The following is a 72,089-nucleotide window of genomic DNA, read 5'->3' as shown; positions in this document are numbered from 1 at the left end:
TGAAGAAAACATAGAAGGAACCAAGATGTATCATATACCTGTATTTCCTTCCCTTCGACATCAACAATCTTAAAAGGGTGCCATGTTGAATCCAGAATTTCTTTTTGCCACTTTGCGCACAGTTTGACAGACCCCGTTGATGCTTTTTTGTTATTTTTATACCTATTCATGCACACTTTTTTAAATGACCTAGCACTGACCTCCCCAATTTTTTTTATTTGAATCTTAGTAACCCCTTTCAAGAACTGTGGTAATTCCTGAATTGTCAAGCAAATGCATTCAATTAGCTTTTGCATGGAAAACATTAATTGTGATAAAACAGTACCAACAGCCAATAGCTATGGTAAAAAATGTTCACAAAACATTAAGATAATGTTTACTGCAGTGCCATTAGTGAAATGTGTAAACTCTCCATTTTAACACTAAAAATTGGATAATCCTTTTTAACTTCTAACTTTACAAAATCTTTTTTACTTTGTAAAATATTATTCACTTAAATAACCTTTATGATACAAAGTAAAAGTAAAAAATGAATTACTTTTTGTGAAGTTGAAAAATTAAAGTAAAAGGTTTAATAAAATTATGAACTAAAGTGTCTCCTTAGTATAAGGATTAGAATAAGGATTTTCTCAGAACAGAACATTTACCTTAATAATTTGTTGCCTAGCATCTTCTAGCTCGATTTTAGCTTCTTGTACCTTCTTCTTCAAAGCTTGATTTTCATCATCTTTTACGGACATATCAAAAATCATGTCCTCCAATTTTTCTTCTATCTCTTCTATTTCTATCTTTCTTTTATTCTCATGATCAGCTTCCTCCAAGTTCACACACTTGAAAACCTTGAGTTGTTCCTCTAGTTCAGCAATTTCTAAATTCAACTTTTGTTCATTTCCCATCTCTTTTTCAAGCTTCAACAGTGCATCACTGACAGCTTTTTTCTCCATCTGCAAAATTATTTTGCAAGATCCAGTGATTAATAAGCCATGAAATTGGGCAACATGAAACCAAAAATAAACTCACTTATGAATGAAGAAACAAACAACACTTAACACACCTGATGCTTTTCAAGTAAACTGAGAACATCACTTCTGGCCTTTATCAGCTTCTCTGTTGCTAAAATTAGTGATTCCATTTGCTTGACATTATAAGTTAAATAGTTCGTATTAATATTGATATTATCATTAACAAATTTTATGTCATTCAAATTCAAGATAAGTTAATTAAAAAGATTTACGCTTTTCTTTTCTTCCTCAAATTTTCTCCTTTGTTGTATAGTTGACTTTTCTTGTTCAATCAGTTGTTGACACCAGCGATCGAGTTCATCATTCATTGTATCTATCTCTTGTTGCAATTTTTTATTTTTTTCCATGGCTTTATAAGTAATTTCACGTCCACGCATTACGATCGACTTCAACACTGGAGCACAATTTACATGATCATCTGCCATGTAATAAGATGAAGTTCAAACATCAAACCAATAAATAAAACATATGCTTAATATATTCAAGAGTGGAGAAGCATCTTTAGGGATTCAAGAGAATTCTACATTGCGCATTTGGATCCACCTATAGTTACAGCTAGTTCTAATCATGTTTGATCAAAATAGTTAGTTAGATTTGATCCATCGAATCTATTAACTTTTAAAATAATTAATTAAAATTAAAGTTTCTTTCATTAATAGGGTTACAAACCTTCAGCACAAGTCTGGTGAAGCAAGTCTCTCTTCTTCTCAATCTCTTTCATCATTTTATCCAATGACATGTAGTCCTCAATGTACTTCGATTCCATCTCACTAATCTTTTTGTTTACAGAGCCTATTTCCCCATACAAATGATCCAGAGTTTCAGTTTTTTCATTCAATGACTCTTGTGCAACCATAGAGGTTGTTTTCAGCTCAGCTTTCTGACGGAGAAAATTTCCAACAAGCCCTTCTGAGTTGTAATCTTCTGCCTGTGCACACCAACCAAATAAGCCTGACGAATAACCCATTTTCCTTGACTCATAATAATCCTTTTTTCCATGATGATCAACAAGAAAATCTGTATCTAACTTCATCATTTGTGTGAACCCAATCCATTCTGTACCAAATTCCAGCACAACGTACCCTGTTGGATCTTCTGCACAATGCAAAACATAAGCCTCTTCGGGTTTGTATTGTTCAAACTTTCTCAGCCAATACATGCTATCACACTCCACTGGTTCATGCTTTGGCTTCCCAAATATGTTGGCAACAATGCCTGTCCAAGGCCAAACATACCTCTCATCTGAACTGCTAGCCATTGATGCTAAGTGACAAACATTGGAAAAAAAAATCAATTTCTGACAAAAATTCAGTACTTATTCTTTTATACGTTCTTTGGTTTCAAAAGCAATATAAAAGGAGAAAAAACTGATAGGATAAATGAGCATGTATTGTTTGAAAGAAAAATATATTAACAATACACTCTCTATAGAAATGTTTTCTCTTACTAACCAATATTTATGAACAAAGATAGACGTTAACTTCTAAGGGTCACATGTAAAAAAAAAATAAAAAAATTAAGGGTCTTACCTAAATTTTTCGTCTTAAGATAGGTCTATATACAAAGAAAATGAATGTAGGCAGTAACATCCTTCATTTCCATCATGTATACAATGCTATCTCCTATATTTTACTCAACTTACACAGAAACTCTTTCGATTTGCTTAAAACCATTTCTGTGACAACCACACCCGTATCGATTTCATCTTTAGATTTGAAAATTGAAACCGAGAATTACCCTTGATTACATAATTACACATATGCCCTCTCCGTGTTTTTATACATATTACAAATTTAACCCCATGAATTTGAAACATTACGTTCAATAACCCTTTATTGTTTCAGATTTGGATTACTAAGTGATAGATCCACAAGACCCCAAATTGAATTGTAATATTGATAACTCAGTTGCAACAATAATGAAAATTAAAAACACAATTAAAGAACTCACCTTTGTACTTCAAATGCTCCTTAGCTCTTCTTCCTTCCCCTTACTCTGCGTGCTCTCAGATGACTAGTATCTTGTTGGTTCTCTTCCCTGATCCTTGTTGCCCAATTGCACCCTATCTTCGCAGTCCAATGGTCAATATATGTGTGTTGAGCAATTCTCTAAAAATGCAATGACGTGTGTCTGTTTATACCAGCAAAAGACAAACTGCAATTTCTTTTTAGAATCATTAAATGTGCACATTTATTGTGTCTTTCATTTTATCTATTACATTTCCTATCATATTTAATACTTTCTCTCTTTTAATATTTTCTCTCCATAAATACATTTAAGACTTGTTTGGAGTAACAAAAAGAAAATAATAAAAAAAAATTAAATTTTGAATTCGGGAAAAAGTCTAAAAAGAAAGAAAATTTTAGATTTTTTCTTTTTGAAGCCAACCTTTTACTCCTGTTCCTTTTCATTTTTTTTCCAAGTAGACACTTTTTTGTTTGTTATTCATGGTTTTCCCCATCTTTTCTTTCCTTTCCATTCGATTATAGCATGAATATTATTATTTAAATTTTATTTTATCAAAGTTATGTTTACTTATTTGAACTCAGTTGTGACCCTACGATGCAGAGGCAAACAAAATTGTGCATGGGATTAATTTTGTATTTTTTATTTAAATCTTTTCGGTATCTTAGAAAAATGTAAAATTATTAGAAATGAGTAATTAAGGAACATTTAATAATATTATTAAATTTTATTCTATGATAAGTGTATTAAATAAATAATATTTTATGAAGTAAAATATTTTTTAGGAAACTAAAAAATTGAATAATGTAGAATATAATAATGAATCGAAATCAAATAGAAAGAAAAGAGATAAGATAAAAAATAAGATAAAAAGAAGTCTTTTTTATTCAAGTTCCATTTTTTGCTCTTCTTGTTTATGTGATATAACATAAGCAAAGTAATTCTATTTTTCAATTGGGGAGAGATGGTTGAGTGGACTAAAGCGTCGAATTGCTAATCCGTTGTACAAATTTTTGTACCAAGGGTTCAAATCCCTCTCTTTCCATTGATAATTTGATATTTTTTTGTTGAACTTCTTTGTTTTCCTTGTTTGTTTGATTTTTTTTTACTTACTAGTTAAAGATGTTAATTTAGCTGATTCGTTTTCTTAATCTTAAAAGTATATATATATGAATCTATATAATATAAAAATCCCCTTAGAGTGTACTCCGGGAAGGTAAAGAATATAAATTTGTTTATTTTGATAGCTTTATCATACGATAAATTTACATCAATAGTACATTAATGACATTCAATACAATATTAATAACAGTCATACACAAAAACAAACTATGATTGCGTGTTTACTCAAACTAGACAAATATTCACGCATTGTGCAGATTTGTAAATCATTTAAGAAATATTTAAATAAATTATTTATTTGATAAATCAAATTTAAAAGTATAACTATCAATGATATTTTATTTTATTTTTTGTTAAAGGAGATAAAAAAATTACATATAAATCAAGATATTTTTTCTTTATCATTATATTTATAAGGAAATATTTCAAAATTGGAGGCTGACCACTCAACTAAAGTTGAAAAACATGAAGATAAAAGTAAGGGTTGTGTATAAATTTTTGTAAGAACAATATAAGAATAAAGTGAAATTGACATAATAAAATAATTAAAAAAAAATATATTTAATGAAAGAAAAATAGTCAATCATAATGATAAAGCACAAAAAAGTGATGCGAATAAAACACCAAAAATTTTTCATTTAAATAGAATTTTTGTATTTATTTCCTTTTGCTGGTGACCTGATGTTTAATATTATTTTCTTTTTTGTGCTTCTTTTTAAACTTTGATGTCAAAACAATTTGTTTATTCATCTTTCTCCTTAATGAACTTTTTGAGATTCAATAAAATTCATTTGATGATGAAGATGCATATTTTGACTTCTCGGATGCTTGTAGCTTTGAACTTCGTCCCGTGACAACTTATTTATTAGCCTTTTTTCTTAATGGACTTTTGTGAGATTTCATAAACTTTTTCATTAAATGATGAAGATGCACCTTTTAACTAGTTGGATGCTTATAGCTTTGGGCTTTGACTTATAATTAGTTCTCCATCTCACTCATTTGATGTTGTTTGTTGGGGTGAAGTGGACTCCTTTTTTTAATAAAAATATTAATTAGTGGACAAAAATTTAAATAAATTATAAATATGGTTACCTGTTTAATTTCTTTGAGGAGAGGATCATGCTAAATGATATTTTGTTGGATAAAAGTCATTATGATGGTATAGGTTTGAAACCCTTCCTTCAAGTTGTGAGCTTGATTTCAAAATTAAAAGTGTGTTTGCAAAGGGTATACAACATTGGGGGTATGTCAGCCATATTTTACATCTTGGGTGTGAAGGAGTTCAGATGCTATTGTGTTTTGAATTTGTTATGCATCTCGATCAAATATTGTGAATATTGTTATACCAGTATCATCAGAGACTTTCAATTGTATCTTGAACCTAAAAAGATTTTAAGAATTGTAATATTTATTTAATTATGTTATAAAAAATAATTCATTATATACAAATATTAAACCTTGTTATTATATAATTGGATGACTGTTTACATTCTCTACAAGTGTATTGATTTTTCTCTTTTGTAACTTTCTTTTGGCATTTCTCACATGCAACATAATTTCAAACGTATCGTCGATTTCATTGATTGTTGCATGAATTGTGATTCTGATACCCATTTCATGGACATTATGCATGACAAAGATCTTCTTTTTTTTTACATTTTCCTATCAAGATCAATGTTGACAGAACTTGAAAAAGATAGTTTTTTTATTTGATGTTGCTCTATTTTTTTTAAAAAAAAATAATTGTTAGTAAATTATTAAAATTATTATAGTAAATAAAATATAAAATAAATATTATAAGCAGAAAAAGTATGATATAGACTTAATTGAATTACAATTATTTATTTATTAAATAAGTGAAATTGAAAACCATACTTAAGATAGTAAAAAAAAACATCTCAAATAAATAAATAAATATAAAATTAAATAAACATGCTAATATAAAAATATAGAGATAGGAAATTATGGATCAATTTTTATTTTAAAGATTATATATATATAACTTAATATAAAAATTATATTTAGAAAAATAATTTCAATTTCCATAGTGAAATAACATATGACAAACGTTTAATGTAAACATTAAATACAATTTAACCATCTATTTATCTAATTATCCATATTTTTTTGCTGAATTATACATATATATAGAAAAGAAACATATTTTTTTGGAGGTTATGTTTGTCTGCAAAGTAGCATTAATAACTTCATTTATGAAAATAACCAATTAAAAAGGGAGTTGGAAAATATAATATTTTATATTACATTTTATTGTGTAAAGAAATATATATTAATGAATTATACAAAATTGTTATTTAAACAAAATTTATAATTAATGATATAGAAAGGATAATATATTTACTCTTTTGGTATACAATTTTGTAATGTTGTGAGTAACATTGAAGAAGAGAGAAGGAAAAGAGAAGTGATAGACCCAAAAGAAGAATTCTCTCCTTCATCCAAAATCATCAATTGTGCTGACATAGCAGCTTAATAGTAAGGAGTTCAACTTTTATATATTTTAAATAGGTAGTCACAATTAAACTTACATCATTCTCAAAGGAACTTTAAAATACGAAAGATAACTTGCAATGCATCAAACCACAATATTAAAAACTCGAATAATTAAAACTTTCCCATATAATCAAACATTCTCAAAAAAACATTTACAAGACATCATCGCATACATCATAAACAATATAAATCTTGTATACAAACAAAACCACACACATTTCGCAAAAGAGATAAATATAAGGCAAGCCTCTGTGACCACCAAAATATATAAAAAAGTATGTGTAATGATAATTGTGCATAAGATAACCTATGGCTAGAGAAAGTGTAACATGATTGTAGCCCACAATAAAACAAAATTGAGTATTACCGATAAAGTAATAGGACAAAATTAATACAAAAAGAATCGAGCCTAGATCAACGTAAAATAAATACATAAAGAGGGGAAAACCTAGTCAAAGAGTAGTCCTAACTACGACCAACTTGTATGAACCTCCATTATACCCCACACTCTATACCATACCAAAACTCGAACAACCAAATTACACTACTACTAGAAATAGATTTTTTACATCGGTTATTTAGAACTTTTAACATCGGTTATTAATCGATACTGAAACTACCGATGTCAAAGTATTAACATTAACATCGGTTCTTTAAAAACCGATGTTGTTTTACGCAAAAACAACATCGATTTTTAAAAAATCAATGTTATTTTGTTCTCACCAACATCGGTTTTAAAAAAAACCGATGTTGTCAGTAAACAATAATATTGGTTTTTATAGTAATAGATGTTGTGTACTGAAAACATCGATTTTTCTAAAAACAGATGTCGTTTTTTGGATTTTTTTGATATCATATTTGTTTTTTTAATATATAACCTATAACTATTCACATGTCAGCTTATCATTGAAATTTGTATAAAACTCATAAAATAAGCTAAATTTATAAAATTTACCACCAAGACTTATAAAAAAAATTACACAAATTAATATATCACTAAGAGTTCTAAACAAAATATGTCGTGCACCAAGAGTAGTTATAAACAAAAATTTTCCACAAATGTGTTTAGGATGTTCCAATTCCCTCAAAATATATACCACTAACACTTATAAACAAAAAATTACAGATCGATAATACTATAGTATAATGTACTTTAATTACAAATAAATCCAAAATAAAATAAAGTTAGAAGTTGTATCTGGGAACTCAAATATAAACTATCCTATACTTTGTAATCCCTTCTAAGTTCAGATTGGTGAATCCTGCAGCTTTCATAAAGGAGTACATGGTACTCGACACATCCTGAAATTAACATTAAATTTATATTAGATATGTATATCATTTTAAAATTTGACATACAAAGGAGTGTTTAATTACTCACCAAATTGCCGCAAGTGACTTTGTACTCACTCAGCAGGACTTTGAAAGTGACTGAGTTAGGAACTTGGTGGTACAAGGAATGTCATTGAGGGTAAAGTTTTGGTTCAGAGTTGCTTTTGAAGATGGCAAGGAAGAAGACACTTTGCCCAAAGTGGGTCAAGGTCACTTGATGATTTTCAGTGAGCCCATAAAAATATCTAAGTTCTGTCCATCCAACTAGTAGAGTTGAGCTCACCAGATCTTGGTTGTATGTAATAGAGTGCATGTTGCCATTATTGTCTAGTAGATGCCAAGTATGCTCTAGTTCAGCCTTTCATCTTATAGCAAATGACCTACTGACTTCACCATAAGGATACATTTAACAAACAAAGTAATATAAGCAAATGTCTTATATCATGTCATGTTTATTTGAGAATAGTCTTGAAATTTCTAACTTGATACATTACATGAACAACATTGAACATTTCCTCTATTTTTTTTTTGTTAATCTTCATCATTGTGTTAGCCATTTCCTTCCAGTTGATCTTCATCCATCGTTTCTAAACTCAATTACAATATAAACATGACACTAACTGATCCATGCACAAACTGACTATGCAACATGCTTATCTAAGAGCTTATTCCATGCAACTAATATAATATGATAGATTTGACATAACAATATGATACCAATAAATCTGCAAAACAAAAATATGATACCAATACATGATAGATTTGACATAACAGTATGAGTTTGTTAGTACGCACACAACAATAAAGAGAATTCTCTCAAACAAAAAGTAATTGATACAAAAATTCATATCGATGTAACTTCCAAACTAATAAAGGTTTCTCTAATGCAACTTTTTTGTACCTTTCTTAACTAACTACTGTTGCAGAAGCTAAAAATAAACAATACTTTCCCATCTATTCTTTCTAATCCTTAATATCCTACAAAACCCATCAATTTGATTGGATATTTAGAAGTAAAAAACTTCAAAGCCCATGGATTCTTAGTTCTCTCTTTAGTGGTTATGGTAGTACATCAATACATCTATACTAACAATCATTAATCAATCTCTTTAATTCCCATATGACGTTGAAAGATTACCATAAAAGTTTAAGGCAAACTACCGTTACATAAGAAAATATAAGTTGTACATTATATATATATATATATATATACCAGAGATCAGTGGAACAGATCAAACGGACAGTAAAGAAGTAGGAAACAAATTAAAATAGTTTGAATGTATTATGATGCAGGTAAAATAAACAATAAGAAGAATAAAACTTAAAGCTCAAAAATGATAACTAAATAAAAGAAAATTGAAACGGCGATAATCCGCACAGAATCAGTTATGGAGGAAGAAGAGAAGAAACTGAAACGGCGATAATCAGTAAGGAGGGAGAAGGGAGATAAAATAAGCAACTTGCAAATTTATTTGATAACAACGAAAGAAAAGCTTACAAAGAGTGTTTCCAAGAGTTTCTCTCTCAACAATCTATCCGACTATCTCTCTCTCAAAAAGGGTACCTCACAATAGAGTTGAGGCCTCCTTTTATAGAAACTTAGTTTGACTGTAGCTACAGTAACGGTTACAAATACCGAAACTATTTCTACAGTAACGGTGATAACTAAATTAATGTTCATTCAAACAAATACCAAAACAATTGGCTTTGGAGTAATTGCAAAACTTCTTTTAATTTTTTCATGAGATGTTCCTTGGAGTTAGATGTTGCTAGGAAGGCAGCTAATTGGGACTTTTGATTGAGAAACAAAGAAGTCTCTGGATCAGGTGCTTTCAGGAACTCTAGATGAGCTTTAAACCTGATTTTCACCTTATCTGGTTGTGCTTTTGATGTGTCAAATTGATTCCACCACTTGACAAATTCATCATGCTGAAGGGATGGAAATTGCTTGTTGTTTTCTGTTTTGCTATACCTGTATTGCCAAGAAAATATCCAGGACAAAGTAAAACTGGAAAAATATTTTAAATCTGCTAGAATTTGTGATTCCTGAGAGTTAAAATGCTTGTTGAACTGTGCAAATCCTTGTTGAACCTGCTCAGGGAAAATTTTCGGGATTGGTCCAAAAAAGTACCTCCACTGAAGGAACCAATTTGAAAAATTATAAACTGTGTTAGTCTTGAAGTAAATAAGCCATGAGTGCTTATATTTGTTACACTTTGGTCTAGGCATCCATATAGTCCCAATAGGTGTATCCTCTTGGATCAAAAGGTATAGAAATTTTTTTGATTTCATTCAAATTGGATCCAAATTGTCTGGGTTGCAGAACTTTTAAAATTTGGATTGTAGAGTGAGTGTTTAAAAGGGGTTCTTTTGGATCTTTGAAATGTTTAATTGAAACTGAGTCTGAATCTATTAAAATGAATTCATAAAAGGTCCTTGTTTTGTTGATTGTTGTTGGTTTGAAATGGAATTCGGGTGGAAACACCTTGGCTATAGCTTTAAAGGGATTTTTTTTCCCAATATTCCGACTCCATTTGCAAAACACTTGAAAAATTATTTTTGTTAATATAACTGTTAGTGGGTTTTGGGGCTGGTGTTGCCATTGGGGTTATTATTTGTTTTTCTTTTGGAGAATTGCAAATAATTTTTGTGCCTTTGGTTTTTTGGATTAAGGTTTTTAGATCAATTTCAGACTCATCATCTAATTCAGAGGCTATGTCAGCCCATGTTTTCTTTGAGATTTTTGTCAGGCCAATTTCTTGAAGGGCCAGAAGTGTCTCGATTGGAAAGGCATAGTCAGCCTTGGCTTGTTTTGATGTTTGGTTCTTTGAAGGTTCCTGAGTGGATGACTTAGGTTTGATTTCAACGAGTAAGGTAAGATAGTCAGGTAAAGAGTTTGAAGTGCCCTTGAGATACTTTATCTCAAAATCAAAAACACTTTAAATTGCTTGTCATTGAGCAAATATTTTTTAAATGATTTTCACTAATATTCTTAACAAGTATTACTTTAGGTTTTCAATTAATGTAATATGAATAATATTGTTAATTTTATAAAATTATTATTCTCTCTCATCTATTTATTAATTAACTTTTCTTGATCTTAATAATGAAAATTTAAGATGATACTTAGTATGGGACGGAAGGAGTATTAATTAAATTTTATTTTAAATAATAAGTGACATTTAAAATTGTTTTTTAATTTTTGATAAATTTTAATTTAAAATAAAAAATTCTTTAAAAAGTAGATTAAGATGTGTATTACTATCATTTTTTAAATTTGGCTGAAAGAACAATTTTCAAACGTCACCATAAAAATGAGCTACTTTTGTTGGTTACAATAAACTAGAAAATATATGCTCCATGTGTATGGTTGATCTTTGTACTAACCAATATTTATGAACAATGATAGACGTTAACTTCTAAGGGTCACATGTAAAAAAAAAAATCAAGGGTTTTACCTAAACTTTTCGTCTTAAGATAGGTCTGCATACAAAGAAAATGATACAGACAATAACATCCTTCATTTCCATCATGTATACAATGATATCTCCTACATTTTACTCAAATTACATAAAAACTCTTTTGATTTGCTTAAAACCATTTCTGTGACACCCTCACCCATATCGATGTCATATTTAGTTTTGAAAGCTGAAACCGAGAATTACACTTGATTACATATTTATGAACAATGATAGACGTTAACTTCTAAGGGTCACATGTAAAAAAAAAATCAAGGGTTTTACCTAAACTTTTCGTCTTAAGATAGGTCTACACACAAAGAAAATGATACAGACAATAACATCCTTCATTTCCATCATGTATACAATGATATCTCCTACATTTTACTCAAATTACATAAAAACTCTTTCGATTTAATTAAAACCATTTCTGTGACACCCTCACCCATATCGATGTCATATTTAGTTTTGAAAGCTGAAACCGAGAATTACACTTGATTACATATTTATGAACAATGATAGACGTTAACTTCTAAGGGTCACATGTAAAAAAAAAATCAAGGGTTTTACCTAAACTTTTCGTCTTAAGATAGGTCTACACACAAAGAAAATGATACAGACAATAACATCCTTCATTTCCATCATGTATACAATGATATCTCCTACATTTTACTCAAATTACATAAAAACTCTTTCGATTTAATTAAAACCATTTCTGTGACACCCTCACCCATATCGATGTCATATTTAGTTTTGAAAGCTGAAACCGAGAATTACACTTGATTACATAATTATACATATGCCCTCTCTGTGTTTTTATACATATTACAAATTTAACACCGTGATTTTCAAAAATTAGGTACAATAACCCTTTATTGTTTCAGATTTGGATTACTAAGTGATAGATCCACAAGTCCCCAAATTGAATTGTAATATTGATAACTTAGTTGCAACACTAATGAAAATTAAAAACACAATTAAAAAACTCACCTTTGTACTTCAAATGCTCCTTAGCTCTTCTTCCTTCCCTTACTCTGCGTGCTCTCATATGACTAGTATCTTGTTGGTTCTCTTCCCTGATCCTTATTGCCCAATTGCACCCTATCTTCTAAATCCAATGGTCAATTTATGTGTGTTAAGCAATTCTGTAAAAATGCAATGACGTGTGTCTGTTTATACCAGCAAAAGACAAACTGCAATTTCTTTTTAGAATCATTAAAAGTGCGCATTTATTGTGTCTTTCATTTTATCTATTACATTTCTATCATATTTATTACTTTCCCTCTTTTAATATTTTCTCTCCATAAATACATTTAAGACTTGTTTGGAGTAACAAAAAGAAAATAATAAAAAAAATTAAATTTTGAATTCGGGAAAAAGTCTAAAAGGAAAGAAAATTTTAGATTTTTTCTTTTTGAAGTCAACCTTTTACTCTTGTTCCTTCTCATTTTTTTCCAAGCAGGCAATTTTTTGTTTGTTATTCATGGTTTTCCCCATCGTTTCTTTCCTTTCCATTCTATTATAGCATGAATATTATTATTTAACTTTTATTTTATTATAGTTATGTTTACTAATTTGAACTCAGTTTTGACCCTAGGATGCACAGACAAACAAAATTGTGCATGGGATTAATTTTGTATTTTTTATTTAAATATTTTCGGTATCTTAGAAAAATGTAAAATTATTAGAAATAAATAATTAAAGAACATTTAATAATATTATTAAATTTTATTCTATGATAAGTGTATTAAATAAATAATATTTTATGAAGTAAAATATTTTTTAGGAAACTAAAAAACAGAAGAATATAGAATATAATAATGAATCGAAATCAAATAGAAAAAAAAAAGAGATAAGATAAAAAAAAAAAGATAAAAAGAAGTCTTTTTTTTCAAGCTCCATTTTTTGCTCTTCTTGTTTATGTGATATAATATAAACAAAGTAATTCTATTTTTCAATAGGGGTGTTGAGTAGACTAAAGCGTCGGATTGCTAATCCGTTGTACAAATTTTTGTACTGAGGGTTCAAATCCCTCTCTTTCCATTGATAATTTGATATTTTTTGTTGAACTTCTTTGTTTTCCTTGTTTGTTTGATTTTTTTATTTACAAGTTAAAGATTTTAATTTAGCTAATTCGCTTTCTTAATCTTAAAAGTATATATATATATATATATATATATATATATATATATATATATATGTATGTATATATATATATATATGTATATATGTATATATATATACATATATATAACATAATATAAAAATCCCCTTAGACTTTACTCCGGGAAGGTATAGAATATAAATTTTTTATTTTGATAGCTTTATCATGTGATAAATTTACATTAATAGTACGTTAATGACATTCAATACTATATTAATAACTGTCATACACAAAAGCAAACGGTGATTGTGTGTTTACAGTAGTAAAAAAAGATGTTTTAACATCGTTAAATTTAAGTCGATTTTTGAAAAACGATGTAGAAAATAAGTAATGACATTTTTGAAATTGAATATAACTTTTTTAAGACGGTCATATAAAACCCGTATTTGATAAAAGTGTTTACGTCGGTGTTTGCAAAACCGTATTTGCTTTTATAATTACTAAGACAGTCTTTACTATTGACTGTCTTTAATTTTAAGTTAAATAATAAATTAAATTTTTATTGCTAGTGGTTGCTCAAATTCCACTTCTCCTTCCATTGTGCTTCTCTGCCTGCTGGAATTCCACTTCTCTGTCCATTGTGCTTCCTGTGCCCTCGACTTCTTCCCAAAAACTCCAAGAATGATGAGAAGGATTTTCCCAGATCGAGAGATAAACCAATAGTCCCAAACTCATTTAGGGAAAAACCAGATGGAGAGTACTCCACAGCAAAAATGTTCATAACTCTCAAATCACGGCGCCGAAGAAGGTATTTTCCTCTTGCTTGTATTCATCTTCTTTTTTTGTTGAACCACATCTACCGTAATCAACAGTCGGTGCCTCCATTCATCTTTGACCTTCCAACCATCGCAACACCACCAAATTCACACGACCACCACCATCCAAACACCACCGCTTCCGCATGCTACCACCGTTGACACCACAATCACCCAAACACTATCGCAACCGTGTACCGCCACTGAAATAATGCCAGATCTGTACCCTAAACCCCCTTCATGCAGCAGATCTATTCCCTAAACCAGGAGTGCGCTCAGTGCCTGCTTCACTTTGCGAATCTGAGCCCGCTACATTTCCTATTCTGTTAGTGGTCTTTTAATTTAGCTAATTCGCTTTTATTGTTGTCTGTTTGTGGTCTTTTTGTTGGATTTGTGGTGCCTATGTTTTAGAGTAGGATGGTAATCTCCACACCAAGTTTGGCATTTGTGTTTCTTGGTTCTATATATGGAATATGTAGGTTGATGGGAGAGAAATTTTGAGTTGATATATTAATTTTGGTTTCATTCCCTCCCTTGTTTTCTCTGCTTTAGGAAGATATTATTTTGTATTCTTTATTTTTCACATGCCTTCTTTAAGACAAACATCTTGGTAGCGGGCACATTTGGAATTTGATACATATAGTTGAATTGAATCTGGACTGGTTACATGAATCTGCAATTGAATGTGGACTGGTTACATGTAAATATGAATAAATTTAGTTTTAATCTCTTGAATATTTTTATTAGTATCAATCTTAGTATTTTTTTTAAAAACATTCTATCAGTATAAACATATTGCACTTCATATTACCCTATCATGTGCAGTTGCTTTAATCTCATGAATTGTATTTCTAGCTACATTTCACTGAGAAAGCATGTCTTTTTTATTCTTGTTTTTCTTTAATCTATAGGATGTGGCAATTGCTTATGGATTCAATGCTATTAGGTATCAAGCAGCAGTAGATAATAAAGGCTCGAAGAGGTTGGTTCCTTCCTTGACTCTACTCAAGTGACCAATTATATTTAAGCTTGGTTTTTTAAACTATGGGGCCCACCTAATGCAGCCATCGTGAGAATTAATATATCAGAATATATATTTGACATGCTTGATTTCAAGTCTTACATTTCAAACGAAAGATATATTTGGTTGCCAACTAAATAACTTGGTAATTGTGATCTTAGATTCGGATAGTGTGTGTATTATATTTATATAGAGCCACAGGCAAGAAACATAACATAAGTGTTACATCCATGACTCCTTAAAAGACGTTTCTTGTAGTGCTTTTCTAGCTCTCCCTTGTCTTACAGGATATGAGATAGGTCATGAAATTGATCTTACATTAATCAAAATTTAGGATGATGTTGTTAATAAAAAATGATCTCACATAATCATTTACATAGCCTGAAAGCTAAATATCTGCCTATGCACGCGGTTTATTTCAGGAATATATTCAAGATGACATTGGCTGGGCTAAAGTTGAATTTGAAGACGACAAAGTGATACACTATGCTAAACAAAGAAGAAGATTTAAACAAAATGGAAATAGTGAAGATAAGTTTTCTGATGCCTTGTTATTTCCTTTGATAAAATGAACATTGATAAGGTATATGTTTTATGTAAGAAATAAGAAAAGAACATTGATTATTTAAATATTGGATATATAAAAGTGAATTCATGAAGTGCTTTGTGCGTCATTTGGGGTTAATAGTTTGAGATTTTTCCAAAGAGGAAGAATGACATTTAGTAGGGGTATGTACTAGCTCCTCATCCTTATTTTGAACTACATATTAGGAAATATGAGATAGGTCATGAATTTTGTCTTACAGGATATGAGATAGGTCATGAAATTGATCTTACATTAATCAAAATTTAGGATGATGTTGTTAATAAAAAATGGTCTCACATAATCATTTAGATAGCCTGAAAGCTAAATATCTACCTATGCACGCGGTTGATTTCAGGAATATATTCAAGATGACATTGCCTGGGCTAAAGTTGAATTTGAAGACAACAAAGTGATACACTATGCTAAACAAAGAAGAAGATTCGAACAAAATGGAAATAGTGAAGATAAGTTTTCTGATGCCTTGTTATTTCCTTTGATAAATTTTACCTTCTCTCTTTGAATTAATTTCATTTTTGCTATTAAATGACCTTATACTAAAATTTAACATTTTCTTCTTAAGATTCAGGTTGCAGTGCACCCAGGAAATGTCTTGGCCTTGCACATGTATAAACCACAAGGATTTAAGTACTCTAGTGGACAGTATATTTTTCTGAGCTGCCCTGATGTCTCGCCTTTTCAATGGTAAGTGAACATTGGTTTTCTTAATATTTTTATAGCATATTACCATTAAAATCAGGGAGAGACGTTAACAAAAAAATTAATTTGCTTCTTTGTAAATTTCCCATTTCTTTTAGTTGTTAGGAAGTAGTAGATATATATCATACTTGGGAAAATGACATGGTAGGAAGGATTGACAACAGTTTCACATTTTATTGCATGTTACTTATTATGAGATTTATTTTTATTATAATTAAAAAGATTTATTTCATTAAAGTTTTTAGTTTTTTTAAGGAAAAAGATTTTAATTATGTCTAACCGATTACGATAATTAAAACTATGTATTATAGTACTGATTAAGTTAGTTTGACTAGCTTGTTTATATGATATGAATCTAATTTAAGATGGCTCTCATGATAAGTTACTTTAAAACTTAGTAATAAAGTTTCTAAATAGAACATACAGGTTTCTCTCTCTCTCCCATAATTTTTGTTTTCTTAGAAGACCATAATATTATAATGTGCTTTGTGTATATTGTGTGGTTTCTTCTTTATGGAAATATATTGTGTATATTGTGTGATTTTTAAAGGATAATGATGATTTTTATATAATTATCTTCAAAGTCATACCAATGGTAATTATCCAATCAACAACTATATACTTAGTTTCATGAATGTTTAATTATATTTGTTGATTATTACTTAGATAATATTATAATTATAAATATGTAACTTTTCATATTAAAATTAACATTTATAATTAGAAAACTATTTTATATGTTACTAATATTTATTGATTATTAGCGATATTGATAATATCGTAATATTGATTTAATTTATCTAAAATTTATTTGTAGGTAATTCAACATTTAACATTGGTGCTGATGTAAGCAATGATGTAGAAATATGTAGTTTCTAAGACGGTGCTGACGTCAGCACCGTCTTAGAAACTACATATTTCCACATCGCTCCTGACATCAGCACCGATGTGGAAACGGACATATTCTACATCGTTTACCAAGGGATGACCGACTTAGAAGATGTAATTTCTACATCGGTGGTGGGCTGAGGACCGATGTAGAAAATGTTATATTTCTACAACGGTGGATTTTGGAACGATGTTGAAACATAACACTAACAACGTCGTATTCTACATCGGTTGAGCACCGATGTAGAATGCCGTTTTTGACCAATGTAAAAAGCACGCTTTCTAGTAGTGTTACTCAAACTAGACAAATATCCATGCGTTGTGCGGATTTGTAAATCATTAAAGAAATATTTAAATAAACTATTTATTTACTAAATCAAATTTAAAAGTATAACTATCAATGATATTTTATATTATTTTTTGTTAAAGGAGATAAAAAATTACATATAAATTAAGATATTTTTTCTTTATCATTATATTTATAAGGAAATATTTCAAAATTGGAGGCTGACCACTGAACTAAAGTTGATTAACGTGAAGATAGAAGTAAGCGTTGTGTATAATTATTATAAGAACAATATAAGAACAAAGTGAAATTGACATAATAAAATAACTAAAAAATATTTATTTAATGAAAGAAAAATAGTCAATCATAATGATAAAGCACATAAAAGTGATGCGAATAAAACACCGAAAATTTTTCATTTAAATAGACTTTTTGTATTTATTTTCTTTTGCTGGTGACCTGATGTTTTTTTTTTCTTTTGTGTGCTTCTTTTAAAACTTTGATGTCAAAACAATTTATTTATTCGTCTTTCTCCTTGATGAACTTTTTGAGATTGAATAAAATTCATTTGATGATGAAGATGCATATTTTGACTTCTCAGATGCTTGTAGCTTTGGACTTCGACCTATGACAACTTGTTCATTAGCCTTTTTTCTTAATGGACTTTGTGAGATTTGATAAACTTCTACATTAAATGATGAGGTTGCACCTTTTAACTTGTTGGATGCTTGTAGCTTTGGGCTATGACTTACAATTAGTTCTCCATCTCACTCATTTGGTGTTGTTTGTTGTGGTGAAGTGGACTCCTTTTTTAATAAAAGTATTAATTAGTGGACAAAAATGTAAATAAATTATAAATATGGTTACCTGTTTAATTTCTTTGAGGAGAGGATCATGCTAAATGATATTTTGTGGGATAAAAGTCATTGTGATGGTATAGCTTTGAAACCCTTCCTTCAAGTTGTGAGCTTGGTTTCAAAATTAAAAGTGTGTTTGCAAAGGGTATCCAATATTGGGGGTATGTAAGCCATATTTTACATTTTGGGTGTGAAGGAGTTCAGATGCTATTGTGTTTAGAATTTGTTATGCATCTTGATCAAACATTGCGAATATTGTTATACCGGTATCATTAGAGACTTTCAATTGACCAGCAGTCTCATTCAGGAAACTTTGATTAAAGTTAAGGTCTTTTGTTATGAAGGAATGTTGTTAGGTTTTATGATTTGTTACAATAATTCATGTTTTCTTCCACTCTATCATTAGGGTATTACTTCTAGATTCTGAAAGTAAAAAGGATAAAATGAATTGAGCTTCTCCCAGAAGTTAAAAACTACTTATGCACTTGGCTTTTATCTTCATATTTTCTTCTCTTATAGGTGTTTGTGTGGAAGTTTATCCACTCCTGATTTGCCAGTGATTGGATATGACTTGCCTTTTCTTTTCCAACCAATGTTGATGGTACTTGTGGCAATTTTAAAGCTTAATTGTTTTGATAATCATAATTATTTTTAACCTTATATTGATGAAATATGTATGTTTCTGTTTGTTTGATCAAGTCATGATTACGGGTGGAGCAACATCACCTGTTTTCTACAATTTGAGGCGAAGGTGGTTATGAGTGGACATTTCTCTTTCTTCTTCTTTTTCTCTCTGTGAATATTGTACTCAGTCCTTCTAATTGTACACACTGTACTCTTAGAGGTTGATTCTCATTTTTAGTACGGGAATAAAACGAGTACATTCTATAATTTCCAGTATTTCCCTTTCAGAAGTTATATAGGATGACACTCTTTCCAGTTAAAGACCATCCCACAGACAACTATATATTTTTGGGCTTTGATTTGATTTATATTTTGCTTAATTTTGTTTGTCAAATACCTTAGGGTATGAAACAATTTCTTCCCCTTTACGCTGAACTTCTAATGATTATGAACATATTTATTTTGTCTGACTATTTGCGGTTTTTTTGGATACTTCGTTGCTATTTTTTCCTTAAACTCATATTTTGTGAGATTGTTCAGAGTTTTAGGAGGTAGTCTACGAGGTAAGCTATAATTTTTATGCATTTTCCTCAGTGCTTAATTATCTGGATTTGCATGCAAGCTCTCCACCTCAGAGTATCCTTTTGCCATTTTTACGATTTTTACTTTTGCGATTTCTACGTTATTCTTTCCTTCTCCCTCCCGTGATGTTTGCTGTTGTGGGTTATAAACCCAATATCTCATAGAGCAAACAACTACAAGGGACAAATTCAACAAATTACCCGTGATTCCACATTTTCAGGGCTATTTACTGTGTAACATTTGTCCCACTTAATTACTCTAATTCATTTGTTATTCATTACACCAGTTTTTATTCATTTCATTACTTCCTTTCTCAAACACTTATGCTTTTAAAAAAGTTACTTATATTTCATTTAAAACAATATCCACCTATTTCTGAATTTAATTTTAATTGAGTTTGTAAGGCCTGTAAAATAATTGTTTTTTTAATTAGTATCCGTTGATAGATTCAACATAGGTTTGATTACAATTAAAATTTTTATTGAGTTTTTTAATTATTGAAAAGTTCTATCAAATCTTATTTTTGTTTCTTCAAAATTATGTTAATTATATCTTTTCCATCAATTTTGTTACATTGACTAATGGAATTGACTCATCACTCTCTTTGGTTCCTTTCTCTAACTTATTCACTCAAAAGTCATGGTCACCACACCCACAACACCATCAATCTCCTCCACACAGCCCAAATTGTAACAACGTAATTTTTCATAATGTATGATAAGTGTTTAATTAAAATACAAGAAAAGACAATTTAGCGGTGCGGGTTTTAGGGCTTCAATTTCGAGCACCCTTGCCACGTGTTGCTTCCTGATTGGCAGATTTAACGGCTCATTTAATTCCGCTTAATACTCATAATTGTGCGTATCTTATCCATTACTCTTTCTTCTCTCTCCTGAGTTTTATCTGTTGTTGTGTTTTCTCCCTCTGTGTTTTCTCCCTCAATCTTCTCTTTCTCCATTTTTCTCATCTGAATCTTCTTCTCTTTTCCTTTTATTCTTTTTGTTTCTTCCTTCATGCAGGCGATTCCGATTCCATTTCCAACACTATAAATTTTGCTATATAGTTTATTAATTTTATGTGTTTGATTTAATTTGATGACAAATTATGTAGGTTTTCTCAATGTATTTTAATTATTTCCCTTTATATTTATGAGTGACAACAAATTATAGTCAAAATTTCTTCTTTCCTATTGAGGCAGAAATGTTGTTAGTTTTCTTTGTTATGTGCGTATCAAATATCTATCTCTCGCATAGCCATAATTGTTCACTATATTGAGTACAGACCATCATATACTATTCTCAACCAATAAGGACAAAATCTAATGTGTTTATGTACCTATTGGTCAAAAAAACATCTTCTATGACTCAAATGATTAATACCTTACAAGAAAGAGGACCAATGGAATCATACAATAAAAAATTACAATACTTGCTGAATAAAAAAATCTAACAATCCGGGTTGCAAACTAGTATAATTAAAGACAAATTAATAACAATGAAAGTAGTTATTCTCTCTTTAACCTGTCATAGCAAAAATAGTATATAATCTAACCACAAGATTACTAGCACCTATAAAACTATATAGCATTACAAGTGCTGAGTATTGTGTCCCAAAAGTAGGTTACATAAAGGGAATAACTTAAATATGGGATTTCCATTCATCGTCACCGCATCTTGATAACCCTATTGCTTATGTACTTCAAAGCTTCAGTTACGGTGGCTCTACGTCCATTTTCGGAGTCCCATATCTCAGGTATCACTTGTTTCTCACTTGAATTATGGGTGTTCTCAGCATCATCAGAATTATGATACTCATGCAATTCCTTTAGAGCTGTCACCACAGCAACGTATGCCTCCTCTCCCAAATCATTTTTTAAAGATAATAATTTAGGATCATTTTCATCAATTTCTTCCTGAAAAAATAAAATGAGAGAGACATCAAATTTTGCTCATTTAATTGTCCATGCTAGTGTACATTTGTGACACATAATTGAATCCCCTACCCTGCTGATAACATGCCATGTTTTACAGATTATGCCAGTTTGGTTGTAACAAACTCTAAATTGGAGATATACATAAAATTTTCTTACATGATCATGTGTTTATGGGATCTATAATAAAGGAACATTATTACATTTGAACGAGCCTTCTCTTCTACTAATTCACAGCTATGTTAAACCAAAACATGAAGAAAACATAGAAGCAACCAAGATGTATCATATACCTGTATTTCCTTCCCTTCGACATCAACAATCTTAAAAGGGTGCCATGTTGAATCCAGAATTTCTTTTTGCCACTTTGCGCACAGTTTGACAGACTCCGATGATGCTTTTTTGTTATTTTTATACCTATTCATGCACACTTTTTTAAATGACCTAGCACTGACCTCCCCAATTTTTTTTATTTGAATCTTAGTAACCCCTTTCAAGAACTGTGGTAATTCCTGAATTGTCAAGCAAATGCATTCAATTAGCTTTTGCACGGAAAACATTAATTGTGATAAAACAGTACCAACAGCCAATAGCTATAGTAAAAAATGTTCACAAAACATTAAGATAAGGTTTACTGCAGTGCCATTAATGAAATGTGTAAACTCTCCATTTTAACACTAAAAATTGGATAATCCTTTTTAACTTCTAACTTTACAAAATCTTTTTAACTTTGTAAAATATTATTCACTTAAATAACCTTTATGATACAAAGTAAAAGTAAAAAATGAAATACTTTTTGTGAAGTTGAAAAATTAAAGTAAAAGGTTTAATAAAATTATGAACTAAAGTGTCTCCTTAGTATAAGGATTAGAATAAGGATTTTCTCAGAACAGAACATTTACCTTAATAATTTGTTGCCTAGCATCTTCTAGCTCGATTTTAGCTTCTTGTACCTTCTTCTTCAAAGCTTGATTTTCATCATCTTTTACGGACATATCAAAAATCATGTCCTCCAATTTTTCTTCTATCTCTTCTATTTCTATCTTTCTTTTATTCTCATGATCAGCTTCCTCCAAGTTCACACACTTCAAAACCTTGAGTTGTTCCTCTAGTTCAGCAATTTCTAAATTCAACTTTTGTTCATTTCCCATCTCTTTTTCAAGCTTCAACAGTGCATCACTGACAGCTTTTTTCTCCATCTGCAAAATTATTTTGCAAGATCCAGTGATTAATAAGCCATGAAATTGGGCAACATGAAACCAAAAATAAACTCACTTATGAATGAAGAAACAAACAACACGTAACACACCTGATGCTTTTCAAGCAAACTGAGAACATCACTTCTGGCCTTCATCTGCTTCTCTGTTGCTAAAATTAGTGATTCCATTTGCTTGACATTATAAGTTAAATAGTTCGTATTAATATTGATATTATCATTAACAAATTTTATGTCATTCAAATTCAAGATAAGTTAATTAAAAAGATTTACGCTTTTCTTTTCTTCCTCAAATTTTCTCCTTTGTTGTATAGTTGACTTTTCTTGTTCAATCAGTTGTTGACACCAGCGATCGAGTTCATCATTCATTGTATCTATCTCTTGTTGCAATTTTTTTATTTTTTTCCATGGCTTTATAAGTAATTTCACGTCCACGCATTACGATCGACTTCAACACTGGAGCACAATTTACATGATCATCTGCCATGTAATAAGATGAAGTTCAAACATCAAACCAATAAATAAAACATATGCTTAATATATTCAAGAGTGGAGAAGCATCTTTAGGGATTCAAGAGAATTCTACATTGCGCATTTGGATCCACCTATACTTACAGCTAGTTCTAATCATGTTTGATCAAAATAGTTAGTTAGATTTGATCCATCGAATCTATTAACTTTTAAAATAATTAATTAAAATTAAAGTTTCTTTCATTAATAGGGTTACAAACCTTCAGCACGAGTCTGGTGAAGCAAGTCTCTCTTCTTCTCAATCTCTTTCATCATTTTATCCAATGACATGTAGTCCTCAATGTACTTCGATTCCATCTCACTAATCTTTTTGTTTACAGAGCCTATTTCCCCATACAAATGATCCAGAGTTTCAGTTTTTTCATTCAATGACTCTTGTGCAACCATAGAGGTTGTTTTCAGCTCAGCTTTCTGACGGAGAAAATTTCCAACAAGCCCTTCTGAGTTGTAATCTTCTGCCTGTGCACACCAACCAAATAAGCCTGACGAATAACCCATTTTCCTTGACTCATAATAATCCTTTTTTCCATGATGATCAACAAGAAAATCTGTATCTAACTTCATCATTTGCGAGAACCCAGTCCATTCTGTACCAAATTCCAGCACAACGTACCCTGTTGGATCTTCTGCACAATGCAAAACATAAGCCTCTTCGGGTTTGTATTGTTCAAACTTTCTCAGCCAATACATGCTATCACACTCCACTGGTTCATGCTTTGGCTTCCCAAATATGTTGGCAACAATGCCTGTCCAAGGCCAAACATACCTCTCATCTGAACTACTAGCCATTGATGCTGAGTGACAAACATTGGAAAAAAAAAATCAATTTCTGACAAAAATTCAGTACTTATTCTTTTATACTTTCTTTGGTTTCAAAAGCAATATAAAAGGAGAAAAAACTGATAGGATAAATGAGCATGTATTGTTTGAAAGAAAAATATATTAACAATACACTCTCTATAGAAATGTTTTCTCTTACTAACCAATATTTATGAACAAAGATAGACGTTAACTTCTAAGGGTCACATGTAAAAAAAAAATAAAAAAATTAAGGGTCTTACCTAAATTTTTCGTCTTAAGATAGGTCTATATACAAAGAAAATGAATGTAGGCAGTAACATCCTTCATTTCCATCATGTATACAATGCTATCTCCTATATTTTACTCAACTTACACAGAAACTCTTTCGATTTCCTTAAAACCATTTCTGTGACAATCACACCCGTATCGATTTCATCTTTAGATTTGAAAATTGAAACCGAGAATTACCCTTGATTACATAATTACACATATGCCCTCTCTGTGTTTTTATACATATTACAAATTTAACCCCATGAATTTGAAACATTACGTACAATAACCCTTTATTGTTTCAGATTTGGATTACTAAGTGATAGATCCACAAGACCCCAAATTGAATTGTAATATTGATAACTCAGTTGCAACAATAATGAAAATTAAAAACACAATTAAAGAACTCACCTTTGTACTTCAAATGCTCCTTAGCTCTTCTTCCTTCCCCTTACTCTGCGTGCTCTCAGATGACTAGTATCTTGTTGGTTCTCTTCCCTGATCCTTGTTGCCCAATTGCACCCTATCTTCGCAGTCCAATGGTCAATATATGTGTGTTGAGCAATTCTCTAAAAATGCAATGACGTGTGTCTGTTTATACCAGCAAAAGACAAACTGCAATTTCTTTTTAGAATCATTAAATGTGCACATTTATTGTGTCTTTCATTTTATCTATTACATTTCCTATCATATTTAATACTTTCTCTCTTTTAATATTTTCTCTCCATAAATACATTTAAGACTTGTTTGGAGTAACAAAAAGAAAATAATAAAAAATAAATAAATTTTGAATTCGGGAAAAAGTCTAAAAAGAAAGAATATTTTAGATTTTTTCTTTTTGAAGCCAACCTTTTACTCCTGTTCCTTTTCATTTTTTTTTCCAAGTAGACACTTTTTTGTTTGTTATTCATGGTTTTCCCCATCTTTTCTTTCCTTTCCATTCGATTATAGCATGAATATTATTATTTAAATTTTATTTTATCAAAGTTATGTTTACTTATTTGAACTCAGTTGTGACCCTACGATGCAGAGGCAAACAAAATTGTGCATGGGATTAATTTTGTATTGTTTATTTAAATCTTTTCGGTATCTTAGAAAAATGTAAAATTATTAGAAATGAGTAATTAAGGAACATTTAATAATATTATTAAATTTTAGTCTATGATAAGTGTATTAAATAAATAATATTTTATGAAGTAAAATATTTTTTAGGAAACTATAAAATAGAATAATGTAGAATATAATAATGAATCGAAATCAAATAGAAAGAAAAGAGATAAGATAAAAAATAAGATAAAAAGAAGTCTTTTTTATTCAAGTTCCATTTTTTGCTCTTCTTGTTTATGTGATATAACATAAGCAAAGTAATTCTATTTTTCAATTGGGGAGAGATGGTTGAGTGGACTAAAGCGTCGAATTGCTAATCCGTTGTACAAATTTTTGTACCAAGGGTTCAAATCCCTCTCTTTCCATTGATAATTTGATATTTTTTTGTTGAACTTCTTTGTTTTCCTTGTTTGTTTGATTTTTTTTTACTTACTAGTTAAAGATGTTAATTTAGCTAATTCGTTTTCTTAATCTTAAAAGTATATATATATATATATATATATATATATGAATCTATATAATATAAAAATCCCCTTAGACTGTACTCCGGGAAGGTAAAGAATTTAAATTTGTTTATTTTGATAGCTTTATCATACGATAAATTTACATCAATAGTACATTAATGACATTCAATACAATATTAATAACAGTCATACACAAAAACAAACTATGATTGCGTGTTTACTCAAACTAGACAAATATTCACGCATTGTGCAGATTTGTAAATCATTAAAGAAATATTTAAATAAATTATTTATTTGATAAATCAAATTTAAAAGTATAACTATCAATGATATTTTATTTTATTTTTTGTTAAAGGAGATAAAAAATTACATATAAATCAAGATATTTTTTCTTTATCATTATATTTATAAGGAAATATTTCAAAATTGGAGGCTGACCACTCAACTAAAGTTGAAAAACATGAAGATAAAAGTAAGGGTTGTGTATAAATTTTTATAAGAACAATATAAGAATAAAGTGAAATTGACATAATAAAATAATTAAAAAATATATATTTAATGAAAGAAAAATAGTCAATCATAATGATAAAGCACAAAAAAGTGATGCGAATAAAACACCAAAAATTTTTCATTTAAATAGAATTTTTGTATTTATTTCCTTTTGCTGGTGACCTGATGTTTAATATTGTTTTCTTTTTTGTGCTTCTTTTTAAACTTTGATGTCAAAACAATTTGTTTATTCGTCTTTCTCCTTAATGAACTTTTTGAGATTCAATAAAATTCATTTGATGATGAAGATGCATATTTTGACTTCTCAGATGCTTGTAGCTTTGAACTTCGTCCCGTGACAACTTATTTATTAGCCTTTTTTCTTAATGGACTTTTGTGAGATTTGATAAACTTTTTCATTAAATGATGAAGATGCACCTTTTAACTAGTTGGATGCTTATAGCTTTGGGGTGAAGTGGACTCCTTTTTTTAATAAAAATATTAATTAGTGGACAAAAATGTAAATAAATTATAAATATGGTTACCTGTTTAATTTCTTTGAGGAGAGGATCATGCTAAATGATATTTTGTTGGATAAAAGTCATTATGATGGTATAGGTTTGAAACCCTTCCTTCAAGTTGTGAGCTTGATTTCAAAATTAAAAGTGTGTTTGCAAAGGGTATACAACATTGGGGGTATGTCAGCCATATTTTACATTTTGGGTGTGAAGGAGTTCAGATGCTATTGTGTTTAGAATTTGTTATGCATCTCGATCAAATATTGTGAATATTGTTATACCAGTATCATCGGAGACTTTGAATTGTATCTTGAACCTAAAAAGATTTTAAGAATTGTAATATTTATTTAATTATGTTATAAAAAATAATTCATTATATACAAATATTAAACCTTGTTATTATATAATTGGATGACTGTTTACATTCTCTACAAGTGTATTGATTTTTCTCTTTTGTAACTTTCTTTTGGCATCTCTCACATGCAACATAATTTCAAACGTATCGTCGATTTCATTGATTGTTGCATGAATTGTGATTCTGATACCCATTTCATGGACATTGTGCATGACAAAGATCTTCTTTTTTTTACATTTTCCTATCAAGATCAATGTTGACAGAACTTGAAAAAGATAGTTTTTTTATTTGATGTTGCTCTATTTTTTTTAAAAAAAATAATTGTTAGTAAATTATTAAAATTATTATAGTAAATAAAATATAAAATAAATATTATAAGCAGAAAAAGTATGATATAGACTTAAATGAATTACAATTATTTATTTATTAAATAAGTGAAATTGAAAACCATACTTAAGATAGTAAAAAAACAACATCTCAAATAAATAAATAAATATAAAATTAAATAAACATGCTAATATAAAAATTATGGATCAATTTTTATTTTAGAGATTATATATATATATATATAACTTAATATAAAAATTATATTTAGAAAAATAATTTCAATTTCCATAGTGAAATAACATATGACAAAGTTTAATGTAAACATTAAATACAATTTAACCATCTATTTATCTAATTATCCATATTTTTTTGCTGAATTATACATATATATAGAAAAGAAACATATTTTTTTGGAGGTTATGTTTGTCTGCAAAGTAACATTAATAACTTCATTTATGAAAATAACCAATTAAAAAGGGAGTTGGAAAATATAATATTTTATATTACATTTTATTGTGTAAAGAAATATATATTAATGAATTATACAAAATTGTTATTTAAACAAAATTTATAATTAATGATATAGAAAGGATAATATATTTACTCTTTTGGTATACAATTTTTTTATGTTGTGAGTAACATTGAAGAAGAGAGAAGGAAAAGAGAAGTGATAGACCCAAAAGAAGAATTCTCTCCTTCATCCAAAATCATCAATTGTGCTGACATAGCAGCTTAATAGTAAGGAGTTCAACTTTTATATATTTTAAATAGGTAGTCACAATTAAACTTACATCATTCTCAAAGGAACTTTGAAATACGAAAGATAACTTGCAATGCATTAAACCACAATATTAAAAACTCGAATAATTAAAACTTTCCCATATAATCAAACATTCTCAAAAAAACATTTACAAGACATCATCGCATACATCATAAACAATATAAATCTTGTATACAAACAAAACCACACACATTTCGCAAAAGAGATAAATATAAGGCAAGCCTCTGTGACCACCAAAATATATAAAAAAGTATGTGTAATGATAATTGTGCATAAGATAACCTATGGCTAGAGAAAGTGTAACATGATTGTAGCCCACAATAAAACAAAATTGAGTATTACCGATAAAGTAATAGGACAAAATTAATACAAAAAGAATCGAGCCTAGATCAACGTAAAATAAATACATAAAGAGGGGAAAACCTAGTCAAAGAGTAGTCCTAACTACGACCAACTTGTATGAACCTCCATTATACCCCACACTCTATACCATACCAAAACTCGAACAACCAAATTACACTACTACTAGAAATAGATTTTTTACATCGGTTATTTAGAACTTTTAACATCGGTTATTAATCGATATTGAAACTACCGATGTCAAAGTATTAACATTAACATCGGTTCTTTAAAAACCGATGTTGTTTTACCCAAAAACAACATCGATTTTTAAAAAATCAATGTTATTTTGTTCTCACCAACATCGGTTTTAAAAAAAATCGATGTTGTCAGTAAACAATAATATTGGTTTTTATAGTAATAGATGTTGTGTACTGAAAACATCGATTTTTCTAAAAACAGATGTCGTTTTTTGGATTTTTTTGATATCATATTTGTTTTTTTAATATATAACCTATAGCTATTCACATGTCAGCTTATCATTGAAATTTGTATAAAACTCATAAAATAAGCTAAATTTATAAAATTTACCACCAAGACTTATAAAAAAAATTACACAAATTAATATATCACTAAGAGTTCTAAACAAAATATGTCGTGCACCAAGAGTAGTTATAAACAAAAATTTTCCACAAATGTGTTTAGGATGTTCCAATTCCCTCAAAATATATACCACTAACACTTATAAACAAAAAATTTCAGATCGATAATACTATAGTATAATGTACTTTAATTACAAATAAATCCAAAATAAAATAAAGTTAGAAGTTGTATCTGGGAACTCAAATATAAACTATCCTATACTTTGTAATCCCTTCTAAGTTCAGATTGGTGAATCCTGCAGCTTTCATAAAGGAGTACATGGTACTCGACACATCCTGAAATTAACATTAAATTTATATTAGATATGTATATCATTTTAAAATTTGACATACAAAGGAGTGTTTAATTACTCACCAAATTGCCGCAAGTGACTTTGTACTCACTCAGCAGGACTTTGAAAGTGAGTGAGTTAGGAACTTGGTGGTACAAGGAATGTCATTGAGGGTAAGCTTTTGGTTCAGAGTTGCTTTTGAAGATGGCAAGGAAGAAGACACTTTGCCCAAAGTGGGTCAAGGTCACTTGATGATTTTCAGTGAGCCCATAAAAATATCTAAGTTCTGTCCATCCAACTAGTAGAGTTGAGCTCACCAGATCTTGGTTGTATGTAATAGAGTGCATGTTGCCATTATTGTCTAGTAGATGCCAAGTATGCTCTAGTTCAGCCTTTCATCTTATAGCAAATGACCTACTGACTTCACCATAAGGATACATTTAACAAACAAAGTAATATAAGCAAATGTCTTATATCATGTCATGTTTATTTGAGAATAGTCTTGAAATTTCTAACTTGATACATTACATGAACAACATTGAACATTTTCTCTATTTTTTTTTTGTTAATCTTCATCATTGTGTTAGTCATTTCCTTCCAGTTCTGTTGATCTTCATCCATCGTTTCTAAACTCAATTACAATATAAACATGACACTAACTGATCCATGCACAAACTGACTATGCAACATGCTTATCTAAGAGTTTATTCCATGCAACTAATATAATATGATAGATTTGACATAACAATATGATACCAATAAATCTGCAAAACAAAAATATGATACCAATACATGATAGATTTGATATAACAGTATGAGTTTGTTAGTACGCACACAACAATAAAGAGAATTCTCTCAAACAAAAAGTAATTGATACAAAAATTCATATCGATGTAACTTCCAAACTAATAAAGGCTTCTCTAATGCAACTTTTCTGTACCTTTCTTAACTAACTACTGTTGCAGAAGCTAAAAATAAACAATACTTTCCCATCTATTCTTTCTAATCCTTAATATCCTACAAAACCCATCAATTTGATTGGATATTTAGAAGTAAAAAACTTCAAAGCCCATGGATTCTTAGTTCTCTCTTTAGTGGTTATGGTAGTACATCAATACATCTATACTAACAATCATTAATCAATCTCTTTAATTCCCATATGACGTTGAAAGATTACCATAAAAGTTTAAGGCAAACTACCGTTACATAAGAAAATATAAGTTGTACATTATATATATATATATATATATATATATATATATATATATATATATATATACCAGAGATCAGTGGAACAGATCAAACAGACAGTAAAGAAGTAGGAAACAAATTAAAATAGTTTGACTGTATTATGATGCAGGTAAAATAAACAATAAGAAGAATAAAACTTAAAGCTCAAAAATGATAACTAAAAATAAAAGAAAATTGAAACGGCGGTAATCCGCACAGAATCAGTTATGGAGGAAGAAGAGAAGAAACTGAAACGGCGGTAATCAGTAAGGAGGGAGAAGGGAGATAAAATAAGCAACTTGCAACTTTATTTGATAACAACGAAAGAAAAGCTTACAAAGAGTGTTTCCAAGAGTTTCTCTCTCAACAATCTATCCGACTATCTCTCTCTCAAAAAGGGTACCTCACAATAGAGTTGAGGCCTCCTTTTATAGAAACTTAGTTTGACTGTAGCTACAGTAGCAGTTACAAATACCGAAACTATTTCTACAGTAACGGTGATAACTAAATTAATGTTCCTTCAAACAAATACCAAAACAATTGGCTTTGGAGTAATTGCAAAACTTCTTTTAATTTTTTCATGAGATGTTCCTTGGAGTTAGATGTTGCTAGGAAGGCAGCTAATTGGGACTTTTGATTGAGAAACAAAGAAGTCTCTGGATCAGGTGCTTTCAGGAACTCTAGATGAGCTTTAAACCTGATTTTCACCTTATCTGGTTGTGCTTTTGATGTGTCAAATTGATTCCACCACTTGACAAATTCATCATGCTGAAGGGATGGAAATTGCTTGTTGTTTTCTGTTTTGCTATACCTGTATTGCCAAGAAAATATCCAGGACAAAGTAAAACTGGAAAAATATTTTAAATCTGCTAGAATTTGTGATTCCTGAGAGTTAAAATGCTTGTTGAACTGTGCAAATCCTTGTTGAACCTGCTCAGGGAAAATTTTCGGGATTGGTCCAAAAAAGTACCTCCACTGAAGGAACCAATTTGAAAAATTATAAACTGTGTTAGTCTTGAAGTAAATAAGCCATGAGTGCTTATATTTGTTACACTTTGGTCTAGGCATCCATATAGTCCCAATAGGTGTATCCTCTTGGATCAAAAGGTATAGAAATTTTTTTGATTTCATTCAAATTGGATCCAAATTGTCTGGGTTGCAGAACTTTTAAAATTTGGATTGTAGAGTGAGTGTTTAAAAGGGGTTCTTTTGGATCTTTGAAATGTTTAATAGAAACTGAGTCTGAATCTATTAAAATGAATTCATAAAAGGTCCTTGTTTTGTTGATTGCTGTTGGTTTGAAATGGAATTCGGGTGGAAACACCTTGGCTATAGCTTTAAAGGGATTTTTTTCCCAATATTCCGACTCCATTTGCAAAACACTTGAAAAATTATTTTTGTTAATATAACTGTTAGTGGGTTTTGGGGCTGGTGTTGCCATTGGGGTTATTATTTGTTTTTCTTTTGGAGAATTGCAAATAATTTTTGTGCCTTTGGCTTTTTGGATTAAGGTTTTTAGATCAATTTCAGACTCATCATCTAATTCAGAGGCTATGTCAGCCCATGTTTTCTTTGAGATTTTTGTCAGGCCAATTTCTTGAAGGGCCAGAAGTGTCTCGATTGGAAAGGCATAGTCAGCCTTGCCTTGTTTTGATGTTTGGTTCTTTGAAGGTTCCTGAGTGGATGACTTAGGTTTGATTTCAACGAGTAGGGTAAGATAGTCAGGTAAAGAGTTTGAAGTGCCCTTGAGATACTTTATCTCAAAATCAAAAACACTTTAAATTGCTTGTCATTGAGCAAATATTTTTTAAATGATTTTCACTAATATTCTTAACAAGTATTACTTTAGGTTTTCAATTAATGTAATATGAATAATATTGTTAATTTTATAAAATTATTATTCTCTCTCATCTATTTATTAATTAACTTTTCTTGATCTTAATAATGAAAATTTAAGATGATACTTATTATGGGACGGAAGGAGTATTAATTAAATTTTATTTTAAATAATAAGTGACATTTAAAATTGTTTTTTAATTTTTGATAAATTTTAATTTAAAATAAAAAATTCTTTAAAAAGTAGATTAAGATGTGTATTACTATCATTTTTTAAATTTGGCTGAAAGAACAATTTTCAAACGTCACCATAAAAATGAGCTACTTTTTTTTGTTACAATAAACTAGAAAATATATGCTCCATGTGTATGGTTGATCTTTGTACTAACCAATATTTATGAACAATGATAGACGTTAACTTCTAAGGGTCACATGTAAAAAAAAAAAATCAAGGGTTTTACCTAAACTTTTCGTCTTAAGATAGGTCTACATACAAAGAAAATGATACAGACAATAACATCCTTCATTTCCATCATGTATACAATGATATCTCCTACATTTTACTCAAATTACATAAAAACTCTTTTGATTTGCTTAAAACCATTTCTGTGACACCCTCACCCATATCGATGTCATATTTAGTTTTGAAAGCTGAAACCGAGAATTACACTTGATTACATAATTATACATATGCCCTCTCTGTGTTTTTATACATATTACAAATTTAACATCGTGATTTTCAAAAATTAGGTACAATAACCCTTTATTGTTTCAGATTTGGATTACTAAGTGATAGATCCACAAGTCCCCAAATTGAATTGTAATATTGATAACTTAGTTGCAACACTAATGAAAATTAAAAACACAATTAAAAAACTCACCTTTGCACCCTATCTTCTAAATCCAATGGTCAATTTATGTGTGTTAAGCAATTCTGTAAAAATGCAATGACGTGTGTCTGTTTATACCAGCAAAAGACAAACTGCAATTTCTTTTTAGAATCATTAAAAGTGCGCATTTATTGTGTCTTTCATTTTATCTATTACATTTCTATCATATTTATTACTTTCCCTCTTTTAATATTTTCTCTCCATAAATACATTTAAGACTTGTTTGGAGTAACAAAAAGAAAATAATAAAAAAAATTAAATTTTGAATTCGGGAAAAAGTCTAAAAGGAAAGAAAATTTTAGATTTTTTCTTTTTGAAGTCAACCTTTTACTCTTGTTCCTTCTCATTTTTTTCCAAGCAGGCAATTTTTTGTTTGTTATTCATGGTTTTCCCCATCGTTTCTTTCCTTTCCATTCTATTATAGCATGAATATTATTATTTAACTTTTATTTTATTATAGTTATGTTTACTAATTTGAACTCAGTTTTGACCCTAGGATGCACAGACAAAAAAAATTTTGCATGGGATTAATTTTGTATTTTTTATTTAAATATTTTCGGTATCTTAGAAAAATGTAAAATTATTAGAAATAAATAATTAAGGAACATTTAATAATATTATTAAATTTTATTCTATGATAAGTGTATTAAATAAATAATATTTTATGAAGTAAAATATTTTTTAGGAAACTAAAAAACAGAAGAATATAGAATATAATAATGAATCGAAATCAAATAGAAAAAAAAAGTTAAGATAAAAAAAAAGATAAAAAGAAGTCTTTTTTTTCAAGCTCCATTTTTTGCTCTTCTTGTTTATGTGATATAACATAAACAAAGTAATTTTATTTTTCAATAGGGGAGTTGAGTAGACTAAAGCGTCGGATTGCTAATCCGTTGTACAAATTTTTGTACCGAGGGTTCAAATCCCTCTCTTTCCATTGATAATTTGATATTTTTTGTTGAACTTCTTTGTTTTCCTTGTTTGTTTGATTTTTTTTATTTACTAGTTAAAGATTTTAATTTAGCTAATTCGCTTTCTTAATCTTAAAAGTATATATATATATATACATATATACATATATATAACATAATATAAAAATCCCCTTAGAGTTTACTCCGGGAAGGTATAGAATATAAATTTTTTATTTTGATAGCTTTAGCATATGATAAATTTACATTAATAGTACATTAATGACATTCAATACTATATTAATAACTGTCAAACACAAAAGCAACCGGTGATTGTGTGTTTACAGTAGTAAAAAAAGATGTTTTAACATCGTTAAATTTAAGTCGATTTTTGAAAAACGATGTAGAAAATAAGTAATGACATTTTTTAAATTGAATATAACTTTTTTAAGACGGTCATATAAAACCCGTATTTGATAAAAGTGTTTACGTCGGTGTTTGCAAAACCGTATTTGCTTTTATAATTACTAAGACAGTCTTTACTATTGACTGTCTTTAATTTTAAGTTAAATAATAAATTAAATTTTTATTGCTAGTGGTTGCTCAAATTCCACTTCTCCTTCCATTGTGCTTCTCTGCCTGCTGGAATTCCACTTCTCTGTCCATTGTGCTTCCTGTGCCCTCGACTTCTTCCCAAAAACTCCAAGAATGATGAGAAGGATTTTCCCAGATCGAGAGATAAACCAATAGTCCCAAACTCATTTAGGGAAAAACCATATGGAGAGTACTCCACGGCAAAAATGTTCATAACTCTTAAATCACGGCGCCGAAGAAGGTATTTTCCTCTTGCTTGTATTCATCTTCTTTTTTTGTTGAACCACATCTACCGTAATCAACAGTCGGTGCCTCCATTCATCTTTGACCTTCCAACCATCGCAACACCACCAAATTCACACGACCACCACCATCCAAACACCACCGCTTCCGCATGCTACCACCGTTGACACCACAATCACCCAAACACTATCGCAACCGTGCACCGCCACTGAAATAATGCCAGATCTGTACCCTAAACCCCCTTCATGCAGCAGATCTATTCCCTAAACCAGGAGTGCGCTTAGTGCCTGCTTCACTTTGCGAATCCGAGCCCGCTACATTTCCTATTCTGTTTGTGGTCTTTTAATTTAGCTAATTCGCTTTTATTGTTGTCTGTTTGTGGTCTTTTTGTTGGATTTGTGGTGCCTATGTTTTAGAGTAGGATGGTAATCTCCACACCAAGTTTGGCATTTGTGTTTCTTGGTTCTATATATGGAATATGTAGGTTGATGGGAGAGAAATTTTGAGTTGATATATTAATTTTGGTTTCATTCCCTCCCTTGTTTTCTCTGCTTTAGGAAGATATTATTTTGTATTCTTTATTTTTCACATGCCTTCTTTAAGACAAACATCTTGGTAGCGGGCACATTTGGAATTTGATACATATAGTTGAATTGAATCTGGACTGGTTACATGAATCTGCAATTGAATGTGGACTGGTTACATGTAAATATGAATAAATTTAGTTTTAATCTCTTGAATATTTTTATTAGTATCAATCTTAGTATTTTTTTTAAAAACATTCTATCAGTATAAACATATTGCACTTCATATTACCCTATAATGTGCAGTTGCTTTAATCTCATGAATTGTATTTCTAGCTACATTTCACTAAGAAAGCATGTCTTTTTTATTCTTGTTTTTCTTTAATCTATAGGATGTGGCAATTGCTTATGGATTCAATGCTATTAGGTATCAAGCAGCAGTAGATAATAAAGGCTCGAAGAGGTTGGTTCCTTCCTTGACTCTACTCAAGTGACCAATTATATTTAAGCTTGGTTTTTTAAACTATGGGGCCCACCTAATGCAGCCATCATGAGAATTAATATATCAGAATATATATTTGACATGCTTGATTTCAAGGCTTACATTTCAAACGAAAGATATATTTGGTTGCCAACTAAATAACTTGGTAATTGTGATCTTAGATTCGGATAGTGTGTGTATTATATTTATATAGAGCCACAGGCAAGAAACATAACATAAGTGTTACATCCATGACTCCTTAAAAGACGTTTCTTGTAGTGCTTTTCTAGCTCTCCCTTGGCAATTGCTGGTTTGGATGATTTTTTTTTCTTGTTTGTGATGTGCTGGAGATGATAAGGTATATGTTTTATGTAAGAAATAAGAAAAGAACATTGATTATTTAAATATTGGATATATAAAAGTGAATTCATGAAGTGCTTTGTGCGTCATTTGGGGTTAATAGTTTGAGATTTTTCCAAAGAGGAAGAATGACATTTAGTAGGGGTATGAACTAGCTCCTCATCCTTATTTTGAACTACATATTAGGAAATATGAGATAGGTCATGAATTTTGTCTTACAGGATATGAGATAGGTCATGAAATTGATCTTACATTAATCAAAATTTAGGATGATGTTGTTAATAAAAAATGATCTCACATAATCATTAACATAGCCTGAAAGCTAAATATCTGCCTATGCACGCGGTTTATTTCAGGAATATATTCAAGATGACATTGGCTGGGCTAAAGTTGAATTTGAAGACAACAAAGTGATACACTATGCTAAACAAAGAAGAAGATTTAAACAAAATGGAAATAGTGAAGATAAGTTTTATGATGCCTTGTTATTTCCTTTGATAAAAAGAACATTGATAAGGTATATGTTTTATGTAAGAAATAAGAAAAGAAGATTGATTATTTAAATATTGGATATATAAAAGTGAATTCATGACGTGCTTTGTGCGTCATTTGGGGTTAATAGTTTGAGATTTTTCCAAAGAGGAAGAATGACATTTAGTAGGGGTATGTACTAGCTCCTCATCCTTATTTTGAACTACATATTAGGAAATATGAGATAGGTCATGAATTTTGTCTTACAGGATATGAGATAGGTCATGAAATTGATCTTACATTAATCAAAATTTAGGATGATGTTGTTAATAAAAAATGATCTCACATAATCATTTAGATAGCCTGAAAGCTAAATATCTGCCTATGCACGCGGTTGATTTCAGTAATATATTCAAGATGACATTGCCTGGGCTAAAGTTGAATTTGAAGACAACAAAGTGATACACTATGCTAAACAAAGAAGAAGATTCGAACAAAATGGAAATAGTGAAGATAAGTTTTCTGATGCCTTGTTATTTCCTTTGATAAATTTTACCTTCTCTCTTTGAATTAATTTCATTTTTGCTATTAAATGACCTTATACTGAAATTTAACATTTTCTTCTTAAGATTCAGGTTGCAGTGCACCCAGGAAATGTCTTGGCCTTGCACATGTATAAACCACAAGGATTTAAGTACTCTAGTGGACAGTATATTTTTTTGAGCTGCCCTGATGTCTCGCCTTTTCAATGGTAAGTGAACATTGGTTTTCTTAATATTTTTATAGCATATTACCATTAAAATCAGGGAGAGACGTTAACAAAAAAATTAATTTGCTTCTTTGTAAATTTCCCATTTCTTTTAGTTGTTAGGAAGTAGTAGATATATATCATACTTGGGAAAATGACATGGTAGGAAGGATTGACAACAGTTTCACATTTTATTGCAGGTTACTTATTATGAGATTTATTTTTATTATAATTAAAAAGATTTATTTCATTAAAGTTTTTAGTTTTTTTAAGGAAAAAGATTTTAATTATGTCTAACCGATTACGATAATTAAAACTATGTATTATAGTACTGATTAAGTTAGTTTGACTAGCTTGTTTATATGATATGAATCTAATTTAAGATGGCTCTCATGATAAGTTACTTTAAAACTTAGTAATAAAGTTTCTAAATAGAACATACAGGTTTCTCTCTCTCTCCCATAATTTTTGTTTTCTTAGAAGACCATAATATTATAATGTGCTTTGTGTATATTGTGTGGTTTCTTCTTTATGGAAATATATTGTGTATATTGTGTGATTTTTAAAGGATAATGATGATTTTTATATAATTATCTTCAAAGTCATACCAATGGTAATTATCCAATCAACAACTATATACTTAGTTTCATGAATGTTTAATTATATTTGTTGATTATTACTTAGATAATATTATAATTATAAATATGTAACTTTTCATATTAAAATTAATATTTATAATTAGAAAACTATTTTATATGTTACTAATATTTATTGATTATTAGTAAGATATAAAATAGTTTTCTAATTATAAATATTGATTTTAATATTATATAATAATATTTATTGATTATTAGCGATATTGATAATATCGTAATATTGATTTAATTTATCTAAAATTTATTTGTAGGTAATTCAACATTTAACATTGGTGCTGATGTAAGCAATGATGTAGAAATATGTAGTTTCTAAGACGGTGCTGACGTCAACACCGTCTTAGAAACTACGTATTTCCACATCGCTCCTGACATCAGCACCGATGTGGAAACGGACATATTCTACATCGTTTACCACCAAGGGATGACCGACTTAGAAGATGTAATTTCTACATCAGTGGTGGGCTGAGGACCGATGTAGAAAACGTTATATTTCTACAACGGTGGATTTTGGAACGATGTTGAAACATAACACTAACAACGTCGTATTCTACATCGGTTGAGCACCGATGTAGAATGTCGTTTTTGACCGATGTAAAAAGCACGCTTTCTAGTAGTGTTACTCAAACTAGACAAATATCCATGCGTTGTGCGGATTTGTAAATCATTAAAGAAATATTTAAATAAACTATTTATTTACTACATCAAATTTAAAAGTATAACTATTAATGATATTTTATATTATTTTTTGTTAAAGGAGATAAAAAATTACATATAAATTAAGATATGTTTTCTTTATCATTATATTTATAAGGAAATATTTCAAAATTGGAGGCTGACCACTGAACTAAAGTTGATTAACGTGAAGATAGAAGTAAGCGTTGTGTATAATTATTATAAGAACAATATAAGAACAAAGTGAAATTGACATAATAAAATAACTAAAAAAATATTTATTTAATGAAAGAAAAATAGTCAATCATAATGATAAAGCACATAAAAGTGATGCGAATAAAACACCGAAAATTTTTCATTTAAATAGACTTTTTGTATTTATTTCCTTTTGCTGGTGACCTGATGTTTTTTTTCTTCTTTTGTGTGCTTCTTTTAAAACTTTGATGTCAAAACAATTTATTTATTCGTCTTTCTCCTTGATGAACTTTTTGAGATTGAATAAAATTCATTTGATGATGAAGATGCATATTTTGACTTCTCAGATGCTTGTAGCTTTGGACTTCGACCTATGACAACTTGTTCATTAGCCTTTTTTCTTAATGGACTTTGTGAGATTTGATAAACTTCTACATTAAATGATGAGGTTGCACCTTTTAACTTGTTGGATGCTTGTAGCTTTGGGCTATGACTTACAATTAGTTCTCCATCTCACTCATTTGGTGTTGTTTGTTGTGGTGAAGTGGACTCCTTTTTTAATAAAAGTATTAATTAGTGGACAAAAATGTAAATAAATTATAAATATGGTTACCTGTTTAATTTCTTTGAGGAGAGGATCATACTAAATGATATTTTGTGGGATAAAAGTCATTGTGATGGTATAGCTTTGAAACCCTTCCTTCAAGTTGTGAGCTTGGTTTCAAAATTAAAAGTGTGTTTGCAAAGGGTATCCAATATGTTGGAAAAATAAAAAAAAATGAAAGAAAATAAATATGAAGAAGATGCACAGTCTTGAATTAAATAACAAAATAGCAGTAGCGAATTAAATTTAATTAACAGCACATGAATAATGCATTATAACATAAAATAAGCACAAGAAAAAAAAATTAAGGGAAGAAAGATATAGCCTGGGTTGAAGCGCGTAAACGCTATCCTTAGAGAGAAAATGCCCCCACTGCACGGGTAAGAAAATTTGATTGCGCTCCTCTCCCAAGATACGACAACCCGTTGGTTCCGATCGTGTGCAGCGAAAGGATCCCCGAACCTTATGAACACCAATGCTCTTGCTCTCACAAAAATTAAGTTTTGTATAGGAAAAGAAAGAGATAAATTTTTGGCAGAAAGAAACCAGAGCTCTCATTCTGTCTTTTCTAGAAAACAGGAAAGATATATATATAGGCATTTTGCAACAACAAAATATGACCGTTAGAAATATGACCGTTGGAAAACCAACCTACAGTTGTCACAACAAATATAACAAACTAGTTTGACTCATTAAAACAAAATCTTAAGAGAATCTAAAATAAATATTATTTTATAAAATAGAATTAATATATATTTATAAATTTTAAATTAAAACACAAATATTTACCAACATTCCCCCACATAATTTAAAATTTTAAAGTATATTTTCTAAAAGATAATTTGTATAAAAACATAAGAGAAAGAGCATGTGATATTATATTTCGGTATAAGGAACCTTCCGGGTTTGAGCCTTATACCTAGTGTTTATGAACTTCAATCCGAGAAAAATGTAGTGACTTGATTGTCTTGAACTACATATTCTTTAACCGGACTTTAGTACACAACCCCTACAATATTGGTGTTCAATTAGGTTCTAATCAGTGGTAGCGCGTTACACGGCCTTGCGCTTGTATCTTGTTTCGTGAGTGTCCTTTAGAGATTAGCCCATATCTCACAGTGGCGGCCCCACCACCACACTCACTAGGTGAATCCTCAAAGAGTGGGTTGTGACCCCCACCCCTACAATAATTGTCATCGGATTCATTAAGAGGTATTTTTTTTTAACCAAAAATACACATAATACATTTTAACAATGACAAATCACATAATACATTTTTAAGAAATTCAGCCTCACTAGTAGCAGTATTTAAAGCAATAATTTTTGCTTTCATGGTAGAACGTGAAATAATAGTTTGTTTAGCAGATTTCCATGATACTGCACCACCAGCTAAAGTAAAAACATAACCACTTGTTGATTTTGTTTCATCAGAATCAGAAATCCAATTTGCATCACTAAACCCCTCAATTACTGCAGGAAAACATGTATAATGAATGCCATAATTGATGATTCCTTTTAAGTATCTAAAAACTCTTTCTAATGCAATCCAATGAGAATGATCAGGATTATTAGTATACCTTCCTAATTTACCAATTGCATATGCAATGTCAGGCCTAGAGAAGTTTGTCAAATGCAACAAAGAACCGATAATTTGAGAATATTTATGTGAAGAAATTCCTTTACCCAAATTTTTCTTTAGCTTGATGGATGAGTCAAAAGGAGTAGAAACATGTTTCACATCAAAATAATTAAACTTCTTTAATATATACATTTTCAACATAATAAGATTGGATAAAAAATCATACCATCATTTTTTTTTCTATAAGCTTAATACCCAAAATCACATCTACACAACCAAGGTCTTTCATATCAAAATTTCTAGACAAGAAAAACTTCACATCATTTATGAAATTCATTTACTACCAAATATCAATATGTCATCCAAATACATAAAATGACGCATCCATTATCATCAAATTGTTTCACATACACACATTTATCACTATCATTAATTTGAAAATCATACAAAAGAATAACTTAATCAAACTTTTGTGTCAATGCTTTGGAGCTTGTTTCAAACCATACAAAGATTTAACAATTTATTTTTCAAGAAAAAATATTTTCAAAGAAAGTCACATCTATAGACTCCATAATAGTACCATTAGAAATTTCAAATACTTCTGAATTAATAACTAAGAATCTATAAGTAGTATTATGTAAAAAATATCCAACAAAAAATAATTAATATATTTTTTTTAATTTTCCTTTTCTTATTAATAGGGATATTAACCTTTACTAGACACCCCCACACTTTAAGATATTTCAAATTTGGTTCTCTTTTTCTCCATAGCTCATAAAGATTTTTTTTTGTTTATAAGGTACTCTTTTAAGAATACGACATGCAAAATATAAAGTTTCACCAAAGTATTTATTTTATTATTTTTGTGTGTTATATTTTCACAGGCTTATATTTTATCAATGAGTTATAAATAAAGAGACAATCAGTCAACATGTAACAACAAAATACTTGCAGTAGTAATAATAACGTTAAACAATAAAAATTAAAAATCAAACAACAAATGTCCTGATTTTAAAGACTTGTGTTCACGAGATAATTTGACCAAGTAAAAGATAGTTTTCTAATCATATAGGAATGAAATTAGAAGTATGCTTTTAGTTTTTCACATAAACTAATTCTAAAAGCATTTTCTCTTCAAAACCACCATTAATGAAGAAAATATATTGTAAATCTCAAATTATAAGAAAATATTTTTCAACAATTTCTCACTAATGTAAAAATTTAAGGAAATGAAATAATATAATAAAACATAATACATTGTGTCTTCATCCATTAATTTTTCATGCTTACTAGAAAGGAACTTAATCATATCCATTATAGATATTTTGATACAACATCATGCTATTGCACAAAAAACTATGCAAGAAGAAAGTATAAAACATTTTCTCTCTAAAATAATTTTTCTCTCTAAGACTGTTGGAAAAATAAAATAAAAAATGAAAGAAAATAAATATGAAGAAGATGCACAGTCTTGAATTAAATAACAAAATAGCAGTAGCGAATTAAATTTAATTAACAGCACATGAATAATGCATTATAACATAAAATAAGCACAAGAAAAAAAAAATTAAGGGAAGAAAGATATAGCCTGGGTTGAAGCGCGTAAACGCTATCCTTAGAGAGAAAACGCCCCCACTGCATGGGTAAGAAAATTTGTTTGCGCTCCTCTCCCAAGATACGACAACCCGTTGGTTCCGATCGTGTGCAGCGAAAGGATCCCCGAACCTTATGAACACCAATGCTCTTGCTCTCACAAAAATTAAGTTTTGTATAGGAAAAGAAAGAGATAAATTTTTGGCAGAAAGAAACCAGAGCTCTCATTCTGTCTTTTCTAGAAAAGAGGAAAGAGATATATATAGGCATTTTGCAACAACAAAATATGACCATTGGAAAACCAACCTACAGTTGTCACAACAAATATAACAAACTAGTTTGACTTATTAAAACAAAATCTTAAGAGAATCTAAAATAAATATTATTTTATAAAATAGAATTAATATATAATTATAAATTTTAAATTAAAACACAAATATTTACCAACACAATATTGGGGGTATGTAAGCCATATTTTACATTTTGGGTGTGAAGGAGTTCAGATGCTATTGTGTTTAGAATTTGTTATGCATCTTGATCAAACATTGGGAATATTGTTATACCGGTATCATTAGAGACTTTCAATTGACCAGTAGTCTCATTCAGGTAACTTTGATTAAAGTTAAGGTCTTTTGTTATGAAGGAATGTTGTTAGGTTTTATGATTTGTTACAATAATTCATGTTTTCTTCCACTCTGTCATTAGGGCATTACTTCTAGATTGTGAAAGTAAAAAGGATAAAATGAATTGAGCTTCTCCCAGAAGTTAAAAACTACTTATGCACTTGGCTTTTATCTTCATATTTTCTTCTCTTATAGGTGTTTGTGTGGAAGTTTATCCACTCCTGATTTGCCAGTGATTGGATATGACTTGCCTCTTCTTTTCCAACCAATGTTGATGGTACTTGTGGCAATTTTAAAGCTTAATTGTTTTGATAATCATAATTATTTTTAACCTTATATTGATGAAATATGTATGTTTCTGTTTGTTTGATGAAGTCATGATTACGGGTGGAGCAACATCACCTGTTTTCTACAATTTGAGGCGAAGACACCGCCACCCTTGATTTGCCTGTGATTGACTATGACTTGGCTCTTCTTTTCCAAGCAATGTTGATGCTTGGAAGATACAGGTTGATATTTTTTATAAAAAATATGATAAATTATAAAAGGTGAAACATAAGATAAATCACTATGTTTTTTGGACTTCTTTTCGCTGTCTGGATCATGATACATGCATTAGACATTGGGATAGTTGGTATCCTATGAGTTGTTCTACTTACAATTTGAGTTTTTAATTTCTTGCATTTGTGGTCATTGGTCAACATAATATGATGATGATATATACTCTATTTTGGAATAGAATTACACAAGAACTTGTTGTGGAGTGTATTAGGTGATCAATGTGCTGTATGTATAAAGAAAAGAAAAAAAAAATAGAGAATAATGCATATGTAGAGAATAGTTTTCTGACATACATTTTCTCTTCAGGTTTATGCTCTGTCCTGGATAGTGATGGTAGCTGTCATGGTTATCCTTAAGGACGGTATTCGGTGATTAAAAAAAGTTTGTTCTTTCTGCTTGTGCTTGATAATGATCTTATTAATCTTTCTGGCTCGAGTATCATGGTTCAATCATCATGGCAATGACTAATTCAATTCAATACTATACTCAAAATATTAGATTACATGTAATGTATGAGATATAAAAAATAAAGTTACTTTATGTCTTTCTGCATTTGTGGAGTTAGATTAGTTTCTCTGATGATTTTTATTGATACAGTGAACTTACAACCAAATTATATATATATATATATATATATATATATATATATATATATATATATATATATATATAATGAGAATCAATATGTTGCAAATGAACTGCTAATTTAAGAGATGCACTGCCATTGTACTTCAGCCCCCTAATTATGTTTATCACCTGTCTTCTTTATGTGATTGATGCCCATTGCCAGTGTCATCATATTCAACTTGCTTATGAAACTGTTTTAATTACAAGTTTGTACTTTTAAGAGTAGGAGCGACTCAACCTCGTTGTGAAAATGGTTTGCTTACTGTTGATGCAATGAACAAAGCTGATGAGGAAACCATCTAAAAGTTGATTTACCCAGTATGTTCTTTGTCACAAAATCTATGGTATCTGTTGGAAACCATTTACTCATGCTATTCAAATAATCTGGATTTTATACAAGAAAAGCGAGTAACTTGAAGAAAATTGCCAATATTTTTGTTTCTTGAAGTACGATGGAGACATACCAACTCAATTGAGGAACTACTCTTGCTGCCAGGAATAGGTCCTAAGATTGCTCATCTGGTAAGTACAAAATACTTATGAGATTCAAAAATAATTTTTTTCCTTTTTTCCCCTGTTAAAATAATTATTTGGTATCACACACATTAGGAATTTGTGCCTTGATGAAAAAACTCAAGTTTTAGTCCATAAAGGGACAATGTCCAAGGGATATGTGTAGATACTCATGTGCACCGCATTTGCAATCGTCTTGGGAGGGAACTGATGAGGCAAAAGCTACTTGGGAGAATGTTGCTGAATTCCAAGCTAACTTTCCTAACTTCAACCTTGAGGACAAGGTTGTTTTAAAAGGGGATGGCATTGTAATGCTCTCAGATAAAAGAAAGCTTCTAGAAGGAAAAAATGACTCAATTGAGACAACTCAACAGAGGGGAATATTTGCCAAATCTCACGTATCCACTATGGGTAACAGAAAGAGTGTGAAATAGAGAAAACCCAACTCTAGGTTGGTGGATTATGTAACCAACTAATAGTGGTATTTAGAGGGGAGAGAAGGTGTAGTGAGGGACGGTGGTTATGAGTGGACATTTCTCTTTCTTCTTCTTTTTCTCTCTGTGACTATTGTACTCAGTGCTTCTAATTGTACACACTGTACTCTTAGAGGTTGATTCTCATTTTTAGTACGGGAATAAAACGAGTACATTCTATAATTTCCAGTATTTCCCTTTCAGAAGTTATATAGGATGACACTCTTTCCAGTTAAAGACCATCCCACAGACAACTATATATTTTTGGGCTTTGATTTGATTTATATTTTGCTTAATTTTGTTTGTCAAATACCTTAGGGTATGAAACAATTTCTTCCCCTTTACGCTGAACTTCTAATGATTATGAACATATTTTTTTGTCTGACTTTTTGCGGTTTTTTTGGATACTTCGTTGCTATTTTTTCCTTAAACTCATATTTTGTGAGATTGTTCAGAGTTTTAGGTGGTAGTCTACGAGGTAAGCTATAATTTTTATGCATTTTACTTTTGCGATTTCTACGTTATTCTTTCCTTTTCCCTCCCGTGATGTTTGCTGTTGTGGGTTATAAACCCAATATCTCATAGAGCAAACAACTACAAGGGACAAATTCAAGAAATGTGATTCCACATTTTCAGCGCTATTTACTTTGTAACATTTGTCCCACTTAATTACCCTAATTCATTTGTTATTCATTCCACCAGTTTTTATTCATTTTGTTACTTCCTTTCTCAAACACTTATGCTTTTAAAAAAGCTACTTATATTTCATTTAAAACAATATCCACCTATTTCTGAATTTAATTTTACTTGGGTTTGTAAGGCCTGTAAAATAATTGTTTTTTTAATTAGTATCTGTTGATAGATTCAACATAGGTTTGATTATAATTAAAAAATTTATTGAGTTTTTTAATTATTGAAAAGTTCTATCAAATCTTATTTTTGTTTCTTCAAAATTATGTTAATTATATCTTTTCCATCAATTTTGTTACATTGACTAATGGAATTGACTCATCACTCTCTTTGGTTCCTTTCTCTAACTTATTCACTCAAAAGTCATGGTCACCACACCCACAACACCATCAATCTCCTCCACACAGCCCAAATTGTAACAACGTAATTTTTCATAATGTATGATAAGTGTTTAATTAAAATACAAGAAAAGACAAAATTTAGCGGTGCGGTTTTTAGGGCTTCAATTTCGAGCACCCTTGCCACGTGTTGCTTCCTGATTGGCGGATTTAACGGCTCATTTAATTCCGCTTAATACTCATAATTGTGCGTATCTTATCCATTACTCTTTCTTCTCTCTCTTGAGTTTTCTCCGTTGTTGTGTTTTCTCCCTCAATCTTCTCTTTCTCCATCTTTCTCATCTGAATCTTCTTCTCTTTTCCTTTTATTCTTTTTGTTTCTTCCTTCATGCAGGCGATTCCGACTCCATTTCCAACACTATAAATTTTGCTATATAGTTTATTAATTTTATGTGTTTGATTTAATTTGATGACAAATTATGTAGGTTTGCTCAATGTATTTTAATTATTTCCCTTTATATTTATGAGTGACAACAAATTATAGTCAAAATTTCTTCTTTCTTATTGAGGTAGAAATGTTGTTAATTTTCTTTGTCATGTGCGTATCAAATATCTATCTCCTTCCTTTCTAATTATTATTATTATTATTGTTATTATTATTATCATCATGCAATATAAGATATCTCTCGCATAGCCATAATTGTTCACTATATTGAGTACAGACCATCATATACTATTCTCAACCAATAAGGACAAAATCTAATGTGTTTATGTACCTATTGGTCAAAAAAACATCTTCTATGACTCAAATGATTAATACCTTACAAGAAAGAGGACCAATGGAATCATACAATCAAAAATTACAATACTTGCTGAATAAAAAAATCTAACAATCCGGGTTGCAAACTAGTATAATTAAAGACAAATCAATAACAATGAAAGTAGTTATTCTCTCTTTAACCTGTCATAGCAAAAATAGTATATAATCTAACCACAAGATTACTAGCACCTATAAAACTATATAGCATTACAAGTGCTGAGTATTGTGTCCCAAAAGTAGGTTACATAAAGGGAATAAATTAAATATGGGATTGCCATTCATCGTCACCGCATCTTGATAACCCTATTGCTTATGTACTTCAAAGCTTCAGTTACGGTGGCTCTACGTCCATTTTGGGAGTTCCATATCTCAGGTATCACTTGTTTCTCACTTGAATTATGGGTGTTCTCAGCATCATCAGAATTATGATACTCATGCAATTCCTTTAGAGCTGTCACCACAACAATGTATGCCTCCTCTCCCAAATCATTTTTTAAAGATAATAATTTAGGATCATTTTCATCAATTACTTCCTGAAAAAATAAAAAGAGAGAGACATCAAATTTTGCTCATGCTAGTGTACATTTGTGACACATAATTGAATCCCCTACCCTGCTGATAACATGCCATGTTTTACAGATTATGCTAGTTTGGTTGTAACAAACTCTAAATTGGAGATATACATAAATTTTTCTTACATGATCATGTGTTTATGGGATCTATAATAAAGGGACATTATTACATTTGAACGAGCCTTCTCTTCTACTAATTCACAACTATGTTAAACCAAAACATGAAGAAAACATAGAAGGAACCAAGATGTATCATATACCTGTATTTCCTTCCCTTCGACTTCAACAATCTTAAAAGGGTGCCATGTTGAATCCAGAATTTCTTTTTGCCACTTTGCGCACAGTTTGACAGACTCAGATGATGCTTTTTTGTTATTTTTATTCCTATTCATGCACACTTTTTTAAATGACCTAGCACTGACCTCCCCAATTTTTTTTATTTGAATCTTAGTAACCCCTTTCAAGAATTGTGGTAATTCCTGAATTGTCAAGCAAATGCATTCAATTAGCTTTTGCACGGAAAACATTAATTGTGATAAAACAGTACCAACAGCAAATAGCTATAGTAAAAAATGTTCGCAAAACATTAAGATAATGTTTACTGCAGTGCCATTAATGAAATGTGTAAACTCTCCATTTTAACACTTAAAATTGGATAATCCTTTTTAACTTCTAACTTTACAAAATCTTTTTAACTTTGTAAAATATTATTCACTTAAAAAACCTTTATGATACAAAGTAAAAGTAAAAAATGAATTACTTTTTGTGAAGTTTAAAAATTAAAGTAAAAGGTTTAATAAAATTATGAACTAAAGTGTCTCCTTAGTATAAGGATTAGAATAAGGATTTTCTCAGAACAGAACATTTACCTTAATAATTTGTTGCCTAGCATCTTCTAGCTCAATTTTAGCTTCTTGTACCTTCTTCTTCAAAGCTTGATTTTCATCATCTTTTACGGACATATCAAAAATCATGTCCTCCAATTTTTCTTCTATCTCTTCTATTTCGATCTTTCTTTTATTCTCATGATCAGCTTCCTCTGAGTTCACACACCTCAAAACCTTGAGTTGTTCCTCTAGTTCAGCAATTTCTAAATTCAAATTTTGTTCATTTCCCTTCTCTTTTTCAAGCTTCAACAGTGCATCACTTCTGAATGAAGAAACAAACAACACGTAACACACCTGATGCTTTTCAAGCAAACTGAGAACATCACTTCTGGCCTTCATCTGCTTCTCTGTTGCTAAAATTAGTGATTCCATTTGCTTGACATTATAAGTTAAATAGTTCGTATTAATATTGATATTATCATTAACAAATTTTATGTCATAAAAATTCAAGATAAGTTAATTAAAAAGATTTACGCTTTTCTTTTCTTCCTCAAATTTTCTCCTTTGTTGTATAGTTGACTTTTCTTGTTCAATCAGTTGTTGACACCAGCGATCGAGTTCATCATTCATTGTATCTATCTCTTGTTGCAATTTTTTATTTTTTTCCATGGCTTTATAAGTAATTTCACGTCCACGCATTACCATCGACTTCAACACTGGAGCACAATTTACATGATCATCTGCTGTGTAATAAGATGAAGTTCAAACATCAAACCAATAAATAAAACATATGCTTAATATATTCAAGAGTGGAGAAGCATCTTTAGGGATTCAAGAGAATTCTACATTGCGCATTTGGATCCACCTATAGTTACAGCTAGTTCTAATCATGTTTGATCAAAATAGTTAGTTAGATTTGATCCATCGAATCTATTAACTTTTAAAATAATTAATTAAAATTAAAGTTTCTTTCATTAATAGGGTTACAAACCTTCAGCACGAGTCTGGTGAAGCAAGTCTCTCTTCTTCTCAATCTCTTTCATCATTTTATCCAATGACATGTAGTCCTCAATGTACTTCGATTCCATCTCACTAATCTTTTTGTTTACAGAGCCTATTTCCCCATACAAATGATCCAGAGTTTCAGTTTTTTCATTTAATGACTCTTGTGCAACCATAGAGGTTGTTTTCAGCTCAGCTTTCTGACGGAGAAAATTTCCAACAAGCCCTTCTGAGTTGTAATCTTCTGCCTGTGCACACCAACCAAATAAGCCTGAAGAATAACCCATTTTCCTTGACTCATAATAATCCTTTTTTCCATGATGATCAACAAGAAAATCTGTATCTAACTTCATCATTTGCGTGAACCCAGTCCATTCTGTACCAAATTCCAGCACAACGTACCCTGTTGGATCTTCTGCACAATGCAAAACATAAGCCTCTTCGGGTTTGTATTGTTCAAACTTTCTCAGCCAATACATGCTATCACACTCCACTGGTTCATGCTTTGGCTTCCCAAATATGTTGGCAACAATGCCTGTCCAAGGCCAAACATACCTCTCATCTGAACTGCTAGCCATTGATGCTGAGTGACAAACATTGGAAAAAAAAAACCAATTTCTGACAAAAATTCAGTACTTATTCTTTTATACTTTCTTTGGTTTCAAAAGCAATATAAAAGGAGAAAAAAATGATAGGATAAATGAGCATGTATTGTTTGAAAGAAAAATATATTAACAGTACACTCTCTAACATAATTTATTAGAAATCACAATTTGTTAAGTAACATTTTTTTATTTTATAAATTTTAATAAAATTTAACTAATAATATAAATTATATAAAACATTTCTTTAGAAACACATGAATTATCTAATTACATCCTTTCCAACACACTGCACATATAGGTTAAAAGACGAGAATAGTTAGTAAGAGAAATTCATTTTCCAATTCTTTATTTATTTCTCCTGTTGTTCTAATCAATATATAAGTGCCTAAGAAAAAATAAGTCTCAAAGTGTCATGATAATTTTTTGATGTAATATTATTATTTTTTACTAATATCCTGTTTTTTAAATGTTTTTCACTAATATTCTTAACAAGTATTACTTTAGGTTTTCAATTAATGTAATATTAATAAGATGGTTGATTTTATAAAATTATTATTCTCTCTAATCAATTTATTAATTAACTTTTCTAGATCTTAATAATGAAAATTTAAGATGATACTTATTATGGGACGGAAGGAGTATTAATTAAATTTTATTTTAAATAATAAGTGATATTTAAAATTGTTTTTCAATTTTTGATAAATTTTAATTTAAAATAAAACATTCTTTAAAATGTGGATTAAGATGTGTATTACTATCATTTTTTAAATTTTGCTGAAAGAACAATTTTAAAAATAATATTTTTTCTATAAGATTTAAAATTACTATTGTGAAAGCTTGCAGACAATAAAATCAAACGTCATGCCAAAAATGAGCTACTTTTGTTTGTTAAAGTAAACTAGAAAAAATTTACTCCATGTGTATGGTTGATCTTTGTACTAACCAATATTTATGAACAATGATAAAAGTTAACTTCTAAGGGTCACATGTAAAAAAAAATAAAAAAAATCAACGGTCTTACCTAAATTTTTCGTCTTAAGATAGGTCTATATACAAAGAAAATGAATGTAGGCAGTAACATCCTTCATTTCCATCATGTATACAATGCTATCTCCTATATTTTACTCAACTTACACAGAAACTCTTTTGATTTGCTTAAAACCATTTTTGTGACACCCACACCCATATCGATTTCATCTTTAGTTTTGAAAATTGAAACCGAGAATTACCCTTGATTACATAATTACACATATGCCCTCTCTGTGATTTTATACATATTACAAATTTAACCCCATAAATTTCAAACATTACGTACAATAACCCTTTATTGTTTCAGATTTGGATTACTAAGTGATAGATCCACAAGACCCCAAATTGAATTGTAATATTGATAACTCAGTTGCAACAATAATGAAAATTAAAAACACAATTAAAGAACTCACCTTTGTACTTCAAATGCTCCTTAGCTCTTCTTCCTTCCCCTTACTCTGCGTGCTCTCAGATGACTAGTATCTTGTTGGTTCTCTTCCCTGATCCTTGTTGCCCAATTGCACCCTATCTTCGCAGTCTAATGGTCAATATATGTGTGTTGAGCAATTCTCTAAAAATGCAATGACTAGTATCTTGTTGGTTCTCTTCCCTGAAGAAGATTTAAACAAAATGGAAATAGTGAAGATAAGTTTTATGATGCCTTGTTATTTCCTTTGATAAAAAGAACATTGATAAGGTATATGTTTTATGTAAGAAATAAGAAAAGAAGATTGATTATTTAAATATTGGATATATAAAAGTGAATTCATGACGTGCTTTGTGCGTCATTTGGGGTTAATAGTTTGAGATTTTTCCAAAGAGGAAGAATGACATTTAGTAGGGGTATGAACTAGCTCCTCATCCTTATTTTGAACTACATATTACGAAATATGAGATAGGTCATGAATTTTGTCTTTCAGGATATGAGATAGGTCATGAAATTGATCTTACATTAATCAAAATTTAAGATGATGTTGTTAATAAAAAATGATCTCACATAATCATTTAGATAGCCTGAAAGCTAAATATCTGCTTATGCACGCTGTTGATTTCAGGAATATATTCAAGATGACATTGGTTGGGCTAAAGTTGAATTTGAAGACAACAAAGTGATACACTATGCTAAACAAAGAAGAAGATTCGAACAAAATGGAAATAGTGAAGATAAGTTTTCTAATGCCTTGTTATTTCCTTTGATAAATTTTACCTTCTCTCTTTGAATTAATTTCATTTTTGCTATTAAATGACCTTATACTAAAATTTAACATTTTCTTCTTAAAATTCAGGTTGCAGTTTACCCAGGAAATGTCTTGGCCTTGCACATGCTAAACCACAAGGATTTAAGTACTCTAGTGGACAGTATATTTTTTTGAGCTGCCCAGATGTCTCGCCTTTTCAATGGTAAGTGAACATTGGTTTTCTTAATATTTTTATAGCATATTACCATTAAGATCAGGGAGAGACATTAACAAAAAAATTAATTTGCTTCTTTGTAAATTTCCCATTTCTTTTAGTTGTTAGGAAGTAGTAGATATATATCAGACTTGGGAAAATGACATGGTAGGAAGGATTGACAACAATTTCACATTTTATTGCATGTTATTTATTATGAGATTTATTTTTATTATAATTAAAAAGATTTATTTGATTAAAGTTTTTAGTTTTTTTTAAGGAAAAAAGATTTTAGTTATGTCTAACCGATTACGATAATTAAAACTATGTATTATAGTACTAATTAAGTTAGTTTGACTAGCTTGTTTATATGATATGAATCTAATTTAAGATGGCTCTCATGATAAGTTACTTTAAAACTTAGTAATAAAGTTTCTAAATAGAACATACAGGTTTCTCTCTCTCCCATAATTTTTATTTTCTTAGAAGACCATAATATTATAATGTGCTTTGTGTATATTGTGTGGTTTCTTCTTTATGGAAATATATTGTGTATATTGTGTGATTTTTAAAGGATAATGATGATTTTTATATAATTATCTTCAAAGTCATACCAATGGTAATTATCCAATCAGCAACTATATACTTAGTTTCATGAATGTTTAATTATATTTGTTGATTATTACTTAGATAATATTATAATTATAAATATGCAGCTTTTCATATTAAAATTAATATTTATAATTAGAAAACTATTTTATATGTTACTAATATTTATTGATTATTAGTAAGATATAAAATAGTTTTCTAATTATAAATATTGATTTTAATATTATATAATAATATTTATTGATTATTAGCAATATTGATAATATCGTAATATTGATTTAATTTATCTAAAATTTATTTGTAGGTAATTCAACATTTAACATCAGTGCTGATGTCAGGAACGATGTGGAAATATGTAGTTTCTAAGACGGTGCTGACATCAACACCATCTTAGAAACTACATATTTCCACATCGTTCCTGACATCAGCACCGATGTGGAAACGAACATATTCTACATCGTTTACCAAGGGATGACCGACTTAGAAGATGTAATTTCTACATCGGTGGTGGGCTGAGAACCGATGTAGAAAACGTTATATTTCTACAACGGTGGATTTTGGAACGATGTTGAAACATAACACTAACAACGACGTCGTATTCTGCATCGGTTGAGCACCGATGTAGAATGTCGTTTTTGACCGATATAAAAAGCGCGCTTTCTAGTAGTGTTACTCAAACAAGACAAATATCCACGCGTTGTGCGGATTTGTAAATCATTAAAGAAATATTTAAATAAATTATTTATTTACTAAATCAAATTTAAAAGTATAACTGTCAATGATATTTTATATTATTTTTTGTTAAAGGAGATAAAAAATTACATAAAAATTAAGATATTTTTTCTTTATGATTATATTTATAAGGAAATATTTCAAAATTGGAGGCTGACCACTGAACTAAAGTTGATTAATATGAAGATAGAAGTAAGCGTTGTGTATAATTATTATAAGAACACTATAAGAATAAAGTGAAATTGACATAATAAAATAACTAAAAAATATATATTTAATGAAAGATAAATAGTCAATCATAATGATAAAGCACATAAAAGTGATGCGAATGAAACACCAATTTTTTTTTTCATTTAAATAGACTTTTTGTATTTATTTCCTTTTGCTGGTGACCTGATGTTGAATTTTTTTTTCTTTTGTGTGCTTCTTTTTAAACTTTGATGTCAAAACAATTTATTTATTTGTCTTTCTCCTTAACGAACTTTTTGAGATTGAATAAAATTCATTTGATGATGAAGATGCATATTTTGACTTCTCAGATGCTTGTAGCTTTGGACTTCGACCTGTGACAACTTGTTTATTAGCCTTTTTTCTTAATGGACTTTGTGAGATTTTATAAACTTCTTCATTAAATGATGAAGATGCACCTTTTAACTTGTAGGATGCTTGTAGCTCTGGGCTATGACTTACAATTAGTTCTCCATCTCACTCATTTGATGTTGTTTGTTGTGGTGAAGTGGACTCCTTTTTTAATAAAAGTATTAATTAGTGGACAAAAATGTAAATAAATTATAAATATGGTTACCTGTTTAATTTCTTTGAGGAGAGGATCATGCTAAATGATATTTTGTGGGATAAAAGTCATTGTGATGGTATAGCTTTGAAACCCTTCCTTCAAGTTGTGAGCTTGATTTCAAAATTAAAAGTGTGTTTGCAAAGGGTATCCAATAATGGGGGTATGTAAGCCATATTTTACATTTTGGGTGTGAAGGAGTTCAGATGCTATTGTGTTTAGAATTTGTTATGCATCTCGATCAAACATTGGGAATATTGTTATACCGGTATCATTAGAGACTTTCAATTGACCAGTAGTCTCATTCAGGTATCTTTGATTAAAGTTAAGTTATTTTGTTATGAAGGAATGTTGTTAGGTTTTATGATTTGTTACAATAATTCATGTTTTCTTCCACGCTGTCATTAGGGTATTACTTCTAGATTGTGAAAGTAAAAAGGATAAAATGAATTGAGCTTCTCCCAGAAGTTAAAAACTACTTATGCACTTGGCTTTTATCTTCATATTTTCTTCTCTTATAGGTGTTTGTGTGGAAGTTTATCCACTCTTGATTTGCCAGTGATTGGATATGACTTGCTGATGCAATCCTACCCCGCAAGGGCATTGGATAGAAAACTCCAAGTAGATTGGGCCAAAGATGCAAGAGAAGGCCGTAGGGTTCTTATGAGCCTTAGGGTAGATTTCGAGCCCATGGACTAAGTACGAGCCCCCTTATCTTTGTAAATATTAGATTAAGGTTTCATTATTTTTTGGCCTTGTATTTAGGGCTCCATAATGTAGGTAGGGTACCCTAGAAATATAGGATTTTTCAGCCCTTGTATTTTAGGGCACCTAGACTAGTTTTCGTATTAGGGGTAGTTTTGTAATTTCACATGCACTAAGTGGATATTTGATGTGTGTGGTTGGAAATAAATTTAGTTGAATTGGTAGAAGCCCAATCCAATTAAATTTTAGAGGGGGAGGTGAGCATTTGCTTACTACATCCCATTGCCACATCATATAGTCACACTTTGTGCATGTCCTTCATGCTTTTCATGCCTCATGACACCTAAGCACACTTAGTGGAGAATCTTGGAATTGATCTTGGATTAGTGGGCTGAACCATAACTAAAATTCACTAATCATAATTAGTGAAATTTTGGCTCCAAAGTTTGGCTCCACAAATTCAATTTCAAATTCAAGTGAAATTTGAATTTCCCTCCAATTTTGTGTGACACTTAGGCTATAAATAGAGGTCATGTGTGTACATTTTTTTGGAACTTTGATCATTTGAATATTAAACTTCAGATTTCAAAGCTCATTTGGAGCACAAAATTTCGTGCTCTTCTCTCCCTCTCCCTTCATTCATCTCCTTCTTCCTCCAAGCTCTTATCCATGGCCTCCTATGGTGGTGAGCATCTTCTAGACTCATCTTCTCCTTGAAGTGGCGTCTCCTCTCTCTCTTCCTTCTCCATTCCACTGCCATTCATCTTCCAAGAAGCAAAGGAATCCATTGATGAAGAAGATCCTAGGCCTACAAGCTCCAATGGAGCTTGCATCACTTGCCTCTTCTTTTCCAACCAATGTTGATGCTTTGTACTTGTGGCAATTTTACAGCTTAATTGTTTTGATAATCATAATTATTTTTTACCTTATATTGATGAAATATGTATGTATCTGTTTGTTTGATGAGGTCATGATTACGGGTGGAGCAACATCACTTGTTTTCTACAATTTGAGGCGAAGACACCGCCACCCTTGATTTTCTTGTGATTGACTATGACTTGGCTCTTCTTTTCCAAGCAATGTTGATGCTTGAAAGATATAGGTTGATATTTTTTATAAAAAATATGATAAATCATAAAAGGTGAAACATAAGATAAACACTGTGTTTTTTGGGCTTCTTTTCGCTGTGTGGATCATGATACATGCATTAGAGATTGGGATAGTTGGTATCCTATGAGCTGTTCTACTCACAATTTGAGTTTTTAATTTCTTGCATTTGTGGTCATTGGTCAACATAATATGATGATGATATATACTCTATTTTGGAATAGAATTACACAAGAACTTATTATGGAGTGTATTAGGCGATCAATGTGGTGTAGGTATAAAGAAAAGAAAAAATAATAGAGAATAGTGCGTATGTAGATAATAGTTTTCTGACATACATTTTCTCTTCAGGTTTATGCTGTGTCTTTGATAGTGATGGTAGCTGTCATGGTTATCCTTAAGGACGGTATTCGGTGATTAAAAAAAGTTTGTTCTTTCTGCTTGTGCTTGATAATGATCTTATTAATCTTTCTGGCTCGAGTATCATGATTCAATCATCATGGCAATGACTAATTCAATTCAATACTATACTCAAAATATTAGATTACATGTAATGTATGAGATATAAAAAATAAAGTTACTTTATGTCTTTCTGCATTTGTGGAGTTAGATTAGTTTCTCTGATGATTTCTATTGATACAGTGAACTGACAACCACTTCTTTCTGATTGGTGTGGTGTTATATATGTTCAGAAAGGACAAGCCTGATTAATATATTTGGATACTAAATTATATATATATATATATATATATATATATATATATATATATATATATAATGAGAATCAATATGTTGCAAATGAACTGCTAATTCAAGAGATGCACTGCCATTGTACTTCAGCCCCCTAATTATGTTTATCACCTGTCTTCTTTATGTGATTGTCGGAACAATAGTTTATGGCAATCCGAAAAAATTACTGGCTGAGTCACAGACAATGTCGCTTTCTGTAAGACGTTTCGTGGCACTGCCAAAAATTGTACAAGCAGACTATCAACCACGACGTCCCCAGGATAAAACAGTCCAGATCACTGTATAAGATTCCAACTGCACTGAGGGAACCTTTTCTAGAATTACACCTTCTTGTATGACATGAAAAGTCACTCTAAAGCCACCCGAAAATATGACTTGAAAAATCACTCTAACAGCCAACCGAAAATATGACTTGAAAAGTCACTCTAATAGCCAACCGAAAAATATGACTAGAAAAGTCACTCTAATAGCCAACCAAAAAATATGACTTGAAAAGTCACTCTTATAGGCAACCGAAAATATGACTAGAAAAGTCACTCTAATAGCCAACCAAAAAATATGACTTGAAAAGTCACTCTTATAGCCAACCGAAAATATGACTAGAAAAGTCACTCTAATAGGCAACCAAAAAATATGACTTGAAAATTCACTCTTATAGGCAACCGAAAATATGACTAGAAAAGTCACTCTAATAGCCAACCAAAAAATATGACTTGAAAAGTCACTCTTATAGCCAACCGAGAATATGACTTAAAAAGTCACTATTATAGCCAACCGTAATTTTAGAGCTACAGAAAGAAAGAGGGAGAAGTTTGCTGGAAATGCATCGGTTGAAATATGGGAGGGAGAAAGAAAAGTGGAGGAAATGCTTCTCAACTGGGGCAAGGAAAAATGAAGAAATGAATTCTCTATATATAGTGAGTGAAACACTATTCAAGTTTTTATCCTGAGCGATGTGGGACTTGAAGCCTTTTTTTCTTCTTTTTTTTTTCCTTTCTTTTTTCAAACTTTCATCCATATTATCCTTTGTTCTAACAATCCCCCACTTGAAATTTGAAAAGAAGATTTTCGAGGATTTCATAAAATTGTGCATAAACAAAGGTGTCATACAACTTGAACCTTTGCATAGTGAGTAAGATCCAGATTTTACTAGAGTGACTCGAAGTCTTGAACTCTATTTCCGACATCAAACCACACACAACCTTTTCATAGGTGTATTCTATAAAGCCCGTGCGTTAAAGCCCATGCACGTCTATCCCGGTATAGTGAATGCTCTGGAAATTTTTGCCCAAAATTTCATATCAAGCGGCCCCCACTTCAACATTCACATAGGTGAGTCTATCAAGAGTACTCCTGTAGCCTAGGTACTCCACTCAACATAGAGTATAGATCTCATTAAGAATTACAAATTTTTTTTTTCATAACTCATCCTCTTGTTACTTCAGGAATCATGCTGCTTTCACTTATAACAGCATGTTCATCTCATATCACTTCATAACTTGTTATTACCCATTGAACCTAGTTCTTGGGATCTCCAGTCATTTAGGTCGGGTTACCATCATGAATGATCATCGCAGTAAGGGCAATAGTCCCCTTCTTTTAGAAGTGTTATGGACCTTCTCTCTAGCTAATCCTTTCGTCAAAGGATTTGCTAAATTATCATCAATGCGTACGTGATCCACTCTAACAGTGTCGTGCTTACGACGTATCTGTCGTTTCTTACCATTGTAATAATGGTTCTCAATTTCTTTTCAATAGTCGCGGTACTATCACAATGGATCAACACAACTGATATCGGTCTTTCCCATAACGAAATCTCTGCAAGTAGGCTTCTCAGCCAACTTGTTTCCTCACTAGCAGTTGCTAGTGCTATCATCTCAAATTACATAGTGGACTGAGCTAAGATAGTCTGTTTCTTTGACTTCCAAGAAACAGGCCCACCAGCTATGCTAAATATATAGCTGTTGGTTGCTTTGGAATCATCTGAAAGAGTGTTCCAATCTGCATCGCTGTATCCTTCAAGTACAGCGGGAAACCTTTTATAATATAATCCAAGGTTTATGGTTCTTTTAAGGTACCTTATTACCCTTTCAATAGTGTGCCAGTGCTCCATACTAGGTCTACTGGTAAACCTGCATAATAATCTCACAACATAGGCTATGTCGGGTCTAGTACAATCAGTGGCATACCTAAGGCTGCCAATGATACTTGCGTACTCAATTTGTCGTATACCTTCACCAGTGTTCTTAAACAGTTTTACACTTGGATCATATGGTGTACTAGTAGGTTTACAATCAAAGTAGTCATATTTTTTAAGATCTTCTCAATGTAGTGAGATTGATCCAGAGAAATTCCCTCTTTTGACCTAGTAATCTTAATACCAAGGATTACACTTGTTTCTTCGAGCTCTTTCATATCAAAGTTGTTACACAACAATGATTTCACATCTAATTGGTTTGCAGCCAGGAGGCAAGTCTACTAAATGCCATGTCTTGTTAGATTCTAAAGAATCCATCCCATTATTAATGGCTTCTTGCCACAAGTCAGCATCCAAAGAAGACAAAGCTTCTTGGAGGTTTGATGGATCCTCCTCTAATGTATAAGCCATATAATCGGGCCCATAATCTTTAGCAATTCTTGCTCTCTTACCTCTTCGAGGCTCTATATCTGGTTCTGGTTGTGCAAGATTTTCACTACTAATAGCAGGAAGATAACTGGATGAAGTACCCCCACTATCCCTTAATTTAAAAGGAAATTTATTTTCATAAAAATCAGAAACCAGATTCTTTCTCATCTCTGGAGTATGCATCACATCTTTGAGAATCAAAGTCTTTCCAGAGGTAATTTGGCAACTCCAAGACCCTGTTGGACTTCTTCGGGTCCATTGGGTGTCTTGCAGGCACGATCCCTGCAAACAATAGATGAAATCAAAAATCAGTTGAGCGATGTGCATACTTACCTATGATGACATGACCTTGCCGGGGGGAACGGGCACCCTGTAGGACTACAGAGGCCCGTAACCAGAGCTGGAAACCCCAGGGCCCTGTTGGACTTCTCCGGGTCCACTGGGTGTCTTTGTGGGTGCGATTCCTGCAAACAATAGATGGTATCAGAAATCAGTTGAACCATATGTATACTTACCTATGTCACGATGGCATGACCTCGTTGGGGGAACAGGCACCCTGTAGGACTGATAGAGGCCCGTAACCAGAGCTGGAAACCCCACGGCCCTATTGGACTTCTTCGGGCCCACCGGGCGTCTTGTGGGCGTGATCTCTGCAAACAATAGATGACATCAGAAATCAATTGAACCATGTGCATACTTACCTATGTCATGACGGCACAGACCAACCGATACATCTGCAGGGGGAGATTGGCATTATGGTCGCCGGGCAGAATGTTACTAAATAGCAACGTCATCCATATCCATGTAAAAGTGGTCATGTTGGTGCGCATGATCCACACTCGTCTTTTTGCAGCGGCACGGGTGAAATCTTGCCCCGGTATGCATAGTAGATGTGTGATAGCCTCCCTTTCTGGATGTGCTCGCACAGTTGATCGCCCTCCAATATCAAGGGGTGGCCCAGGAACTGATAAAAGGAAACTAACTGGCCCCTTAACCGGGAGCGCAAGTCTCGGTTAAGCATCTAAGGGCAAAGGACCTTATATTCTTCTAAGGTGTGGATATGGAGCACACTGAAAATGAGGACACGTAGCCCTCTAAAGGCGAGGGCGCGCAGTCATCTGATGGCGAGGACATATGGTCCTCTAAAGGTGATAGGTACTAGTACCCAAGGGTCCACCTTTATGAGAAAGCAAGAGATCGACTCATCGAGAGGGCCGGTCATCCAAAAAGATTGGACACGAGATGTAGGAAATCTATGCAGTTAACATGATTTTTAGGGATGCAGATGCATGCAACCTTTGTTGTGAAACTTGGTAACGCTGACCTCATATGAAACAATGCAATGCAATGGAAAGTTGTACAATGTTCATGACATTCTTTCCCTATTTTGTGATTTTGATTTTGATTTAATCTTTTTGGAAAACACAGATTGATTGTCCTTTTGAAAAAGGTGATAATTCATTTAACCTTATCCTATCTTTTGCAAATCTCTCCGGGAACTCCCTCAGAGTGTATGTTCTGTTTGATTTAGTCACTTGACCATTTTGGAGTGACGGCAATGGAGCCGTTTGACGTTTAATCAATCTATTGAAATTCCAGGGTTTGTCTCCCTTTTTTTCTTGATTAAAAACATCGACGGGTGAGAACTTTTGATCTGCCCCTATGTTCACTTGAGGCTCATGCACGATGCCCCTCATTGCCCCAGTGTAGGGCTTAGAGGTATCAATTGTTGTCTTTCATCATGACCTTGTAGCTGGGAACCTATTGGGTGAGAACTTCTAATCTGCCCCTAGATTCGTTTGAGGTTTATGCATGGTGCCTTTCATTGCCCCAGTGTAGGGCTTAGAGGTACCAATTGTTGTCTTGTTTTCACAACCTCGTAGTGAGGAAGAATGAAAGAAGCAGTTGATTCTTGCAAAAAGAATTTTCCAAGGACGAGAAATAGTTGAAGGATTTTTCAGTTGATGAATTTAAGTCAAATGACTCCTATGTAGAAGCAAGATGTTTTGATGATGCTAAAGGATCAAGTGCTTCTAAGTTTTATTCAAGACAAGAATCCAAGAATCCAAGAAAATCAAGATATATGATCAAGTTGATCTCTAGAATCTTAGGAAGAAGTTTCCAAATTGAATAAACAAAAGGTTTGACCAAAGAATTCTATCATTTCAAATTGAGATTTTCTCTCTGGTAACCGATTACCAACAACTGAAAATGTTTATCAAGTCACTAGAAATTTGAATTCAAAATATAACGTGTAATTGATTACACATGGATGGTAATTGATTACCAGCAGTTTATTGAACATTTTAATTCAAATTTTTTTTAAAACCTGTAATCGATTACACAAGTCTTGTAATTGATTACCAGAGGGGATTTTCAGAATATAATTTCCAAGAGTCACATCTATTCAAATGGTTTATGAATGGCCATCAAAGGTGACTTGGAAACACGAACTTACAGGGAGTTTTCATTGCCCAAAAAATTTATCCTCTCAAAAGATTAAGAGTTTTTCTGAACTGAAATGTTTTATCCTCTCAAAAGATTCCTTGGTCAACCACTTGCATATTCAATAAGGAATTTTGATTGATCTTCATTGTACAATCTATCTCTTTTAAGAGAGATTTCTTCTTCTCTTCTTCTTATTTCTGAAAAGGGATTAAGAGACCGTGGGTCTCTTGTTGTAGAGGATTCCTGAACACAAGGGAAGGGTTGTCCCTGTGTGCATTGTTAATCCGAAAAGAGAGAGTGAAAGTTTAATTGGGGAATAATCTTTGTATCTTAATTCAACCCCCCTTTTTCTTAAGGTAACTAAGGCCATTTATCCAACATCCTATTCTTGATAACTCACTTCTCTCTAAAAAGACAAACTTTCCGGAATGATAAAATGAGGTCACATGAATGTCTTGAAAACACAGTCAATCAAATGCTTTTTTTCTTTTCTTTTTGAACTCCCTTTTTTATTTTTATTTTGAAACTTATTTGTTTTGAACTTTACTTGTTGATTTACGGCACCCCCACCAACGTGCAAGACGAGTAATCTTTGATTGAACGGTCTTGGAAGTCCAAACTCAGGAGCACAGGTCGCTTGAGCAAACAGACCAATGGTTTGCACCCACATTCCGGTGAAAGTTGAATAAGCAAAGATGCGTTTGCGAGAGGATGAGGGACAAAGATATCAACTTTATCGATTTCTTTTAACATTGTAACTGTGGTTTACAATAATGGTACAAACTTGAAAATCCTGATGGGTCATTAGAGACATCTAACAACAGCTTTCAAAATTGCCCCATGTGTGGCATCTCTTGTCAATGTCAGGATTTACACGCGATTCTCCTCAAATTTCAGCCAGCGCGCATCAATTAGACCTTGCACCTTACGCTTCAGGCCCCTACAATGCTCAATGGAATGTCCCGGGGCTTCTCCATGACAAGCACACGTTGCGTTCGAGTCGTATTCTCGGAGAAATGGAGGTTGATGAACCTTGGTTGGGGTTATGGCTACCATTGAATTATCAAGTAGATATGGGAGCAAGTCAGCATAGGACACTGGAATTGGGGTGAATTCTACAGGCTTTCTCGCTGCAAAATTCATTTCTTGGTTGGTGTTTTTGGATTGTGCTAAAGGTGATGTTCGTCATTGGAAGTGCGGTAAACAAACTTTGTGGTTGTTTTAGGGATGGCCTTTGTGGATAACTGGGCGGTGGGTAAGGAGAAGGTTGGTTATTGGCTGAGTAATGACATTGTTGGGTTGGTGGGAAACTTGGCTGTATAGGAATGGCAGTCACAGCATGGGCTTTTCCCTCATTCTCACCCTCTTCATTTGCCCTAGTTTTTTTTGGCATTTATCAAAGCATGATGATCAGATTTGCCTCTTTTTAGACCCACTTTGATCCTTTCGTCGGTGAAGACCATATCATCAAAGCTTGAAGGTGTCTAGCCCACCATCTGGTAATGTGTCTACTATTATTGTCATCATTTTTTTTTCCGTCATTGAGGTGCCACTTGAGCTGCCAGGTCTCCATCTTTGGGCGTATTCTTTGAAAGATTTATGCCCCCTTTTTGTACATGTTCTATAGTTGCATCCTATCCGAAGACATTATACTGACACTGCCTAACGAAGGCAACCACTAGGTCCTTCCAAGAATGGACTCGGGAAGTTTCCAAGTTAGTGTACCAGGTAACAACTACCCCGGTAAGACTTTCTTGGAAGGAGTGTATCAACAATTCCTCATCTTTTGCGTATGCCCTCATCTTCCGACAATACATCTTTAGATGGTTCTTGGGGCAAGTAATCCCCTTGTACTTGTCAAAGTCCAGCACCTTGAACTTGAGAGGGGTGATGATATTGGGTACTAGGAACAACTCTTCTAGGTTAGCAAAAGCATAATCTTCACCTCCTTCAATGGCCATGAGCCTTTCCTCTAGATGATCCAACTTTCCCATTTCTGACATAGCATGAGGGTTTTTACTTGTCGTGGAATGCAAGAGGTGTAGTTGTGGGTGATACTGAGGACCCTCCAAAGGGTTTTGTAGGGGTATACCACCAATTGCCTGCCCTTCAGTGGCATATCCGAGGCAAGGCTCGAAGTCAGCTAGATTGTGGTGGGGCATTTCATGTGTCTTACCCATGGGTTGAGAGACATGTGCATGATCAGTTTGGGGTTGTCGGCTCTCAATGAGTATGGGAGTGGAGTTATTGACATTCTCACTGGGAGTGTACGCTACATTGGATGGTGTATAGTTGGGAGGCAAGCCATATGGTGGGAAGGCATGCTTGTTTTGACTTTGCGCATAATGGGGGCCGCCCGTACTTCCCAAATCTTTGCCTACCATATCTGAGGTTGGATGATTCATTTGGTTGATGCCGGATGGGGACGTCGGGTTCACCTTAGCAACAATGCTGGTAGCGGCAATTGCAACCGCATTGGCTTCCATTATCTTCTTCACGCTCATCATGGACAAATGCAGGAACGATATGTTCATTATGATGCTGAAGAGATGTTTATGCGGTGCATGATATGAATGCATTTACGGACACGAGAGCCCAGAAAATTATCTCTCCTTATTGCGCATTTGGGGAGCACAGTGCCCCATATGTGCAGTTAAGAAGACGAGATGGATCTTCCGGCTTCCCATGACAAAAGACAAGACCCACATACAACGCATGTGTGACGGTATGATGCAGATGCGCATGCATGAAAGGGAAAGAAAACAACACAAAGGGGTAATTCACACATACGAGACTGCAGAGATCCAACTTTAATGCTACGTTTTAGGCATGATGGCGCCTCAACGTAGTATTAAAAAGGTTACATATTACTCTAAAGAAACCAAACATCACTAGCAAAACTATAAACTTGTGCTATTTACCAAAAAATGCATGAGAACGAATGGCACGGAGCGCGTTTGCTCTTTGCCCCTATTTGGGAACCTATAGGACAATATCTAGGGGTCTCTAATAACTACTCCCCAACAATTCATAACTCACACGGCTGTTTTCTAGAGGTATCATCACTCAAGATAATAATATTGTGGCGGTATGGAATACCAGTGACAACACATTATAAAGAGAGAAAGCTCTAGACGAGGTTTCACTATTATCAAGCAAGTCGAAGACCTAGCATGATGATAGATTCACCTCCACTCCTTAAATTCCCATGAACCCGGGTATAGGGCCCCTTTTTTACTCAAACCCGTGGGTGCTTAGAATGCAGTGTAAAGAATGCGAAATAGACAACAGTTATTTACATTTTACACAGTTCAAAAAATGCACACACGAAGTTTCACAAATCCACAATTCCTTAGAATAGGCCTAACTCACAAAAAGGTCCCCAGTGGAGTCGCCAACTGTCGCAGCGTGCCCTTTTGCGGGCAAGCGAAGGCAAGGCTCACGGGTGCGCTTTCCAAAGGAGGAAAGGTGCGCGGAGTCGCCACCAACATTTATTTGTGGAAAACGTCGGGAAAACCGAAGGAAACCAGTCAAAATGAAAATTCTAAGTTCGGGAGTTGTATTTACGTTTGAGGAAGGTATTAGCACCTCTCACGTTTGTCTCAAAGGACAACAGCCTATTTTTGAGAATTGTGGAAATTGTGTAACCTTAACTTTATTTCTTTTTATTTTTTTGAGGTCGACAAAAGCGGGGCTCTTGCGCCTACGTACCCTCCATCGAAGAGGAAATCAGACCTACGTAGTTCTTTTTTATGCGTGAATCAAGTGATTCTTTTTACTTGAAGGGTGATCATTTTAAGGCGTTGGACCTTAAAAATGATCCATTTTACTTGGTAAGAAACTGAAATGACAAACTTTCAAAACCCTATTTTTTGTGGACGAGCTTGACTAGGCGAGTTGATTTTAGCCTTAGTTTCACTTTAGTTATTAGTCAATTCAATTAAGAATGAGAAATCCCAAAGAGAAAACGTCCGATTGATTTTTCGCTTTATTTTACTAAAAGGTATTTTTTGATTATTATATTATTATTTTACCTTTTTTTTTATTTCCAACGTGGTTACGGCACGACCGAACGGTCGGAATTCATTTTAAAAAAAATTAACGAATACTACAATTCAAATGATCGGTGGAAATTTATTTTATTTTTAGATTAGGCGAGAAATGACTTAAGCACGTCAAAAGGGGGTATAGAAAGCGAATGAAAACGAGAATTAAAATACATGAAACAAAATGTGGACCACTACGGGTACATAGAATGAATTGAAAAGCTTGGTTTGAAGTACTTACCCGTTGAAGACTGAAGAAAAACGAAGAACGAACGATGAATGTTGAAGAACGGTCAAGAATCTTCGCGTAATTACTCATGGAAACGTTACGGAAACGTTACGGAAGCGCCTCGGCTTGGATTTTCTTCACGGAAATAATTTTCCTCAGCAATTTCGAGAGAATAAGAAGTGCCAAGAAGGCTGAACCCCTTCTCCCTTCACTCCTCCCCCTATTTATAGCAAAATAGGGGAGGAGCTTGCCACCTAGCTCGCCCAGGCGAGCTCAGCTTGCCCAGGCGAGCCAGGTTGCTTCCTCCAGAAGCAACAGCCTTCTGGAGGAAGAATCTGGAAGACCCAAGTGGGCCTGATTGCTATTTGTACCCCCCTTTTTACTAAATGCACCCCCTCTACCTTTTTTGGTAATTCTTTTTCCGTAACGTTATGAAAATTTACGAATTTCGTAACGATACTTATTTTCCTTCCGCAAGGTTACGAGTCCTTACATATTATGTATTTACTCCTTTTTAGCTTTCGAAGAAGTTACGAAAACTCACGAATTGCGAAAAATACCTCCTTTCAATTTCCGTCACATCACGGAATTTTCATGGATCGCGTAAGCCTGCTTCCTTTTGATTTTCGGCACGTCTCGGGACTTCACATATTGTGCAACAAAGGGTACCAAATATCTCGAAGCGACCAATCAATGGTTGTATATCATCAAATTATAATCCCCGGACGAAATTAGGGTATGACATCTCCCAACAACACTTTCTTATTTTCAACATTCGTGTATGTTTTAATCATAGCAGGATCATAGTAGACATGATGAGAGGCGCCAGTGTCTACCCACCATCCATCTGATCCTCCAATCATATTAATCTTAGTTATCACAGCTATGTATGACTCTTGAGCAATTTTCTGTATCTCATGGGATTGAGACTCTACTGATTTATCATTAGTCATTTGATACTTCAGGTAGCAGCTAACAACATACTTTTTAGTCCCAGCTTCCTGAGTATCATACTTCTCTTCCAAAGCCAGCCAAACTAATTTGACAGACTTATATAGGCTATAATAATCATAGAGATCATCAGCTAACCCATTCAGAATGAAATTATTGCATAGGTAATCATTTTCATTCCAAAGAGCTAATTCCATAGTCATTTTATCCTTCACTTCCTTCTTAGCATCTTTAGGCATCACTGGAATATCAGTGTTCAAAACATAGACAACTTTTTTCATAGAAAACATCATCTTTTGTTTCCAACGTTTGAAATGATACCCTTCAAACCTAAAAGGTTTGTTGAGGTCATTGCTGTTCGAGCCAGTAATATCTACGGTAGCCATAGCAGAACCAAAACGTCTTAAAATTGTTGGAACAATAGTTTATGGCAAACCGAAAAAATTACTGGCTGAGTCACGGACAATGTCACTTTCTTTAAGACGTTTCGTGGCACTGCCAAAAATTGTGCAAGCAGACTATCAACCACGACGTCCCCAGGATAAAATAGCCCAGATCACTGTATAAGATTCCCACTACACTGAGGGAACCTTTTCTAGAATTACACCTTCTTGTATGACTTGAAAGTCACTCTAAAGCCACCCGAAAATATGACTTGAAAAATCACTCTAACAGCCAACTGAAAATATGACTTGAAAAGTCACTCTAATAGCCAAATGAAAAATATGACTAGAAAAGTCACTCTAATAGCCAACCAAAAAATATGACTTGAAAAGTCACTCTTATAGCCAACCGAAAATATGACTAGAAAAGTCACTCTAATAGCCAACCAAAAAATATGACTTGAAAAGTCACTCTTATAGGCAACCGAAAATATGACTAGAAAAGTCACTTTAATAGCCAACCAAAAAATATGACTTGAAAAGTCACTCTTATAGCCAACCGAAAATATGACTTAAAAAGTCACTATTATAGCCAACCGTAATTTTAGAGCTACAGAAAGAAAGAGGGAGAAGTTTGCCAGAAATGCATCGGCTGAAATATGGGAGGGAGAAAGAAAAATGGAGGAAATGCTTCTCAACTGGGGCAAGGAATAATGAAGAAATGAGCTCTCTATATATAGGGAGTGAAATACTATTCAAGTGTTTATCCTAAGCAATGTGGGACTTGAAGCCTTTTTTTCTTCTTTTTTTTTCCTTTCTTTTTTCAAACTTTCATCCACATTCTCCTTTGTTCTAACAATTGATGCCCATTGCCAGTGTCATGATATTCAACTTGCTTATGAAATTGTTTTAATTACAAGTTTGTACTTTTAAGAGTAGGAGCGACTCAACCTCTTTGTGAAAATGGTTTGCTTACAGCTGATGCAATGAACAAAACTGATGAGGAAACCATCTAAAAGTTGATTTACCCAGTATGTTCTTTGTCACAGAATCTATGGTATCGGTTGAAAACCATTTACTCATGCTTTTCAAATAATCTGGATTTTATACAAGAAAAGCGAGTAACTTGAAGAAAATTGCCAATATTTTTGTTTCTTGAAGTACGATGGAGACATACCAAGCTCAATTGAAGGACTACTCTTGCTGCCAGGAATAGGTCCTAAGATTGCTCATCTGGTAAGTACAAAATACTTATGAGATTCAAAAATCATTTTTTTCCTTTTTTCCCCTGTTAAAATAATTATTTGGTATCACACACATTAGGAATTTGTGCCTTGATGAAAAAAAATCAAGTTTTAGTCCGTACAGGGACAATGTCCAAGGGATATGTGTAGATACTCATGTGCACCGCATTTGCAATTGTCTTGGATGGGTTTCATCGTGGCATATATACTTACGATAGGTAATACTTCAGGAGCAATATGGGAAAACGTAATAAAAGAGAAGGCAGTAGAAAACCTTAAAATGCCCATGGCTGAGAGCTTGACATGTGGCACATTTGCTGGGTTTTTGGTGATTTTACCCCTCCAGCTTTGGGCTTAATCTTCTGCCACCTGGCTTGTTATGCTGTCTTTGTTTTTTGTTGGTTGCTCTGCATGCTGAATCCAGAGGAACATTTGCGTGAATGCTTCCTGTTGCTCCACTATTTCTCTTTCTTCCTCTCATTTGCATTAATGCTTCCTGTGTCTGGATCCATGCATGCTTTAATTCTTTAACAACTACTAATTTGTTTCTTCTGTTTTCCTTATTTTGCTTGGTCCATTTGCTTTATTTTGTCTTAATTTTTCTTGTTTTCAGTTCCAGTTGAGTTTGTCAGCTGCTATGGATTTCCATTTTCATGCACAGTTTATATCAGTTGATTTGTCGGGCTTTTCTCCTTTGTTTTTGGGTTTCTTTTACTGCATGCTTGTTGTGTCCTTCTATTTACTCTATTTTGTGTTTTATTACATGTGCTTTTTGGATTTTTCCTTACTTTGCTTTTACTATTTGAGGTCGTTCCCGTTTGTTTTGTAGTTTAGTTTGGTACGATGTTCTCTTTGGTTGTGGCGAATGAAGGTAATACCTTTTCACATTGGCATCAACTTTGGTTTGGCCTTCCTTTTGGTTGTCAAATTTTAGGGAATAAATCCCCTATTTTCTGTCAAACTTTTGAGGCGGTTGACGTTTGAAAGAAGTTCTTTAGCTTAAATATTATATATTGTCTTGCACTCTGTAGGATGATTATTGGTTCCAGTTCTTAGAGTACTTGAATGAGGCTGAAAATGATGTTGCAACTAGCTTGCTGGCTTGCTTTTGTTTTCTGCCATGTAGATTGTTGGTGAAATGGGTTCTAAGTTATGTGTTTGGTCAAATGCCTAAATGAAGTTTTATTTTGGTAATTTTACGACTGTGTTGCCTTTGTTTTCTATTGGTTGCTCCACCAGCAGAATTCAATTTTCCTTATTTTGCTTCCTCTGTTTGCTTTTTTTGTTCTCGATTTTTCCTCTGCTTCCTTATTTTGGCCACCTGCTATGGTCTTCCAATTTTTTCGCAGAATTGAGTCAATGGTTAGGTTGGTTAGATGTTTCCGTCATGGTTGAGTTTGCTTTTGTTTATGTTGTCCATGTTGACATTGCATTTATTTATTTTGTGCATGCTTGTGTTTCGTTTTTTCCCATGCTTTGCTAATTTCTGTTCTTTGTTCTTTTGGGGCCATTTTGGGGGCCCAGTTGTTTGTTTTCAACAATTTGCTGTTAGCTTTTATTTTCAACAAATCTTCGTCATTGTTGTGCTTTTGTTTCCCCTTCTTATTAATTCTTTTCGTTCCTCAGGGATTTTAATTGATCGAGCTTTACTTTGCAATTTTTACTTACATTTTGCATTGGTTTCTGCATAGTTTACCCTCTGTGAAATATCCCTAGGCTATGACATTGATTGGAAGACATTGATTGCTAGACAAGGCCCCCCACTATCCAATATTAACTCCCGCCATTTATTTCTAACTTCATTTTAAGTATACTATACATGTAACAGTGCACGGTAATTATTGCGCATCTCAGA

The 72,089-nt window shown here is 31.8% G+C and overlaps 5 protein-coding genes and 2 long non-coding RNA genes across 7 annotated transcripts in view; 2 read left to right on the top strand and 5 right to left on the bottom strand.

The window, feature by feature from the left end:
• Positions 1-941, bottom strand: part of LOC114387183 (factor of DNA methylation 5-like) — a 1,157-nt gene extending 216 nt beyond the window's left edge. Inside the window, exons 1-2 of the mRNA XM_028347326.1 lie at positions 648-941; positions 1-257 (exon numbers count right to left, since the gene is read on the bottom strand). The exon at positions 1-257 is cut by the window's left edge and continues 216 nt beyond it. Coding sequence (XP_028203127.1) covers positions 1-257; positions 648-896 — 506 coding nt within the window. The 5' untranslated portion in view covers positions 897-941. The remainder of the gene's footprint in view (positions 258-647) is intronic.
• Positions 942-1,045: 104 nt separating this feature from the next.
• Positions 1,046-3,149, bottom strand: LOC114386054 (factor of DNA methylation 1-like). Its single transcript, XM_028346063.1, has 4 exons — positions 2,973-3,149; positions 1,692-2,285; positions 1,235-1,440; positions 1,046-1,135 (listed from the first exon to the last, which is right to left on the bottom strand). Exons 2-4 carry the CDS (start codon positions 2,278-2,280, stop codon positions 1,046-1,048), a joined length of 885 nt encoding a protein of 294 aa, XP_028201864.1. The 5' UTR covers positions 2,281-2,285; positions 2,973-3,149.
• A 10,973-nt stretch (positions 3,150-14,122) lies between these two features.
• On the top strand, positions 14,123-16,222 carry LOC114387196. The gene is made up of 3 exons (XR_003661267.1): positions 14,123-14,325; positions 15,244-15,314; positions 15,776-16,222. It is a non-coding gene; the product is annotated as an uncharacterized LOC114387196 (long non-coding RNA).
• Positions 16,223-21,352: 5,130 nt separating this feature from the next.
• LOC114386405 (factor of DNA methylation 5-like) lies at positions 21,353-25,222 on the bottom strand. The gene is made up of 7 exons (XM_028346408.1): positions 25,053-25,222; positions 23,771-24,364; positions 23,313-23,519; positions 23,133-23,213; positions 22,726-23,022; positions 22,117-22,335; positions 21,353-21,805 (listed from the first exon to the last, which is right to left on the bottom strand). The coding sequence occupies exons 3-7, from the start codon at positions 23,406-23,408 to the stop codon at positions 21,557-21,559; spliced, it is 942 nt and encodes a 313-aa protein (XP_028202209.1). The 5' UTR covers positions 23,409-23,519; positions 23,771-24,364; positions 25,053-25,222; the 3' UTR covers positions 21,353-21,556.
• A 12,891-nt stretch (positions 25,223-38,113) lies between these two features.
• LOC114386598 lies at positions 38,114-44,666 on the top strand. The gene is made up of 3 exons (XR_003661121.1): positions 38,114-38,243; positions 44,358-44,439; positions 44,538-44,666. It is a non-coding gene; the product is annotated as an uncharacterized LOC114386598 (long non-coding RNA).
• Positions 44,667-48,264: 3,598 nt separating this feature from the next.
• LOC114386950 (factor of DNA methylation 5-like) lies at positions 48,265-49,225 on the bottom strand. The gene is made up of 2 exons (XM_028347028.1): positions 49,017-49,225; positions 48,265-48,717 (listed from the first exon to the last, which is right to left on the bottom strand). Exons 1-2 carry the CDS (start codon positions 49,146-49,148, stop codon positions 48,469-48,471), a joined length of 381 nt encoding a protein of 126 aa, XP_028202829.1. The 5' UTR covers positions 49,149-49,225; the 3' UTR covers positions 48,265-48,468.
• A 382-nt stretch (positions 49,226-49,607) lies between these two features.
• On the bottom strand, positions 49,608-52,769 carry LOC114386053 (factor of DNA methylation 5-like). The gene is made up of 4 exons (XM_028346062.1): positions 52,633-52,769; positions 50,575-51,168; positions 50,118-50,323; positions 49,608-50,018 (listed from the first exon to the last, which is right to left on the bottom strand). The coding sequence occupies exons 2-4, from the start codon at positions 51,161-51,163 to the stop codon at positions 49,608-49,610; spliced, it is 1,206 nt and encodes a 401-aa protein (XP_028201863.1). The 5' UTR covers positions 51,164-51,168; positions 52,633-52,769.
• Positions 52,770-72,089: the final 19,320 nt, after the last annotated feature.

Source organism: Glycine soja, chromosome 15 (genome assembly GCF_004193775.1).
Source record: "Glycine soja cultivar W05 chromosome 15, ASM419377v2, whole genome shotgun sequence".
Classification (NCBI taxonomy): Eukaryota; Viridiplantae; Streptophyta; class Magnoliopsida; order Fabales; family Fabaceae; genus Glycine; species Glycine soja.
The sequence above is the reverse complement of the archived record's forward strand: the minus strand, read 5'-3'. Positions and strand labels throughout refer to the sequence as shown.

Coding starts and splice junctions, on each gene's coding strand:
- LOC114386054 (XM_028346063.1), bottom strand. CDS start 2,280: ATGGCTAGCAGTTCAGATGAGAGGTATGTTTGGCCTTGGACAGGCATT. Junction 1,441..1,691: donor TCACCAGACTTGTGCTGAAG/GTTTGTAACCCT, acceptor ATTACATGGCAG/ATGATCATGTAAATTGTGCT. Junction 1,136..1,234: donor TTGAGGAAGAAAAGAAAAGC/GTAAATCTTTTT, acceptor TATAATGTCAAG/CAAATGGAATCACTAATTTT.
- LOC114386950 (XM_028347028.1), bottom strand. CDS start 49,148: ATGAATAGGAATAAAAATAACAAAAAAGCATCATCTGAGTCTGTCAAA. Junction 48,718..49,016: donor TCGAAGGGAAGGAAATACAG/GTATATGATACA, acceptor TTATTTTTTCAG/GAAGTAATTGATGAAAATGA.
- LOC114386053 (XM_028346062.1), bottom strand. CDS start 51,163: ATGGCTAGCAGTTCAGATGAGAGGTATGTTTGGCCTTGGACAGGCATT. Junction 50,324..50,574: donor TCACCAGACTCGTGCTGAAG/GTTTGTAACCCT, acceptor ATTACACAGCAG/ATGATCATGTAAATTGTGCT. Junction 50,019..50,117: donor TTGAGGAAGAAAAGAAAAGC/GTAAATCTTTTT, acceptor TATAATGTCAAG/CAAATGGAATCACTAATTTT.
- LOC114386405 (XM_028346408.1), bottom strand. CDS start 23,408: ATGAATGATGAACTCGATCGCTGGTGTCAACAACTGATTGAACAAGAA. Junction 23,023..23,132: donor GTTTGCTTGAAAAGCATCAG/GTGTGTTACGTG, acceptor ATAATTTTGCAG/ATGGAGAAAAAAGCTGTCAG. Junction 22,336..22,725: donor CTAGGCAACAAATTATTAAG/GTAAATGTTCTG, acceptor TTGACAATTCAG/GAATTACCACAGTTCTTGAA.